The sequence below is a fragment of the Dendrobates tinctorius genome, unplaced genomic scaffold (assembly GCF_039654945.1).
Source record: "Dendrobates tinctorius isolate UK_male_01 unplaced genomic scaffold, ASM3965494v1 ptg000044l, whole genome shotgun sequence".
In the NCBI taxonomy this organism is placed as follows: domain Eukaryota; kingdom Metazoa; phylum Chordata; class Amphibia; order Anura; family Dendrobatidae; genus Dendrobates; species Dendrobates tinctorius.
In genome coordinates this window covers 28152969-28225057 of record NW_027361712.1, presented here as the reverse complement: position 1 = coordinate 28225057, position 72089 = coordinate 28152969, and the positions used below count along the sequence as shown (strand labels likewise).

The window sequence follows — 72089 nt, the reverse complement described above, 5'->3', positions numbered from 1 at the left end:
CACAGAGCCCCATCTAGAACGGAGGGGAAGTGCATATGCTCAACGTCCACTTCATGAATTGGTGGAGAAAGCGGAGTACAGTATGCTGCTATTTCCAGCAGTCCCATGAGTGGAGGAGGGTTTAGTATACACTTTTGCTTCTTTCAGAGCTTTGGCCTGAGCTGTAAGACTCAGAGATCAGACAAGCATCCACTCTTCTATACCTCCCAACTGTCCCAAATCCAGCAGGAGAGTCCAGAAATTCGGGAGCCTTGTCAGGAAGTCAGGGGTATGTCCCAACTTCAACTGCATCTGACACATACAATTAGAAACAACGAAGGAGTAGGGACCCATCAGATCCTCAGGCCACCATTCACTCTGTAGAGTCTGAAGGATCTTGAAGTCTTGACTTCCTGCAGGACACACAGACAAGTGGTATGCTAGTGTGGGACATCATAGTGTGTGGGGTGGACGACGGGGGTATCATACTATGGGGGGTGCTGTGGGAGAATTATACTGTGTTTGGGGTCACTCCACTGTGTGGGGGACTTTGAGAAAATGTATTGCAGGAGGCATACTGTTTGTGGAAATTATGTGGATTGGTTGGAGAGGCAGCACCATTCTGTCTGTAGGGTCAACATACTGTCTGGGAGGACATCAGGGGTCTGTAGGGGCAACATACTGCCCAGTCCCGCTGAATCCAGGATGGTTGGGAGCTCTGCATTTAGCAAGTTATTGCACATGTGCCCCTAGCATGTGTTTTCAGAGTGATGTGCCATGTTAGCTTTCCACAACACATAGCATTTTGCATTTAGCCCAAAAAGATCTACTTTGGTCACATCTGACCAGAGCACCGTCTTCCACATGCTAGTTGTGTCCCATATATGGCTTTTGCAAACAACAATTAGGACTTCTTATGGCTTGCTTTAAAAAATGGCTTTCTTCTTTCCCCTCTTCCATAAACGCCAGATTTGTGGAGTTTATGACTAAGGGATTGCTCACACTAGCGTATAACTCGGACGAGTGCTATGTAATTTTTTATCGGAGTATGTTATACTATAGGGCAGTGCAGATCAGTGATTTTTTTCTCATGCTGATACGGTATTAGGAAACAACTGCATGTTGCATGTGGCCACGCAAATTGGATAGCGTGCACCCATACAAGTCTACGGGTATGTGTAAAACATCGGACTGAAGTCAGATGTCATCTGAGTGCAGTCCAATGTACGCGCACAGAGACAATGGAGATGATGAAATTAAGTTCTCCATCTTCTCCACCAGTGAGAGAATCAGATCACACTAAAGGTACTGTCACACTTAGCGATGTACCAGCGATCCCGACCAGCGATATGACGCGGTCAGGATCGCTGGTACATCGCTAAGTGGTCGCTAGTGAGCTGCCACACAGGCAGATCTCACCAGCGACATCGCTGGGGACGGGGGTCGCTACTTACCTGTCACACACGGCGATCCTGCGTCCTCCCGCCCGGCTCCACGCGTCGCTCGTCCTCACAGCAGGAAGCGCCACAGGAAGCTGACGACGAGAAACAGTCCAGGACGTTCTCGCGCGATCAGCGATAACCAGCGGGGGAGCAGGTCGCTGGCAAGTATCAGACGCAGAGATATCGCTAGCACGTCACTAGTTATAGCGATATTGCTAGCCATATCTCTTAGTGTGACATGCCCTTAAGATGACACTTGTCTAAAACTCTGACAGATTAGCATAATTGGCCCAATTCTCTCGCATGGGAGAATCTACTCTATTGTGAGAGAACTCTAATAGTGGTCCTGTGGACAGATAATCCCACCTGAGCTGTGGATCTCTGCAGCGTCTCCAGAGCGACCATGGGCCTCCTAGCTTGGTCTGCTCTCTTTGTTTGGGATGTCAGTTTAGGTGAAAGGCCATTTTTTGCTTTATTTCCATTTTTGGATGACAGATTGAACAGTGCTCCATGAGATGTTGAGAGCTTGGGCTATTTTTTATAACCTAACCCTACTTTCTTCTTCCCCAAAACTTTATCCCTGACTTTTCTGGTGTGTTCCTTGGTTTCTATGATGCTGTTTGATCCCTAATGTTTGCAAACAAAACTGTGAGGCCTTCACAGAACAGCTGTACTTTTAAAGAGAATAAATTAAACCCAGCTGGACTCAATTTCCCAATTTTGTGAGTTCTAGACCCAATCGGTCACTCAGGCTTTTATTTAGAGGTATGTGTCACGCAAAGTGTAGGACAGACTAACTGCAACACAAAGGGATAAGGGGAAGGGGGGCCAACACTAGGGAAGCAGGGAATGGAGACCCCTAGGCAGATCTAACATCACCCTGTCTGCCCTAAGAGACCCTAAATAGATTCTGCACCTATCGCCAACCAGGATATCTAGTCCCTGCCAGACCCTAGCAGTAAGCCCTGCTTAGGTAAGGAAGGGATACTGCTGGTCAAACCCCACTAACACTAAAGACAGCTAGGATAAATGAAACAAGGGAAACACTTAGCTTGAGTAGACTCATAGAGAAACACGACACCCTTCAAAGTCAAAAGAGTACACTAGCAAGTTGAGAGTTATAAACACTCAGATCCAGGTGTCACCATTAGAGCCGGGGGAGGTGGCCACTGGGTCCTGGTCAGGAGGACCAGGCAGAAGTCTGCAAAGCAAACAACAGACCTTCTGCAGGCAGATGAAGTGGAACGGCCTGCAGCCTCTGACACATTTGTGACAGCATCAGATTACAGGGGGGCTGAATACAAATGCATGTCACAATTTTCACATTTATGATTTCAAAATAATTAGAAAACCATGTATCATTTTCTTACTTGCTACTTTGTAAATCATATAAAATTCCAATAAAATACATTTAAAGCATCACTCCCGGTTTTCAGCACTGGAGTGGCACTTTAAATGTAAATCCCCTTCCACGAGTCATATACTTAACGTCAGGCATTTTCATCACCACTCTAGTCACACAGCACCATCTTGTGACAGTAGCTTCTGGCAAGTCTATGAGAGCCAGATTCAGACTTTCATAGGCTTGGACTGAAAACTGACCTCTGTGTCGCTCCATAAAACACTCTGTATCGGAAGGTCACTTGTTGTCGGAGACCACAGGAGAGATGCTGGAAAACGATGACGGGGGTGGCAGCAGATGAGTATCAGGCAGGGGCAGAGGAATTTCATTTAAAGCACCATTCCAGCAGTGTAATAAAAAATTCTGGAGTGATGCTTTAAGATGGGTGTAACATGAAAAAATGTGGAAAAATGCACAGGATATGAACACTTGTTAAAGGCATTGTATTAGGTAAGTTGAAGTATTTGTGTTTTTTTTACATGCGTTTTTGACGCTGTGGTTTTGAGTCACTGCACTTCTCATTGATTTCTCTGTGGTGGCTCTGGGAAAATGGCAGCTGGAGGCGGTGCATGCACAGACTGAGATCCCGACTTCCGAGATCTCAATCTGCACTTGCGCCACCTCAGGTGGCCATTTTCCCAAAGCAACAGCAGGGAAGCTAATGGAAGTACGGGGAGTCTGCTCACCGCTGGTACTTTCTGAAAGCCCAGGGCCCGCAGCTTTATACCACTGGTGCACCCCCTCCTCCCAACCCGGGGCCCATAACATCGCCGCACTCCTGCCGCCACCAGTTTCCTGCAGCAGCGACCCTGCCTGCTGTGACCCCATTTCATCCCTGCCGCTCCCCGGTAACCTACTGTAAAATTGGACTATAAGAAGCACCACCATTTTATTTTAAAAAATTGGGGTTCATCTTATGCTCCGGTGCACTTATAGTCCGCAAAATACTGTACTGGATATCGCTGAAAAATGGATTAATAAACAAGAAAAAAATTGGTCTACATTACTGTTTTTTTTTCAGTCAAGATTGGGTGCAGAGTGTATTAATGAGAAAAAAATGAACTTTTTTGAATTTACCAAATGGCTGCAATGTAACAAAGAGTAAAATATTTAAAGGGGTCTGAATACTTTCCGTACCCACTGTATTTGCATGAGAGATTTTTTTATTACAGATTTAATGTAGCTATGAGAGATATATACAATGGTCATTAGGCGTCCCACCAAAATCCCAAGAATGATCCCGATTCTGTTAGTGTCCAGGTGCCTGTCCCATATTCCAGTGACATCTGACAGCAGGAATAGGAGAGAATGCAGTGCTATTCTGTATGTCACAGCGGGGCCCTCACAGCCCCCTGACAAGTGCCATGTGATGTAGTACTGTTTTATACTATTATTGCTACGTCTGATAGGTTTGTAAAAAATACAACAAAATACAACAACATGTGCAGAAAACTTTTATTGTGACAATTAGTATTTTTTCTTAGGTATTAAGTGTCTTGTCATTTTGCTTCACAAAAACAAAATGTCCGCGTTTAACTCCAGGTTTAAAACAGTTTTGAATAATTCTGGAATCGCGTTTGACATCATCACCTGGGCTGAAGTGTTCAGCTCGTCCACCATAAAACGTCCACTCCCGATTATCCTCCAGGAGGTAGAAACCTGGCAACGTGATTCCCTGTGCTGTGAGCGATGCTGCTGGGCTGTGCCTCTCGCTATAAAGAAATACAATGACGTTTCTACCCTCCCATCAGGCCTTACTCACATGGCGGCTTTACGTCTATTTAGTACCAAGGCGCTGCCAAAAGCACCTTCTACTATAACTGCATTTGCCCTTCAAATCTGTAGAAGGGCATACATAGTTTTTGTAGCAAAATATTCTCCCGTAATTTGGAACACAATAGATGCTACTGTGCAGGCGCGTACGGCGCCATCTTGGTGGAGACAATTTTTTTTCCTCTAGCAAAAAAGTACCGGCAGTGGCGCCTGCGCAGTAACATCTATTGCGTTCCAAATTATGCTACTGTGCCGATGTGGCCGCTGCCATTTTGAGGAAGAATTTTTTTTTTTTCTAAATAAATTTATATGACTAAATAAAATAAAAATAGGGATATTATAGATCCGGTCATGCTACAGTGCAGGCGCCGCCGTCTGCATAATGAATGTAATGAGTTTTTTTCAAAACAATAAGATATACAGTATGTAAAATAGGGGAAGATCACTGAGGGATCAGTATGAATAGCTAAGCAGAGCACCACATAAAGCCCCGCCAACAGGCCACCACATAAAGCCCCGCCCATAGACTGACACATGAAGCCCCCCCCCACAGGCCGCCCAAAGCATAAGAATCTCATTAACTGAAGACTACAAACACAGATTAACCCCATAAGCCCCAAGGGTGGTTTGCACGGTCATGACCGGGCCAATTTTTACTATCCTGACCACTGTCCCTTTATGAGGTCATAACTCTGAAACGCTTCCATGGATCCCGGTGATTCTGACACTGTTTTCTCGTGACATATTGTACTTCATGGTAGTGGTAAAATTTCATTCATATAACTTGCGTTTATTTGTGAAAAAAACTGAAATTTGGCGAAAATTTTTAAAATTTCGCAATTTTCCGACTTTGAATTTTTATGCCCTTAAATCACAGAGATACGGCACACAAAAACTTAATAAATAACATTTCCCACATGTTTACTTTACATCAGCACAATTTTGGAACCAAAATTTTTTTTTGTTAGGAAGTTATAAGGGTTAAAAGTTAACCAGTGATTTCTCCTTTTTGCAACACCATTTTATTTTTACGGACCACATCACATTTGAAGCCACTTTGTGGAGTCTATATGATAGAAAATACCCAAAAGTGACACCATTCTAAAAACTGTACCCCTCAAGGTGCTCAAAACCAGATTCAAAAAGTTTATTAAACCTTCAGGTGCGTCACAGGAATTTTTTTGAATATTTAAAAAAAAATGAACATTTAACTTTTTTCACAAAAAAAATAATTCAGGTTCAATTTTTTTTATTTTACCAAGGGTAACAGGAGAAATTGGACTGCAAAAGTTATTGTGCAATTTGTCCTCAGTACGGTGTTACCTGATATGTGGGGGGGAACCACTGTTTCAGCGCATGGCAGAGCTCAGAAGGGAAGGAGCGCCGTTTGACTTTTTCAATGCAAAATTGGCTGGAATTCAGATCGGACGCTATGTCACGTTTGGAGAGCCCCTGATGTACATAAACAGTGGAAACCCCCCACAAGTGACCCCATTTTGGAAACTAGACCCCCCAAGGAACTTATCTAGATGTGTGGTGAGAACTTTGAACCCACAAGGGCTTCACAGAAGTTTATAACGTACATCGGTACAATTAAAAAATCATTTTTTCCACAAAAATCTTTTCACCCCCAATTTTTATTTTCCCAAGGGTAACAGGACCCTAAAAGTTATTGAACAATTTGTCCTGAGTACGCTGATACCCCATATGTTGGTGTAAATGACTATTTGGGCACATGGCAGAGCTCAGAAGGGAAGCAGCGCCATTTGACTTTTTTGGCTGGAATTGAGATCGGACACCATGTCGCGATTGAAAAACCCCTGATGTACCAAAACAGTGGAAACCCCCCACAAATGACACCACTTTGGAAACTAGACCCCCCAAGGAACTTATCTAGATGTGTGGTGTGCACTTTGAACCCCCCAGTGCTTCACAGAAGTTTATAACGCCCAGGGGTGAAAATAAAAAAAATCGTATTTTTCCACAAACATGATCTTTTAGTCACCAATTTTTTTTATTTTCCCAAGGGTACCAGGAGAAATTGGACCCCAAAAGTTGTTGTCCAATTTGTCCTGAGTACGCTGATAACCCATATGTGGGAGAAAACTACTGTATGGGCACACGTCGGGGCTCGGAAGGGAAGTAGTAACGTTTTGGAAATGCAGACTTTGATGGAATGGTCTGCGGGTGTCCTGTTGCATTTGGAGAGCCTCTGATGTACCTAAACAGTAGAAACCCCCCACAAGTGACCCCATTTTGGAAACTAGACCCCCTAAGGAACTTATCTAGATGTGTGGTGAGCACTTTGAACCCCCCAGAAGTTTATAACGACCGGGTGTGAAAATAAAAAAAATCATATTTTTTCAACAAACATGATCTTTTAGTCCCCATTTTTTTTATTTTCCCAAGGGTAACAGGAGAAATTGGACCCCAAAAGTTATTGTCCAATTTGTCCTAAGTACGCTGATACCCCATATGTGGGAGAAACCTACTGTATGGGCACATGTCGGGGCTCGGAAGGGAAGTAGTGACGTTTTGGAATGCAGACTTTTTGATGGAATGGTCTGCGGGTGTCATGTTGCCTTTGGAGAGCCTGTGATGTACCTAAACAGTGGAAACCCCCCACAAATGACACTATTTTGGAAACTAGACCCCCTAAGGAACTTATCTAGATGTGTGGTGAGTACTTTGAACCCTCAAGGGCTTCACAGAAGTTTATAATGCCCGGGCGTGAAAATAAAAAAATCATTTTTTTCTACAAAAATGATATTTTTGCCCCCAATTTTTTATTTTCCTAAGGGTAACAGGAGAAATTAGACCCCAAAAGTTGTTGTCCAATTTGTCCTGAGTAGGCTGATATCCCATATGTGGGGGTAAAACACTGTTTGGGCGCATGGCAGAGCTTGGAAGGGAAGGAGCACCATTTGACTTTTTCAACGCAGAATTGGCTGGAATTGAGATCAGACGCCATGTTGCCTTTGGAGAGCACCTGATGTGCCCAAACAGTGGAAACCCCCAATTCTAACTCCAACCCGAACCCCAACACACCCCTAACCCTAATCTTAGCCCTAACCCTAATGGGAAAATGGAAATAAATACATTTTTTTTATTTTATTATTTTTCCCTAACTAAGGGGGTGATAACGGGGGGGTTTGATTTACTATTTATGGCGGTTTTTATGTTTGGCAGCTGTCACACGCTAAAAGACGCTTTTTATTGTAAAAATAGTTTTTGCATCACCACATATTGAGAGCTATAATTTTTCCGTATTTTGACCCACCGAGTCATGTGAGGTCTTATTCTTTGCGGGATGAGTTGACGTTTTTATTGGTACTATTTTTGGGCACGTGACATCTTTTGATCGCTTTTTATTCCGATTTTTGGGTCGCAGAATGAACAAAAACCAGCGTTTCATGAATTTCTTTTGGGGGGTGCGTTTACACCGTTCCGCGTGCGGTAAAATTGATAAAGCAGTTTTATTCTTCGGGTCAGTACGGTTACAGCGATACCTCATTTAGGTCTTTTTTTTATGTTTTGGCGCTTTTATGCAATGAAAACAATTTTATATAAAAAATAATTATTTTTGCATCGCTTTATTCTATGAGCGATAACTTTTTTTATTTTTTTGCTGATGATGATGTATGGTGGCTCGTTTTTTGCGGGACAAGATGACGTTTTCAGCGGTACCATGGATATTTATATGCATCTTTTTGATCGCGCGTTATTTCACTTTTTGTTCGGCGGTATGATAATAAAGCATTATTTTTTGCTTAGTTTTTTATTTTTTAAGGGGTTCGCTAAAGGGGTTAACTAATGGGACAGTTTTATAGGGCGGGTCGTTACGGACGCGGCGATACCAAATATGTGTACCTTTATTGGTTTTTTTTTTATTTCCAAAAAATGAATTTATTTGGGAATTTTTTTTTTAATTTATTTAGCGATTTTTAAAAAATTATTTTTACACTTTTTTTTTTTCTTTAACTTTATTACATTGTCCCAGGGGGGACATAACTGTCTTGTGACAGATTACTGTGACAGATCAGAGATCAGCTTTGCAGGCACTGAGGAAGCCAGCTCCCTGCAGGCCCCCGTCGCCATCTTGGATACCTGGGGACCTGCAGGGATGGAGCCCCCCACAGCAGCGCTGCATATTGCGCTGCTGTGGGGGGCTCAGGGAAGCACAGAGGGAGCCCCCTCCCTGCCGATGCTTCCCTTTAACCCCCGGTACACCGCGATCGTGTTTGATCGCGGTGTGCAAGGGGTTAACGTGTCGGGGGCGGTCCGTGACCGCCCCTGACACATTGTGCCAGGTGTCAGCTGTGATAATCAGCTGACACCCGGCCGCGATCAGCGGCGCTCACCACGTGGGCGCCGCTGATCGCTATGACGTAATATTCCTTCCATGGGAATTAGGTCCATTGTCACATGGACGGAATATTACGTCCATTGTAGGTAAGGGATTAAACAATAATCACAAGATGGATTTCATCAACCCAGGTATCATTTTAATCAGTATAACAGCGCCAGCCTGACACTGTCTGTACGTTACTGTGCACAATCCTGCTGACAGGTTCTCTTTAATAGCGTTCTGATGCAGTGCGGCCACCACACAGAAAGCCTGACTGTGGGGAGGAAAGTAAGTCTTCGGGTTTTAGTCATAGAGGAGCGGCACTCCAGCGTTTTCTTTTATATTTCAGAGCTGGAGTTCGAGTCCCATGCTGCCATATTGAGACAGAAACTTCTGACTGACCGGAAGTCAGAGGGAACAGTAACAAGTTCTTAGTACAAGCCTATGAGAGCCAGAATCATAGAATCATAGAATCGTAGAGTTGGAAGGGACCTCCTGGGCCATCTGGTCCAACCCCCTGCTCAAAGCAGGATTCGCTAAATCATCCCAGTCAGATGTCTGTCCAGCCTCTGTTTGAAGACTTCCATTGAAGGAGAACTCACCACTTCTCGTGGCAGCCTGTTCCACTCATTGATCACTCTAACTGTCAAAAAGTTTTTTCTAATATCTAATCTGTGTCTCCTCCCATTCAGTTTCATCCCATTGCTTCTAGTCTTTCCTTGTGCAAATGAGAATAAAGTTGAGCCTTCTACAATGTGACAGCCCTTTAGATATTTGTAGACAGCAATTAAGTCTCCTCTCAGTCTTCTCTTTTGCAAACTAAACATTCCCAAATCCTGCAACCTTTCCTCATAAGACAGGGTTTGCAGACCGGTCACCATTCTGGTCGCTCTTTTCTGAACTTGCTCCAGTTTGTTGATGTCTTTTTTAAAATGTGGTGCCCAAAACTGGACACAATATTCCAGATGAGGTCTGACCAAAGAGGAGTAGAGGGAAATAATGACTTCACGTGATCTAGACTGTATGCTTCTGTTAATACATCCTAGAACTGCATTTGCCTTTTTTGCTGCTGCATCACACTGTTGACTCATATTCAGTCTGTGATCTATTAGTATACCCAAGTCTTTTTCACATGTGCTGTCACTTAGCCCTATTCCTCCCATTCTATATATGCTTTTTTCATTTTTATTGCCCAGATGTAGTACTTTGCATTTATCCCTGTTAAAAACCATTCTGTTAGTTACTGCCCACTTCTCCAGTTTATTTAAATCTTTTTGAATCCTCTCTCTCTCTTCTCTAGTATTAGCTATCCCTCCTAGCTTTGTGTCATCAGCAAATTTAATCAGTTTACCCTCAATTCCTTCATCTAAATCGTTGATAAAGATGTTGAACAATACAGGGCCCAGGACAGAGCCCTGTGGTACCCCACTTGAGACATTCTTCCAACTGGATGTGCAGCCATTTACGACCACTCTTTGGGTCCGATCACTAAGCCAGCTATGAATCCACCTAACAGTTGCCTTGTCCATTCCATACTTAGTCATTTTTTCAATAAGGATTGTATGAGAGACTTTGTCAAATGCTTTGCTGAAGTCAAGATATACTATATCTACAGCATTTCCTTGATCCACCCAATCAGTGATACCGTCATAGAAGGAAATTAAGTTAGTCTGACATGACTTATTAGTTAAACCCATGCTGACTCTGTTTGATCACTTCATTCTTATCCAGGTATTGACTTACATGTTGTTTAGTAATTTGTTCAAAGATCTTTCCTGGTATAGAAGTCAGACTCACCGGCCTATAGTTGCCTGGGTCCACCTTCTTCCCCTTTTTGAAGATAGGAACAACATTTGCTCTTCTCCAGTCTTCTGGCACTTCTCCTGTTCTCCAAGAATTTTCAAAGATTATGGAGAGTGGTTCAGAAATTTCTTCTGCTATCACCTTCAGTACTCTGGGGTGTAATTCATCTGGACCTGGAGACTTGAATTCATTTAGGTTAGCTAAGTGTTTCCTCACTATCTTTCTGTTTATAGATATCCTGGATTCTTCTATTCCCTTAATAGGACAGTGAATAACAGTTGGTGTTACATTTCCTTTCTGAGAGAAAACAGATGCAAAATAGGAATTTAAAAGTTCAGCCTTCTCAACATCCTGTCTTACCATTTCATCATTTTCATCCTGTAAAAATCCTATAGCATCTTTGACTTTTCTTTTACTTTTGACATATCCCCAAAATCCTTTATTATTGCTTTTGACATCTCTTGCAAGCCTCAATTCATTTTCAGCTTTAGCTAATCTGATTTGTGCCCTGCAGATTCTGCAGACAGCATTATATTCTTCTTTAGATATGCCTCCCTCTTTCCATTTTATAAACATTTTTTTCTTCCTTTTTAGCATGTGCTTAAGTTCTGTGTTCACCCATCCTGGTTTCCTTAAATGCTTCCTATTCTTCCCTCTTTTCGGAATTGTTAACAACTGTGCTTTGAGAATTTCATTTTTCAAGATTTCCCATCCTTCCTGGACATTTTTGTCTTTAAGGATATCCAGCCATTGGATTCCTCCAATTATCTTTCTGAATCCCTTAAAATCTGCCTTTCTGAAATCTAACCTTGACGTCTGAGTCTTCACAGGTCTTCCGCCTCTAGTTATCCAAAATTCTAAAATAGCATGGTCGCTACCTCCTAGGGTCCCAGCCACTTTTACCTCCTCAACCATTTCCTCCCTGTTTATAAGGATTAGATCCAAGGTAGCAGTTCCCCTTGTTTTCTCCCCTACCTTTTGGAACATAAAGTTGTCAGCAAGAGAGGATAAGAATTTCCTTGACCTTTTAGTTTTGCCAGAGAGAGATTCCCAACAAATGTCTGGATAGTTGAAATCTCCCATGACAACTATGTCATATTTTTTGGAGAACTTGGCCATTTGATGCATAAAGAGTTCATCCATATCTTCAGCTTGCACAGGCGGCCTGTAGTAAATGCCTACAATGGTGTCCTTTCCATTGTTCTGTCCTTGTATTCTTACCCAAACAGTTTCCACAGAACTCCCAGTCTCTGAAGCTTCAATCTCTGTGCAGATATATGCGTTTCTAACATACAATGCAACACCCCCTCCTCGTTTATCAAGTCTGTTTCTTGCAAATAAGTTGTATCCTTCTAGTCTTGTATTCCAATCATGTGTATCGTCCCACCAAGTTTCAGTGATTCCAATGACATCATATTTCTTTTCCTGTGTTAGTAGTTCCAATTCTCCTTGTTTGTTGCCCATGCTTTGTGCATTAGTATAGAAACATTTTAGTTTGTGATTGGTTTCTCTTTCTCCAATATTTTTATTAATTAGATTCTTTCGTCTTTGTTTTTCCTTTCCACTTCTATTAGCAGAGTTCTCAATAGCATTTGTCAGGTGTATGGCTTTTTCTGGTCTTTTGCTTCCCTTCCCATGTTGTTCTAGTTTAAAGCTCTCCTTACAAGTGTAGCAAGGCGACTTCCAAATACATGCTTTCCAGTCTTCGTAAGGTGCACCCCATCTCTAGCAAGTAGTCCATCGTATAAGTAGTTCACTCCGTGATCCAGAAATCCAAATCGTTGCTGACGGCACCATCGACGTAGCCAGTTGTTCACCTGCAGAATCTTATTCCACCTCCTTGTTCCATGGCCATCCACTGGGAGGATGGAAGAGAAGACCACCTGCACTCCCAGTTCTTTCACTTTCTTGCCTAAGTCTTCAAAGTCTCTGCAGATGGTTTCCAGGTCGTTTCTTGTGGTGTCATTTGTCCCCACATGTAGTAGCAGGAATGGGTAGTCATCTGTAGGTCTGAAGAGTCCTGATATCCTGTCAGACACATCTTTAATTTTTGCACCTGGAAGACAGCACATTTCTCTTGAAGTTATATCCGGTCTGCAGATAGCGGCCTCTGTTCCTCTCAACAGGGAATCCCCCATGACCACCACTCTCCGTTTCTTCTTCACAACATTTTTCTTTCTCCATCCAGGAGGACTCTGAAGGCGTACAAGGTTGCTGTTTGTTGGCAAAGTCTTATCCTGATGTATTTCTTCATCATTTTCCTGCGTGAGAGCCTGGTACTGGTTCCTGAGCAGTATGGGTGCTGACTGCCTCCTGATCCTCCTGCTTCTCTGGGTCACATGTCTCCATTCCTCTGTTTCTTCAGGTGCACTTCGAATTTCTTCTCTTTCTGTAACATGAAGAGATAATTCTGCTCTGTCCAAGAACTCTTCACCTTCCTTAATGATCTTCAACGTAGCCAACCTCTCTTCGAGATTTTGCAACTTTTCCTCCAACAGGGACACAAGCTTGCATTTGTGGCATGTGAAGTTTGGCTTTTCCACTGGTAAGTCTGTGAACATGTAGCAAGAAATGCAGCTCACCAAATGGCTCCTGGCCTCTTCCATCTTGAGATTTCTTAAAAACGATGAAAGATGAGCCAAAATTTGCGCGCCTATCGGCGCGCGGTTTTTCCGATTTCCTCTTTTCAGCTGCAACGGCCAAAACCCAGTGATCGTTGAGCTCGCGGAGACTCTTCACTTATCCCAGAAGGCACTGGGAATATGCAAATGATCTCCTCAAGACTCTTCCCCTGGTTTTCCGATTTCCTCTTTTCAGCTGCAACGGCCAAAACCCAGTGATCGTTGAGCTCGCGGAGACTCTTCACTTATCCCAGAAGGCACTGGGAATATGCAAATGATCTCCTCAAGACTCTTCCCCTGGTTTTGGAATGAGGATTGCGTTTCAAAGTGACCTCCATCTCACTCCAGCAAACACTGGAGCGATTCAGGAGATCAGGTAGAGACTGACGGAAGCGCACTGGATAGAAGATGAAGACGGCATCTGGTAAGTATAAGACCGGGTTCAGGGAACTTAGGCTAGTTTCACACTTTTTTTGCGCTGCGACTCATGCGCATACCAAACGCATGCAAAAAACGCATCATGCATTTTGCATGCGTTTGCTGTTTATTTGTGCATGCGATTTAACCAGTTTGTCACCATGTCAACTGAAAAAACGCATGCGAGCGCATGTCCTAGCGCACTCATGCGTTACCATAGACTGTAATGCTGTTTTTTGCGCATTCCGTGTGCTAACGTGCGCATGCGTTTTTTTGAGACAGGTTGGACGGACCAAAGATGCAACAGGTTGCGTCCGGCGCGCCTAGGCGCACCCTACAAAAAAACACATGCGCATGAAAACGCATACGAACGCCTGCATGCGCTAGACCATGCGCACCCATGTTAAATACAGTGGGGAAAAAAAGTATTTAGTCAGTCAGCAATAGTGCAAGTTCCACCACTTAAAAAGATGAGAGGCGTCTGTAATTTACATCATAGGTAGACCTCAACTATGGGAGACAAACTGAGAAAAAAAAATCCAGAAAATCACATTGTCTGTTTTTTTTTCATTTTATTTGCATATTATGGTGGAAAATAAGTATTTGGTCAGAAACAAGCAATCAAGATTTCTGGCTCTCACAGACCTGTAACTTCTTCTTTAAGAGTCTCCTCTTTCCTCCACTCATTACCTGTAGTAATGGCACCTGTTTAAACTTGTTATCAGTATAAAAAGACACCTGTGCACACGCTCAAACAGTCTGACTCCAAACTCCACTATGGTGAAGACCAAAGAGCTGTCAAAGGACACCAGAAACAAAATTGTAGCCCTGCACCAGGCTGGGAAGACTGAATCTGCAATAGCCAACCAGCTTGGAGTGAAGAAATCAACTGTGGGAGCAATAATTAGAAAATGGAAGACATACAAGACCACTGATAATCTCCCTCGATCTGGTGCTCCACGCAAAATCCCACCCCGTGGGGTCAGAATGATCACAAGAACGGTGAGCAAAAATCCCAGAACCACGCGGGGGGACCTAGTGAATGAACTGCAGAGAGCTTGGACCAATGTAACAAGGCCTACCATAAGTAACACTACGCTACCATGGACTCAGATCCTGCAGTGCCAGACGTGTCCCACTGCTTAAGCCTGTACGTGTCCGGGCCCGTCTGAAGTTTGCTAGAGAGCATTTGGATGATCCAGAGGAGTTTTGGGAGAATGTCCTATGGTCTGATGAAACCAAACTGGAACTCTTTGGTAGAAACACAACTTGTCGTGTTTGGAGGAAAAAGAATACTGAGTTGCATCCATCAAACACCATACCTACTGTAAAGCATGGTGGTGGAAACATCATGCTTTGGGGCTGTTTCTCTGCAAAGAGGCCAGGACGACTGATCTGTACATGAAAGAATGAATGGGGCCATGTATCGTGAGATTTTGAGTGCAAACCTCCTTCCATCAGCAAGGGCATTGAAGATGAAACGTGGCTGGGTCTTTCAACATGACAATGATCCAAAGCACACCACCAGGGCAACGAAGGAGTGGCTTCGTAAGAAGCATTTCAAGGTCCTGGAGTGGCCTAGCCAGTCTCCAGATCTCAACCCTATAGAAAACCTTTGGAGGGAGTTGAAAGTCCGTGTTGCCAAGCGAAAAGCCAAAAACATCACTGCTCTAGAGGAGATCTGCATGGAGGAATGGGCCAACATACTAACAACAGTGTGTGGCAACCTTGTGAAGACTTACAGAAAACGTTTGACCTCTGTCATTGCCAACAAAGGATATATCACAAAGTATTGAGATGAAATTTTGTTTCTGACCAAATACTTATTTTCCACCATAATATGCAAATAAAATGAAAAAAAAACAGACAATGTGATTTTCTGGATATTTTTTTCTCAGTTTGTCTCCCATAGTTGAGGTCTACCTATGATGTAAATTACAGACGCCTCTCATCTTTTTAAGTGGTGGAACTTGCACTATTGCTGACTGACTAAATACTTTTTTTCCCCACTGTATAGGGGAGTAATGCGCATGCGCACGATAGCGCACAAGGCACAGTGCTAAAAAACGCAAGTGTGAAACCAGCCTTAGATTAGAAGCACCACTCCAGTGCTGCAATAAAGAAAACAACTGGAGTGGTGCTGTCAGAACATAGTGAGTGGCGCCTGTAACCATGTTCCTCCCTAACTCACAGCCGACTCAATATTGCATCAAATTGCACCACTAAGCAAATTGAAATTTGACAATCAAGGAATGGTCACGTTCCAGCTCTGCCCACTTTGTCAGACCTGGGGTGAGAATGGTGTGAAAACATTAGAAGGTGCAATCTTGCTCTGCACAAAAAATATTCACTTGTCAATATTTTTTCCTCAGAAATCTGGCCAAAACATTTTGACAACTCGCACCCGTATGTGTCATCCAGAAACTGCTATTAGACTGGGATCACACATGCGAGAAACACGGCCAAGTCTCGCATGTTAATACCTGGCACTGCCGCCGGCACTCGGGAGCGGAACATGCGGCTCCATGCATTGCTATGCAGCCGCACGTTTCACTCCCGAGTGCCGGGTATTAACATGCAAGAGTTTCTCACGTGTGATCCGGCCTAAGGCCACATGCACATGTAACGTGGCATGGGGCGGTAGCCGTGTGTGAGGTACTGGCTGGGTGTGTGGATTTGTGCTGTGAGGGCGCTAAAAGCCGAGCAGGACAGATGTAACTGATGTTACTGTATCACAAGTTAAGAGAAGTTTGAGGGTGACCACCAGTCAAAAAAAACTTTTTACTGCACGGGAACTTGGGAGAAATACATACAAGCGATAGTAGGTATAAAGTCCTATGAACGCTTACTTTACAACCCAAAGCATTTTTCAGTTTCCTTTCTACTTTTCTCTATTGTACACTATTTTCACCTTTCCTCTTTTACTCTTTCAATTGGTCTTCTGTTTCCCACTATGTACAATCCAGCTTGACACCACAGTCCTGCTTAGCGAGAGTAATGTATTCGTCACGCAGTTTTGCGTCTTCTTTCCCATAACCCCTTCATGACCTTGGATGTATTCATATATCCAGGTTGGTAGGTACTTACAAACCTTGGACGAATGGATAGTTCATAACTTTAACCCCTTAAGGACCTATGACGTGTATATCCGTCATAGGTCGCCTCCCCTTCAGCGCTGGAGTCCGCACCTTTTCCGGCACATGACAGCTGATCAGATCAGCTGTCATGTGCCCTTATCAGACACTGATAGAATTGCGATCCACCCACAGCTGTTAACTATTTAAAAGCTGCTGTCAATCTCTGAGAGTGGCATTTAAACTTGCGCAAACCAGATGTGAGTCTTAGCTCTGTCCATCGGTGTCCCTGTCACATGATCGCGGAGCGCCGATGGGTTGACATGACAACCCGGGGTCTACAGGAGAGCCCTGTGGTTGTCATTGCCAAGCTTCTATGAGTGCAGACCACCATCTGCACATAGCAGATGAGCATTTCTGTTACACATAGCAGGGCTTCAGCTCATAATCCTGCAGAGGATCAGATGATTGTAGCTTCTAGTCTCCCATGGAGACTACTGAAGTAAGTACAAAGTAAAAAAAAAAAAAAAGTTTTTAAAAATATTAACCCCTTCACCCCGAAACCTGTTTTCACCTTCCTGACCAGGCCAATTTTTTTCAATTCTGACCACTGTCAATTTATGAGGTTATAAATCTAGAACGCTTCAATCGATCCCAATGATTGTGAGGCTTTTTTTTTTTATTACATATAGTACTTCATGTTAGTGGTAAAATTTATTTGATATGACTTGTGTATATTTGTGAAAAAATTGGAAATTTAGCAAAATTTAGCAATTTTCAACCTTTTAATTTTTGTGCCCTTTAATCAGAGAGTCATATCACACAAAATAGTTAACAAGACCGGTTTCACGCGTCCGTTTATTTCCGGTACCGGAGATTTCCGTGTCCATGTGTGTAATACTTGCGGCACATGTGTGGCAACTGTGTGCTGCCCGTGTGCCGCATCAGTGCCACACGGACAGACAGGCAAGAAGCGTTACAGTAAGCGCTGTTCACCGGCGCCGGGTGCTGAAGACAGTTCTCATCATTCTCCCCTGCTCTGCCGGCGATTGGCACTAGCAGGGGAGAATAATGAGAGTTATATTAAAGTCAGAATGATGACATCAGGAGGGGGCTTTTGGGACTATTACTCCCATCATCCGACACCTGCTGCCGCTAAGAGCAGTGACAGCAGGAGCGGATGATGGGGGGATTACTCACCCGCCGCCTGCGCTATAACTAAAAAATCAATGAAAAATATGGTGTGGATTCCCCTTATTTTTTATAACCAGCCTGGCAAAATTCACAGCTGTATGCTTCAGCAAGCCTGGTTATCAAGAATAGAGGGGTCCCCACGCTGTTTTTTAATTATTTAAATAAATCATTAAAAAACAGCATGGGGTCCCCTCCATTTTTGACAACCAGCCTTGCTAAAGCATACAGCTGGGGGCTGATATTCTCAGACTAGTAAGGGGCCATTGATGCAGTTGTGGCCAAAAGTATTGACACCCCTGCAATTCTGTCAGATAATACTCAGTTTCTTCCTGAAAATGATTGCAAACACAAATTCTTTGTTATTATTATCTTCATTTAATTTGTCTTAAATGAAAAAACACAAAAAGAATTGTCCTAAAGCCAAATTGGATATAATTCCACACCAAACATAAAAAAGAGGGTGGACAAAAGTATTGGCACTGTTCGAAAAATCATGTGATGCTTCTCTAATTTGTGTAATTAACAGCACCTGTAACTTACCTGTGGCACCTAACAGGTGTTGGCAATAACTAAATCACACTTGCAGCCAGTTGACATGGATTAAAGTTGACTCAACCTCTGTCCTTGCATGTACCACATTGAGCATGGAGAAAAGAAAGAAGACCAAAGAACTGTCTGAGGACTTGAGAAACCAAATTGTGAGGAAGCATGAGCAATCTCAAGGCTACAAGTCCATCTCCAAAGACATGAATGTTCCTGTGTCTACCATGCGCAGTGTCATCAAGAAGTTTAAAGCCCATGGCACTGTGGCTAACCTCCCTAGATGTGGACGGAAAAGAAAAATTGACAAGAAATTTCAACGCAAGATTGTGCGGATGTTGGATAAAGAACCTTGACTAACATCCAAACAAGTTCAAGCTGCCCTGCAGTCCGAGGGCACAACAGTGTCAACCCGTACTATCCGTCAGCGTCTGAATGAAAAGGGACTGTATGGTAGGAGACCCAGGAAGATCCCACTTCTTACCCCGAGACATAAAAAAGCCAGGCTGGAGTTTGCCAAAACTTACCTGAAAAAGCCTAAAACTTTTTGGAAGAATGTTCTCTGGTCAGATGAGACAAAAGAAGAGCTTTTTGGGAAAGGCATCAACATAGAGTTTACAGGAGAAAAAAAGAGGCATGCAAAGAAAAGAACATGGTCCCTACAGTCAAACATGGCGGAGGTTCCCTGATGTTTTGGGGCTGCTTTGCTGCCTCTGGCACTGGACTGCTTGACTGTGTGCATGGCATTATGAAGTCAGAAGACTACCAACAAATTTTGCAGCATAATGTAGGGCCCAGTGTGAGAAAGCTGGGTCTCCCTCAGAGGTCATGGGTCTTACAGCAGGACAATGACCCAAAACACACTTCAAAAAGCACTAGAAAATGGTTTGAGAGAAAGCACTGGAGACTTCTAAGGTGGCCAGCAATGAGTCCAGACCTGCATCCCATAGAACACCTGTGGAGAGATCTAAAAATGGCAGTTTGGAGAAGGCACCCTTCTAATATCAGGGACCTGGAGCAGTTTGCCAAAGAAGAATGGTCAAAAATTCCAGCAGAGCATTGTAAGAAAGTCATTGATGGTTACCGGAAGTGGTTGGTCGCAGTTATTTTGGCTAAAGGTTGTGCAACCAAGTATTAGGCTGAGGGTGCCAATACTTTTGTCTGGCCCATTTTTGGAGTTTTGTGTGAAATGATCAATGTTTTGCTTTTTGCTTCATTCTCTTTTGTGTTTTTTCATTTAAGACAAATTAAATGAAGATAATACCACAGAAATTGTGATTGCAATCATTTTCAGGAAGAAACTCAGTATTAGCTGACAAAATTGCAGGGGTGTCAATACTTTTGGCCACAACTGTATAGGTCCCCCCAGCCTAAAAAATAGCAGCCTGCAGCTGCCCAGAAAAGGCATATCTATTAGATGCGCCAATTCTGGCACTTTGCCTGGCTCTTCCCACTTGCCCTGTAGCGGTGGTAAGTGGGGTTCATATTTGTGGGGTTGATGTCACCTTTGTATTGTCAGGTGACAGCAAACACAGTTATACTCACCTAACACCTATTTCCACTGAAGCCTTCGTTCTCCTGTACTAAAAATAAGTATTTTTGATATCCAGCCAGGCAAAACTGACAGCTGGGGGTTGCAACCCTCAGCTGTCAGCCTTAACCAGCCTTGCAAAAGCAGACAGCTGGTATCCTCAGGCTCTCCTCTTACTGTACTTCAAGGACACCCAAAATGCATCAATGCTTAAAATGGACCTTAGGTTCTCTTTCTATGCAATCCAGCCCTATCTAAGAAGCCTTAACCTTCAGTTTGGACTTTCTCACCATGGGCTAGCCCCATAGAATGAGCTTTAATCTTCTATGTTGTTTCTTCCTGGCTCCAGGATGTGTGGTGTCTGGAGGAAATCTCTGCCTCCTGCCATTATCATAACACCCCTCTCCCATGCTCGTCACACTACCCTGTGACGTGGTGCTGTAATCCTGCGCCATGCACGGTTCTGGGTGCCTTATCCGCCCTTCTGTGGGCAGTGTCTTTTGACTCGCCTGCGCAGGATGAAGACCCTGCCCACAGAAGGGCGGATAAGGCACCTAGAACCGCGCAAGGCGCGGGACTACGGTGCCACAACATCAAAAATTGCCCGTTTGCCCACTTTGAGGTCAGTTTAGATACCTAGAGCCAGGTTGGGTCAGGCTGTAGTGACCGAAATTTGATGTGGGGGTGTCACTGTGTAATGGTGGTGTGAGATCAGCGGCCAGTGTAATTTAACCCCTTCCATACAACCTTCAGGTGCACACTGATGCCCATTTTATACTTTCTGTGTCTTCTTTCAGGTGTATTCACAGCAGTGTTTGCTTCAAGGGCACAATGACAGACCCCGCTATACCTCACCATGACACAGCAGGATCCAGCAATGACGCAAGGAGCAGAAACAACACCGCCTCCCTGACAGCTTGTGTAACGCTCTCCTCCCAGCCCACGCTGGCTCCGCCCACGCCCGTCATTACACTATGTACACAGGGCAGCTTCCCTGGTGTGGGCGGGGCATCTTCTGGACACGCCCTCAGCACCGATAGCACCGCCCCTACTGGTCTATCCTTCCCGCAGGCTCCGCCCTCCGCAGTCAGCGCGGTTTGTCCGGTGAGGAGCAGTCTTTAGCACAGCGGTGTGATGCCAGGACTTCAGGAGAGCGACCCTGTGATGGCCGAGCAGCTGGAGGAGCGGTGAGTGGCCGCAACGGCGGCACACGGGCAGTTATGGAGGCCGCAGCGCATTACAGTACACAGGCCGGGCCTTCAGTGTGTAAGCAGCTACAGGTGGCTGGTGCCTGACTGCCGGGAAACTACAACTCCCAGCATGCACAGAGGAGCCTGCCCCGTGCCTTCCCCGGCTGGCTCTTGCATTGAGGGCTCTATCATTGCCGCCTGCTGGAGTCCTCTTTGTATTCAGGGCGGGCAGGATGGGGTTACATGATAGTGGTACCTGCACAACTTGTCTTCCAAAAGGATTGTCTGGCTAAGGGGTTGTCCAACAAGATTTCATCAGAGGTAGACAACCCCTTTACCAGCCCTCTCTCCCTGTTACGGAGACAGGAGAATCCGTGGTGTAATGTGGGTGGTCAGCACCTAGGACAAGGCAAGTATTGTGCCCCTCACCCAGTAGTAATGCTCTGTGAGAGGCCCAATAAAGTGTTAGTGCCCCCTTAAAGGGGAAGTGTCATGTCCCCAAAACACACAACAGATTAATAGCGTTACAGTGCAGCCCAGTCGTGCCGAGCTGTCAAGTCAGTGTTGGGGCGTGCTTAGATACGCTGCTCACTGTGTGCTGAGCTGTCAGTCTGTGTCAGGGCGTGCTTAGATACGCAGCTCACAGTGTGCCGAGCTGTCAGTCTGTGTCGGGGCGTGCTTAGATACGCTGCTCACTGTGTGCTGAGCTGTCAGTCTGTGTCGGGGCGTGCTTAGATACACTGCTCACTGTGTGCCGAGCTGTCAGTCTGTGTCAGGGCGTGCTTAGATACACTGCTCACTGTGTGCCGAGCTGTCAGTCTGTGTCAGGGCGTGCTTAGATACACTGCTCACTGTGTGCTGAGCTGTCAGTCAGTGTTGGGGCGTGCTTAGATACACTGCTCACTGTGTGCCGAGCTGTCAGTCAGTGTCAGGGCGTGCTTAGATACACTGATCACTGTGTGCCGAGCTGTCAGTCAGTGTCAGGGCATGCTTAGATACACTGCTCACTGTGTGCTGAGCTGTCAGGGCGTGCTTAGATACACTGCTCACTGTGTGCCGAGCTGTCAGTCAGTGTCAGGGCGTGCTTAGATACACTGCCCACTGTGTGCTGAGCTGTCAGTCTGTGTCAGGGCGTGCTTAGATACGCTGCTCGCTGTGTGCCGAGCTGTCAGTCTGTGTCAGGGCGTGCTTAGTTACACTGCTCACTGTGTGCCGAGCTGTCAGTCTGTGTCAGGGCGTGCTTAGATACACTGCTCACTGTGTGCCGAGCTGTCAGTCTGTGTCAGGGCGTGCTTAGATACGCTGCTCACTGTGTGCCGAGCTGTCAGTCAGTGTTGGGGCGTGCTTAGATACGCTGCTCACTGTGTGCTGAGCTGTCAGTCTGTGTCAGGGCGTGCTTAGATACGCTGCTCACTGTGTCCTGAGCTGTCAGTCTGTGTCAGGGCGTGCTTAGATACGCTGCTCGCTGTGTGCCGAGCTGTCAGTCAGTGTTGGGGCGTGCTTAGATACGCTGCTCACTGTGTGCTGAGCTGTCAGCCTGTTTCAGGGCGTGCTTAGATACGCTGCTCACTGTGTGCCGAGCTGTCAGTCAGTGTCATGGCGTGCTTAGATACACTGCTCACTGTGTGCCAAGCTGTCAGTCAGTGTTGGGGCGTGCTTAGATACACTGCTCACTGTGTGCTGAGCTGTCAGTCAGTGTCAGGGCGTGCTTAGATACACTGCTCACTGTGTGCCGAGCTGTCAGTCATTGTCAGGGCGTGCTTAGATACACTGCTCACTGTGTGCCGAGCTGTCAGTCAGTGTCAGGGCATGCTTAGATACACTGCTCACTGTGTGCTGAGCTGTCAGGGCGTGCTTAGATACACTGCTCACTGTGTGCCGAGCTGTCAGTCAGTGTCAGGGCGTGCTTAGATACACTGCTCACTGTGTGCTGAGCTGTCAGTCTGTGTCGTGGCGTGCTTAGATACGCTGCTCGCTGTGTTCCGAGCTGTCAGTCAGTGTTGGGGCGTTCTTAGATACGCTGCTCGCTGTGTGCCGAGCTGTGAGTGGAGCCGCCTCTGACTGAAAGCCACCAGCTCCCAGTAGCCGCACTGTCAGTAAGGTGGCCGGACAGCATTGTAACCCTATAGCTGCAGGCAAATAACATTTGGAGACATAACAGGTTCACTTTAAAAATCTAATGTTCTGCTATGAATGACTGCTCCCAAGATGACAAGTGCCGGGAACTGTATTAAGAGACAAATAGGATGAAAGGAAAGGCGGAGATAAGAAAGGACGGACGGGAACTGCTTTACTTTCTAGGTGTCCTGTGTCGCTGATATGTTTAGTTGCTGCTATAAGGCGCTGGCTGTTCCCTGCCTATAATAACTAGTTACTGTACCTGGGCCGGCTCACGGTGTGCTGAGTCACCGCGGTGCTGCTGGAATAACGCCTGTGCCGGCTGCCTCCTGACCCCAGTGCAGGTGACTTCTGTATTCTGCAGTCTGTATACCTCTGTGTCACATGTCATGTTCCAAGTAGTATTCTGCAATTCTTTGTTCCTCCGATCTGTGAATGACTGGTCGCTGCTTTTTCAGGGATCTGCCTCCTCGAACTGTGGCGCTGCTCCGATTCAGTTCTAGGCTCTGTAATGGAATGGCGCAGTCATTGCCGACGGGCCGGGGATCAGTTTGATCTTTAGATCCCGGTTTCGTGCTGACCGGTCCATACACACAGTGCAAACCTTGAGCCAGTCAGTATAAATTTCTCCTTTTAGTTGGTCACACTCTTCAATACTCACAAAAATTCCAAATTTAAACCAAAACACACCGTTATAACATATCGTTCCTCTTCTAGCCCATCCTGCCGGTGGAGACCTTGAATTCTGGAGAAAGCCGCATTGTTGGTGTGAACACAGTGTTCTCTTGTCTGCACATCTGCGGAGTGTGAATTCACCCTTGGGGGACTTATTACCACATTTTTTATGTGACTGCATCTATATTGTTTGATACTATAGAGGAGCACTGTGGCCCCTTCAGATATTTCCCACCATATAGCCACTGATAACGGGGCCACTGTCCGTGCATGGGGGCATTGGTAAGGGGGGATCACTTTCACTGTTTCATTACTTTTCTCTTTCCTCTCCTTTTCTTTCAGGTGCCTTTGACTAGTTTCATGGCATCAATCTTATTCTCTCCTTTCCTGACTATCTGTGTGCAGTTGGGCTGGGTACAGCAAGGTACTTACTAGTAGGATCAAAGAAACGGAGATGTGTGATTGAGTAAAGGTGACCGCATATGTTTAGATTAATAGTCCAGAAACTGCAGTAGTCCATGAGCATTGGTGAAGTCAGCCAGGATAAGTGGCGGCGCGGGGTCTCGGCCGGGTGATGGAGCTAGACACGAGTCTTTCTATTTCTGGAAGCATTATTTCTAATCGATTACAGCCATTCTAGCGAGTGATAACGTAAAGGACATGGAGGCCTTTGGGAGCAATTATTTTGACTCAAATACATATTTTTTTTTTTTTTTTTTGCAAAAATAATTTCTAGTATAGGGTTTCATGAACAATCTTGTTGCATGCAGCCTCTGGGTATTTCGGCACATATCAGACTGCAGAATGAGTTACCATCAGAACAAGATTGACTGGTATCTCTCATCTCCTGAATGACCTTTTAGGCCGGGATCACACATGTGAGAAACACGGCCGAGTCTCGCATGTTAATACTCGGGAGCGGAGCGTGCGGCCACATAGCAATACATGGAGCCGCATGCCCCGCTTCCGAGTGCCGGCGGCAGTGCCGGGTATTAACATGCGAGACACGGCCGTGTTTCTCACGTGTGTTCCCGGCCTTATGCAGATTTATCACCACAAAGTTCAACCTTTAACTGGTCATAAATCTGCTTGGAAGCTGGTCCAGAAGAAGAATAAGGGCTGAGATGCCAGCAATATAAGTGGCTTAATACAAAGCGCTGTTCACAATAATATAGACCTGGACAGGTAAGAGAATTGTTTGTATCTGCCGTTTTCAGACTGTACACCTAGAATTTGGCATCAGCAATTTGTACAATAGTATGATGTAAAGGAAATGTATTGATTGATCTGTGTTGGCTAAACTAATTTTTTAACAACTTCTACGCATGTCTTATTTAACTTTTTTTAATTTTGCCACAGCTCTCAGAGTTGGTTGACTGGCTGGATCCCATCTTGGTGCCCCACCTCCATGTCTCAGTTAAAGGCTGTCGAGTCAAGGATTCTTCAGTGTAAGGAGCAAATATTAGTAGAACTTAATTCCAAAAGTCATCCGTAAACAGATTTTTGCTGTGTAATTTGACAGTAGCATGAGATAGGGATGGAGACCCTGATTCCAGTGATGTATCACTTATTAGTATACTGGGAGCGTCAGTTTTCTCTGCTGCAGATCTAGCAGAGCCCTGTTGTTGAGCTCTGTATAACCCGCCAACACCACAGCTTTTGAGCACATTGGATGATGACAGAGAGCTGTTAATCGGTGCTGTTGGCTAGATTGGACTAGGAGGCACAAGGCCAGTTGTCCTGTAGTGATAATCTCCTTCTGATAAAACACTGCTTTGAAACTGCAATAAGTGACACATCCATGGAATCTAGGTTTCTGCTGCTACATTACAGTGCTCTCCGATTGCATAGCAAAAAACCTGGTGACAGATTCCCTTTTATAACTGACTAGCTGAAGAGCCCGCCATTGCCTGGGCCTAGTAACCAACTGTGATTAGTTATAACAAATTATAATGATTATATTGCACATAAAAACATTTCACATCATATATTCATCACTACAGATTTGCAACACAAATTAACTAAACGATTACCCAAGTATTGATAGTATTTTATTTTCAACTCATTCAAGAGCCTTTTGATAAACAACATTTTTGGTTTTTCCTTTCGGTGCAAAGATGAACAGATTTTTGGCAGTTCCAACTCTTAAACAGATCACGTAAAGTTGACCATGAGAAAAGCATGGAGATTGCAAATCGATCCTGCAGTCTGTGTCAGAGGGTGGTCTGTGTTGGCACAGTAATAAATTATTTCCAGCTTTACAGAAGGACGAGAACACTATTGAAATAAGAATAATAGACCTCAGTTACCACAACTGTCTACAAAGAAAACTGTTGCTGATGGCGACCAATCACAGCTCATTTTTCATCTTTTAAACAGCTCTGGGACAGCGTGGCGAGTTTTGAGTGGCGACTTTTGTGTTTCGACTTTTATGTGGCGAGGTTGGTGTATGTGTGGTGAAATGTGTGCTGAGGGTTGTATATGTGTTGAAGCACGTGGTAGTGTGTGGCGCATTTTGTGTGTGTGTTCATATCCCCGTGTGGTGAGTATCCCATGTCAGGGCCCCACCTTAGTAACTGTACGGTATACACTCTTTGGCGCCATCACTCTCATTCTTTCAGTCCCCCTTGTTCACATCTGGCAGCTGTCAATTTGCCTCCAACACTTTTCCTTTCACTTTTTCCCCATTATGTAGATAGGGGTAAAATTGTTTGGTGAATTGGAACGCGCGGGGTTAAAATTTCACCTCACAACATAGTCTATGACGCTCTCGGGGTCCAGACGTGTGACTGTGCAAAATTTTGTGGCTGTAGCTACGACGGTGCAGATGCCAAATTGTTTCAATGCTATTTTGCTTGGCCGTCATACAGCATCATTTTACTGGGTAATGTTGACAATGACCTTTTGTTCCATTTTTGCATGACATGACATCCTGACTGTGCGGGCCCCAGGACCCAGAGAATGAATGAGCCGTAGCGCTGCTTACCGCCACCTTCTCAGCCTTTCTGTAGTGAGAGAACCTATTTAGGAGTGTGATTTCTTCGATCTTTTTAATTCCCCATTCATATGCTTATTCTCACTTAGGTATCCGGAACAGATTTTCTGCTCGCTATGTGTCTCTACCGGATCAGAATAAGATATGGACGCTGACCGTGAGCCCTGAGGTCCGAGACAAGACTCCACTGGTGATGGTTCATGGATTTGGTGGAGGAGTGGGCCTCTGGATCCAGAACATAGACCATCTGAGTACTGGACGAACCCTTCATGCTTTTGATCTGTTGGGATTCGGACGCAGCTCCCGACCAAGCTTTCCTGGTGATCCAGAGGGAGCAGAAGAGCAATTTGTTTCCTCCATTGAGCAATGGCGGCAGGAAATGGGGATCAATGATATGATTCTTCTGGGTCACAGTTTAGGGGGATTCTTGGCTACGTCCTACTCCATGAAATTCCCTCAGAGGTTAGAAAACTACTTGTCATTGTTCAGTATACTAAAATATATTCTGCATCCAACGACCAAATGAGAAATTAGCCAAAGGATATGTTTTATAGACTATATTAAGGATCTTTACCCTAAAGATCAGAGCTTTTATGGTACTATAGAATAATGTCTTTAGTATAAAGTGGCGATCGCTTCTCTGCTGCTGTTTCCACTGGTTCCCGTGATCTCCAGGAAATAGGCCTGGTGACTGAGCTGCTGGGTCCAAAGGTGTTTCCTACACATTAGATAAAAGTATTTTCATGATTAAACCTTTGAGCAAACAATCGCCCGGTGAACGCCGTCTTACACATCTAAATCCATATTCGCTGTTATCGTTCCTGGCCGTACATGAGCTGACACAAGGGATACTAATTTTTTAGGAATCTCCTTTTAGCGAGAGCTAGCTCATGGCAGAAAGATCTTTTGGATGAAAAATGTAGACTCCACTGACTTTCCAGGTGATTTATTGTCTGTGATGCGGTAACGAAGAATGTTTTTGCCACATATTGTCTTAAGATGTTTAGAAAGATATTCCAGAATGTTTCCCCCTAGAAAGTGAAGAGTGGAACGCAGATGGTGTTATCAGTAACCAAGATTGGGTCTGATGGGCCGACCTCCCATTAGATGCCTACATCCCCTGCTTTCCCCGATTGTAATTTTTTCTCTTCGCCACGACAGCACCCATGGAGAGAGGGAATCCGCCCCTAGGAACAGGAAACCTACACAGAGATAAAAGCAACCCACAGAGTAGAGGATGCCTGGCCTGGCAGCCGCCCGGGTAGCAATATGTGAGCGGCGGGGGCCCCAGAGCTGGAAGCAGCATCGGGAAGATCGGAGGATTAACTCTTCCCCCCCCCCCCCCCCCACAGCGTCGGGGCGGCTACGGTAGTGGCCCCTCCCCCCCCCCCCCCCCCGAACATTGCAAGGCCAGGAAGGAATGGAGTCCCTGAGCTTGCGCGGACGCGGTTAAGTGCCAGAAGCGCTGAGGGGGAGAATCGCATACTTGACGGGGTCAGCGTCATCTCCGCTTCTTAAACGTGCCTAAAACCTTACGTTGTATTACTTAGGAATATGACTCTGTTATCAAAGGTGCTTTTAATTTACAGAGCACCCCTCTTGTCACGGTTCGGCAGCCCAACTTCTGGCCACCTGTGATGGCACTGGATGGTGATTGCTGTGTCGGCACGTGACCAGTATTATGTTTGAAAGCGACTGACACATTTAAATAGCTTAGATAGCCCCTTTGTCTATTCACTGGCTGTGACAGAAGAAAAGGAGTTAATAAGCTGTTAAATTGGTAATAGAGCTACCATGACCAGATAGATCTGTACACTTACAAAAGGTGCTAAATTAATGGGGTTGTCTGGTACTTTGGTATTGATTGCCTATTCTCTAGGATAGATCAAGAATACTACATCGATGGGGGTGCAACATCTGGATCCCCACCGATTATCTGTCCCCAGGCCTGGCTGGATGTGATCAGTTGCAGAGATGCTCGGCACATCTGCACCAACTGCATAGTGGCTCCAGTTTGGTACTGCAGATCTACCTTTATTCATTTTAATTTGAGAAGAGACGCAGAACCTGTCCGCTACTGTGCCATGCAGCTCTGCAACTGATCACATCCAAGTGATATCGGGAACAGCTGATCGGCAGGATTGTCTGGTCCACCCCCACCACACCACCCAAACCACACTGGTCTGGTACTCATGACCTATCCTAAGGATAGGTAATCTGTATTGCAATGCTGAGAAACCCCTTTTAGGGTATGTGTCCACGCTGCATACTTCTTTGGACGGAGCGGAAACCCTGCTCCGCCTAAAGTGCCGCCCCATGTTTTACGTGCGGTGATTCCGGATGTGTTCATTGAACACATGCAGAATCACCGCTTCGTATTCATAGAGTGGGTTATTTATCTTGCGGAGACGGGGCGTTTCCACAAGATAAATAGACATGCTGCGGTCTAGAAAGACGCGCTGCATGTCCGGATATGCAGGGAAGCCGGATGAGGCCCTGCACGCATAGTGGAGATGGGATTTCATAAAATCCCCTCCACTATGCTGTAAGGCTGTGTTCACATGTTCAGGATTTTTCGCGTTTTTTTTCCGCGTTTTTGTTGCGTTTCTTCGCGGCAAAAACGCTTAGAAAACGCATACATTAAGCATCCTATGATTAGAATGAAATTCGTAATTTTTGTGCCCATGATGTGTTTTTTTTCCGCCCAAAAAATGCAGCATGTTTAGTAATTTTGCAGAAAATCTGCGGATTTCATTGTATTAGGATGCTTTGGAAAAAAAACTGCGGATTTCCTGGGAAGGAGTCCAGTTTTCCTCAGGAAATTTCCGCATACGTGGGCACATAGCCTAATATCTGGACGCAGCGTCCGATACGCAGCAAATCCTGATGCAATCCAGACAGTGGAAACATACCCTAAGTCTTCCTTAAGATGTCTATTTAGCTTAATTGATATTTCTTGTTATCTTATTGCAGGGATTGTTTTTTTACTGTTCATTACAATAATATTCGTCCATGGTTATCATCTTTCTTCCCAGTGTACTAATATACCGTAATATGTTTTAATCTTCAGAGTGAAGCATCTGATTCTTGTTGATCCCTGGGGCTTCCCTAATCTACCTACAGACCCCAATGAAGTGCGTTCTCCCCCAGCCTGGGTGAAGGCTTTGGCCGCTGTGCTTGGGCGATCCAACCCATTGGCAGTTGTCAGAGCAGCAGGACCTTGGGGTAAGTACACCTTGCGTGGCACCCCAAGAAAGCAATATGGCTCCCATGCTCACCGTCGGCTTACCCTCCATTACCCAAATATACCCTCTAAATCTGACACCACGTGTTGCAATTAATGTAAAAGTTTATGTAACAAAGGTCACACCGGACAATATTAGGGCATTCACGTCTAAAAAGTCATTAATATCTTACATATACCCCATTGACAGTTAATATAGAAAATGAGCGCCATAACAGGAAAAAAAAGACTTTTAACAATATATCACGTGGTTTAAGGAGTAACAATAAATTATTGCTACATAACCAAATCGTTTTTTCTGGTAGACATGAGTCTTAGTGGAGGTAAGTACTCACCCCCCCTTTTTTTCTGTAAGGAATAGCATAAATATAATACCCAGATCAATATTCATTATATATTTTTCCATACAAAAATACATTCTCTATTCCCTAGTGTGACTAGATATTATCCCTTTAGATGACACATATATAATCTCATAATAATCAATGGAAAGCATTTGGATGATGCCCAAAGTAAAGGTCTTTATCGTCTGTCTTTTATGTAGATATAAATTCTTACCTTCCAACGTGTTTCCCACCCTCATATTATAGGGGTTCATCAGGGAACAGGTTTTCCAAAAGACATGCGATTCAATCTCAACAATCAGAGACAAGACCTCATATGCAATGGAACACACTCCGTGTCCCACTCCTCAGAGCCTCCTATAAATCGGACCCTAATTATAATGAAGGCCACTATTTCTCTGGTCAAAACGCCAGATGACCGTGGCAGTGTGGAGCCTAGCCCGGTCCCCATTCATAACTTCCATGAGCCAGATGTTGTCTAGCTGACCTTCTGGAACGCAAACGCGTTCCACATGTAAAACCATGTGACCGGAAGTTACTAGTCTCACGTTACAGAAAGCCGTACTGGGACGCAAATGCGTTTCACTCACGCATGACCCGAAGTGTAGCCTCGTGTAACTGGGCACCTCCTTAACAATCCATTGCCTATGGTAGAGAACCGGTCAGTACATCGTGGAATGCAGATTGCGCTCCATATGAGAGTGCAAGGCCGGAAGCGCACGCTGTTAAAGTGCACCCATTAACACCTTCATGACCGGAGCTTTTTTCGTTTTTGCGGTTTCGTTTTTTGCTCCCCTTCCCAGAGCCTTAACTTTTTTATTTTTTGGTCAATATGGCCACGCGAGGGCTTGTTTTTTACGGGATGAGTTGTACTTTTGAATGATACCATTGGCTTTAACATATCGTGTACTGGAAAAAGGGAAAGAAATTCAAAGTGCGGTGAAATTGCAAAAAAGTCCAATCCCACACTTGTTTTTTTTTTTTTTTTTTTGACCTGCCATTATGATTCACATTGTCATTATGAGTTCAAAGTCACCAAACATGTCTAGGTTCTTTTTTATCTAAGTGGTGAAAAAAAAATCCAAACTTTGTTTAAAAAAATTGCTCCATTTTTCGATACCCGTAGAGTCTCCATTTTTTGTGACGTCGGGTTGGGTGAGGGCATATTTTTTGCGTGTCGAGCTGACGTTTTTAGTGATACCATTTTGGTGCAGATACGATCTTTTGATCGCACTTTGTTGCATTTAAATGCAATGTCGTGGCGACATTTTGACTTTTTTTCTCGCTACGCCGTTTAGTGATCAGGTTGTTCTTTTTTATTGATCGGGCAATTCTGAATGTGGCAATAGCAAATATGTGTATGTGATAACAAATTATAATGATATATACACACTACTGTTCAAAAGTTTAGGGTCACTTAGAAATTTCCTAATTTTTGAAAGAAAAGCATAGTTTTATCCAATGAAGCTAACATTAAATGATGCAGAAATACACTCTATACATTGTTAATGTTGTTGATGTGGTAAATGACTATGCTAGCTGCAAAAGTCTGGTTTGTAATGCAATATCTTCATAGGTGTATAGAGGCCCATTTCCAACAACCATCACTCCAGTGTTCTTATGGTACTTTGTGTTTGCTAACTGTGTAAGAAGGCTAATGGATGGTTAGAATACCCTTGAAAACTCTTGTGCAAGTATGTTAGAACAGCTGAAAGCAGTTTGGCTGATTAGAGAAGCTATAAACCTGACCTTCCTTTGAGCTAATTGAGAATCTGGAGCATTACATTTGTTGGTTCCATTAAACTCTCAAAATGGTCAGAAATAAAGAACTTTCATGTTAAACTCGACAGTCTATTCTTGTTCTTTGAAATGAAGGCTATTCCATGCGAGAAATTGCCAAGAAACTGAAGATTTCCTACAGCGGTGTGTACTACTCCCTTTTCAGGAGGAGCACAAACAGGTTCTAACCAGAGTAGAAAGAAGTGGGAGGCCCCGCTGCACAACTAAGCAGCAAGACAGGGACATTGTCATGATACCAGTGCTGGGTGACCGGCACTTCTGGGGTTAATGTTTTGATCTCAGTGCAGACTCTTACCTGCACACCTGGGACCTATTATGGTGGCCTCTCATTGGTTCTGGGAAAGCTTCTTATAGCCTCAGGACGCTCCCATCCCTGTCAGTTATACTCTTGCCCTTGGCATAGTGTGGTGACCCCTGAGTGTGTTTGTGCTGTGTTCTGGTTGCATGATTCTCTGTGTATGACTCGGTCTGTTCTCTGGATATTGCTTTGGATTCTGCTTGGTACCTTCTATGTCTGTTTGGTTTTGACTTCAGCTTGGCCCTGACTATCCGTTCTGTCTCATCCTTGGTACGTTACTGCTATCTCTGTGTATGAACCCCGTTTTGCCTGACTGAGTAATTCTGTATAGTGTCTCTCCTTCTCACAGTATGCTAAGCCCCGCCCCCTTGCAGTCACATGACCGTAGGTCCTGTGTCTGCTTGCTTCAGCGTCCACAGGTCCTGTGTATCGTTACTTTCTGGCTGTACCTGACCCCGGTACCCCTACAGTGCGGGTGAGTCCCTGCTCAGCGGACGCTGCACGCCGGCGCTGACAGGATCCTGACACTCAGGACACGCGCACTGGCTCAGTGAGCAAGTGCAGTGCGGTGTTCCTGACAAGAGTCTGTAGTTTGAGAAATCGATGCCTCACAGGTCCTCAACAGGCAGCTTCATTAAATAGTACACGCAAAACGCCAGTGTCAACGTCTACAGTGAAGAGGCGACTCCTGGATGCTGACCTTCAGGGCAGAGTGGCAAAGAAAAAGCCATATCTGAGACTGGCTAATAAAAGGAAAATATTAATATGGGCAAGAGAACACAGACATTGGACAGAGGAAGATTGGAAAAAAGTGTTATAGACAGGGCTGTGGAGTCGGTAAGCCAAACCTGCGACTCCGACTCCGACTCCTCAATTTCCCTTACACCGACTCCAACTCCGACTCCGACTCCCACACATATTGCTTATATTTAAGTGAAAAATTTATTGTAGTACAATGTGAACCTCAGACATTTAATCATTTTTATGATCCCATAATCAAGATATTTAGATAGAACAGAATATATATTGGTGTACTACCCGGTTTTCATTCTTTTTGGTACAGATACGATATGGATAGACAGATATGGATAAATGGATAGATAGAGCAGATTTCTAATCTGCTTTTGCTATTGAAAACATTATCTATGAGCTCAAAAACCTTTCAGGTGATGCGGTTTTTTAAAAAGATGATCAGCTTTTGCAGCTGAAAAAAGTATCCTCAAAAAACACAGGAAAAACGCTGTGTGTGAATGTAGCCTTAGATCAGGAATAGAACAGCCATTTATAGGACATTTCATAACTTTCCCAAACTCCTATGAAAAAATATTCAGCACATTCTGCATTGAATTACTGTACCCAATTTATTATATATTTTAGGAGTCGGAGTCGGTCCATTTTATACCGACTCCAACTCCGACTCCGACTCCACCAAAATGAGCACCGACTCCGACTCCACGACTCCGACTCCACAGCCCTGGTTATAGACAGACGAATCCAAGTTTGAGGTGTTTGGATCACACAGAAGAACATTTGTGAGATGCAGAACAACTGAAAAGATGCTGGAAGAGTGCCTGATGCCATTTGTCAAGCATGGTGGAGGTAATGTGATGGTCTGGGGTTGCTTTGGTGCTGGTAAAGTGGGAGATTTGTACAAGATAAAAGGGATTTTGAATAAGGAAGGCTATCACTCCATTTTGCAACGCCATGCAGTACCCTGTGGACAGCGCTTGATTGGAGCCAATTTCATTCTACAACAGGACAATGACCCAAAGCATACCTCCAAATTATGCAAGAACTATTTAGGGAAGAAACAGGCAGCTGGTATTCTATCTGTAATGGAGTGGCCAGCGCAGTCACCAGATCTCAACCCCATTGAGCTGTTGTGTAGGCAGCTTGACCGTATGGTATGCAAAAAGTGCCCATCAAGCCAAACTTACTTGTGGGAGGGGCTTCTGGAAGCATGGGGTGAAATTTCTCCAGATTACCTCAGCAAATTAACTGCTAGAATGCCAAAGGTCTGCAATGCTGGAATTGCTGCAAAGGGAGCATTTTTTGACTAAAGCAAAGTTTGAAGGAGAAAATTATTTCAAATGAAAATCTTTTTTTCAAACCTTGTTAATGTCTGGACTAGATTTTTAAATTCATTGGGCAACTCATTTGATTAATAAAAGTATGAGTTCTCACGGAATATAAAATTATCTGGGTGACCCCAAACTTTTGAACGGTAGTGTATGTATATGTACAGTCATGGCCAAAAGTATTGACACCCCTGCAATTCTGTCAGATAATATTCAGTTTCTTCCTGAAAATGATTGCAAACACAAATTCTTTGGTATTATTATCTTCATTTAATTTGTCTTAAATGAAAAAACACAAAAGAGAATGAAGCAAAAAGCAAAACATTGATCATTTCACACAAAACTCCAAAAATGGGCCGGACAAAAGTATTGGCACCCTCAGCCTAATACTTGGTTGCACAACCTTTAGCCAAAATAACTGTGACCAACTGCATCCGGTAACCATCAATGAGTTTCTTACAATGCTCTGCTGGAATTTTAGACCATTCTTCTTTGGCAAACTACTCCAGGTCCCTGATATTTGAAGGGTGCCTTCTCCAAACTGCCATTTTTAGATCTCTCCACAGGTGTTCTATAGGATTCAGGTCTGGACTCATTGCTGGCCACCTTAGAAGTCTCCAGTGCTTTCTCTCAAACCATTTTCTAGTGCTTTTTGAAGTGTGTTTTGGGTTATTGTCCTGCTGGAAGACCCATGACCTCTGAGGTAGACCCAGCTTTCTCACACTGGGCCCTAAATTATGCTGCAAAATTTGTTGGTAGTCTTCAGACTTCATAATGCCATGCACACGGTCAAGCAGTCCAGTGCCAGAGGCAGCAAAGCAACAACAAAACATCAGGGAACCGCCGCCATGTTTGACTGTAGGGACCGTGTACTTTTCTTTGAATGCCTCTTTTTTCTCCTGTAAACTCTATGTTGATGCTTTTGCCCTAAAAGCTCTACTTTTGTCTCATCTGACCAGAGAACATTCTTCCAAAATGTTTTAGGCTTTTTCAGGTAAGTTTTGGCAAACTCCAGCCTGGCTTTTTTATGTCTCGGGGTAAGAAGTGGAGTCTTCCTGGGTCTCCTACCATACAGTCCCTTTTCAATCAGATGCCGACGGATAGTACGGGTTGACACCGTTGTACCCTCGGACTGCAGGGCAGCTTGAACTTGTTTGGATGTTAGTGGAGGTTCTTTATCCAACATCCGCACAATCTTGCATTGAAATCTCTTGTCAATTTTTCTTTTCTGGCCACATCTAGAGAGGTTGGCCACAGTGCCATGGGCTTTAAACTTCTTGATGACACTGCGCACGGTAGACACAGGAACATTCAGGTCTTTGGAGATGGACTTGTAGCCTTGATATTGCTCATGCTTCCTCACAATTTGGTTTCTCAAGTCCTCAGACAGTTCTTTGGTCTTCTTTCTTTTCTCCATGCTCAATGTGGTACACACAAGGACACAGGACAGAGGTTGAGTCAACTTTAATCCATGTCAACTGGCTGCAAGTGTCATTTAGTTATTGCCAACACCTGTTAGGTGCCACAGGTAAGTTATAGGTGCTGTTAATTACACAAATTAGAGAAGCATCACATGATTTTTCGAACAGTGCCAATACATTTGTCCACCCTCTTTGTTATGTTTGGTGTGGAATTATATCCAATTTGGCTTTAGGACAATTCTTTTTGTGTTTTTTCATTTAAGACAAATTAAATGAAGATAATAATACCAAAGAATTTGTGTTTGCAATCATTTTCAGGAAGAAACTGAGTATTATCTGACAGAATTGCAGGGGTGTCAATACTTTTGGCCATGACTGTATATGTGTGTGTGTGTGTATATATATATATATATATATATATATATATATATATATATAGATATGAGTGTAGAGCCCCACCATTCCGCATAGCCACACTCACTATAATATCCCACATCATCCTGTCAGCCAGAGCTACCGGACTACTACCCCTAATATCCCACATCATCCCGTCAGCCAGAGCTACCGGACTACTTCCCCTAATATCCCACATCATTCCGTCAGCCAGAGCTACCGGACTACTACCCCTAATATCCCACATCATCCAGTCAGAGCCACCGGACTACTACCATTAATGTCCCACATCATCCCATCAGTCACTGGACTACTACCACTAATATCCCACATCATCCCATCAGCCAGAGCTACCGGACTACTACCCCTAATATCCCACATCTTTCTGTCAGCCAGAGCTACCGGACTACTACCCCTAATATCCCACATCATCCCGTCAGAGCCACCGGACTACTACCATTAATGTCCCACATCATCCCATCAGTCACTGGACTACTACCACTAATATCCCACATCATCCCGTCAGCCAGAGCCACCAGACTACTACCCTTATTATCCCACATCAGCCCGTCAGCTTGGGGTCAGAACCAGAGCGCTGAGTGGATTTGCCCTGACTTCCATACCAATAATCCCGTTAATAGAAGCCTGGGGTGAGAATTAGAGTGCTGAGGTATTTACCCCAACCTCCATACCGGAGATCCCTTTAAGAGATGCCTAGGGGCAGAATCGGAGTGTGGATTTGCCTTCACTTCCATACCGGGGATCCCTTTTAAGAGGAAAGATGTGCCTATGGGATGGAGGACATGTGATTGGTATATGGGCACGGGAAGAGGTGATTCATTTCTGTCATGTGCTCTCTGCTCCTTTCTGGGGGGCAGACAATGGCTGGAAGCTTATGTTCCCGGGGATGCTAGATTTCTCCCACCCGGTCAGTGTCTGCTGAGATGTTGTGGAGTGGGAAAACTGTTTCTTATAGCCATCAATCACAGCTCAGCTTTCATCTATTAAACAGCTCTGGAGAAAGGAAAGATGCTTAGTGATTGGTTGCAAGGAAAACTGTTGCTCTTAGCAACCAATCACAGCTCAGCTTCTTTTGATCAGCTCTGGTGAAATGAAAGATGCTTCGTGATTGGTTGGTGATACGCACATACACACATTCAATTTTATATATATACACTAGCTGAAGAGCCCGGCGCTGCCCGGGCATAGTAACTAACTGTGGTTAGTTGTAACAAATTATAATTATCCTCCATCCCATAGTCCCGTGCCCATAAACCCAACATACCTATCCTCCATCCCATAGTCGAGTGCCCATATACCCATCACACATCCTCCATCCCATAGTCCCATGCCCATATACCCATCATACATATTCTCCATCCCATAGTCCCATGCCCATATACCCATCATACATATTCGCCATCCCATAGTCGAGTGCCCATATACCCATCACACATCCTTCATCTCATAGTCCCATGCCCATATACCCATCATACATATCCTCCATCCCATAGTCCCGTGCCCATATACCCATCATACATCCTCCATCCCATAGTCCTATGCCCATATACCCATCACACATCCTCCATCCCATAGTCCCATGCCCATATACCCATCATACATATCCTCCATCCCATAGTCCCGTGCCCATATACCCATCACACATCCTCCATCCCATAGTCAACCATTATGACATCATGAGCGGCGGTGCTTGCAACCTATGATGACATCAGCGTCGCCATGGCAACCATTATGACATAATGAGGGGCGGGGTTTGATACACACTTTTTCCCCATTATGTAGATAGGGGCAAAATTGTTTGGTGAATTGGAATGTGCGGGGTTAAAATTTTGCCTCACAACATAGCCTAGGACGCTCTTGGGGTCCAGACGTGTGACTGTGCCAAATTTTGTGGCTGTAGCTGCGACGGTGCGGATGCCAATCCCGGACATACATACACATACACACACATACACACACTTGAACTTTATATAATATATAGATGGGGCGAAAGGGGGTGATTTGAACTTGTATATTTTTTAAGACATTATTTTAACTTTTGGAATGCTTCAATAGTCTCCATGGGACACTAGAAGCTGCCATAACCCGATCGGCTCTGAGGCGATGATCAGATCGCTTGCATGTAGCAGAATGGGTGGGTGGGGCGCTCATAGCAGTCCGGCAGTGACAACCAAAGTGGTCTCCAGGAGACACGCGATCACGTGACGGGGTCACCAATGGTCGGATTTCCGGCCGGAAGCGTGCGTTAAATGCTGCTGTCAGAGTTTGACAGGGGCATTTAACGGGTTAATAGCCACGGGTGGTTCGCGATTCCACCCGCGGTTGTTCCGGGCATATGTCAGCTGTTCAAAACCGCTGATTTATGCCAGGAAAGTTGTGGGCTCACCGCCAGAGCCCACATCAAAGGAAGAGAGTCCGACATTGGTGTAAATGTACTCCCAATGTCAGAAAGGGGTTAATATATTATGGTGCGCAAATTATGTTCCACAATCTGGCATGCATGTCATATAACCTAAGAAGCTATGCTATTTTTTATAACCAGCTTCCATCCCAATGAAGCAAATAAAATAAAGATGATCATTAACACATGATCTTGCCGGGGATTCAGAAGCGTCTGCTGACGTCACTTCTGTAGAGCAGAGGCTTCTTTTCCGCTCTGTCGAGGGGGCAGGACTTCCGGTGCCATTCTAAGTGACAGTCAGATCCCCGCTACCTAACTAGGGGCCTCCACCATTTTCACAGTGCTAGGCAGCTGCTTAGAAGAACTTATGCCTGCAGTTTTTTGGCACAAGGTTAGAGGAGGCTGGGTTTTTATAAAGCTGGGATATTTGCATCACCTGGCCTTTCCTAACTATGATGGTGAATAAGCCATAACCCTAAAAGGCCAAGGAAGGTCTGAAACCTTGGCCAATATTACCCTCTCCAAGGGTGCGCAAACTTTTTCATCTGCCTAGTTGTCTTTTTTGTAATTTTTAAAATGTAAAAAAATGACTACGGTATATATTTTTTTTTTTCTTTAGGCCTTTTAGCGATCATTTCATCTTCCTTAACTGTTCACAATAACAGTAATTTTGACCAGGGGTGCCCAAACTTTAAGATTCCACTGGACAATTCGTCCCACGTAAAACTAGCCCTCATATAGCTATGTGGACGGAAAAATAAAATAAAGTTATGGTTCTTGCAAGAAGGTGAGGGGAAAAATTAAAACATTCAGGTTTACAAGCTGCAGGTTCTTGCAGAGTTTTAAAGATGAACTATGGTGTACGGTATAATAAGGGACTTTCTGCTTAGTTTCTAATCTGTCCAGTGAGATGATTCAATTATGGGTGCAGGTTTTGCAATCAGTAGGAAATACAGTTCTGTATAAGAATGAGAATCCAAAGCGACCACCTCCAGATAACAGCACTGTGAGGACTTCCTTCCGTTGATCCTCAGCCGAAGAAATAGGGTTAACTTGCATTTGTCATGGATGCCCTATATTGCATCTTGGACCCTTCCACCTTAATGTCTTAACTGAAGGATTTCTGTTTCTTTTATTTCTACTTTTGCTAAAACTGTAATAATTCATATACTATAAAACTGTGTTCCGCCAGGTCCCAGACTGGTGCAGAGATTTCGTCCAGATCTGAAAAGGAAATTTGAAGAGTTTTTTGATGATGATACCATCATGGAATATATTTACCATTGCAATGCCCAAAGTCCAAGGTATGGTGGTTGCCATATATGTTTAGTAATTTATCTTGATACATTTGTCTTTTCAACGCAACTCATCCATTTATTTTTCTGATAGTGGTGAAAGTGCCTTTAAAACCATGATGGAAAGGTTTGGCTGGGCCAAGCGCCCAATGATGTCTCGTCTCCATTTAATTCCAAAGGACCTTCCAATCACATTTATCTATGGAGCGGAGACCTGGATTGATCAAAATACAGGTGAAAAGGCCAAAATTCTCCGACCAGACTCCTACGTGAACACTTTGGTAAGAATTGCATGAAACTACAAGTACATTTTAATCAAGAGATCTAGGAATAATAATACAGGTGCTTCTCACAAAATTAGAACATCATCAAAAAGTAAATTTATTTCAGTTCTTCAATGCAAAAAGTGAAATTCATAGGTTATATAGAGTCATTACAGAGTGATCTATTTCAAGTGTTTATTTCTGTTAATGTTGATGATTATGGCTTACAGCCAATGAAAACCCAAAAGTCATTATCTCAGTAAATTAGAATAATTAGCAAAAAACACTTGCAAAGGCTTCCTAAGCATATAAAAGGTCCCTTAGAGTGTGTGCACATGTTGTGGATTCTGCTGCGGATCCGGATTTGGCCCTCCGGATCCGCAGCAGTTTCTGCTGCGTTGTACAGTACCATTTTAGTCTATGTAAAAAGAAAAACGCAGTGCACACGTTGAGGATTTTTCCACGCGGATTTGCTGCCGATTTAAATCGGCAGCATGTCACTTCTTTGTGCGGATTCCGCAGCGGTTTGGCACCTGCTCCATGACAGGTGTCGAACCGCAGGGCAAAACCTCAGGCTAATCCGAAGTAAATCCGCAGATAAGATTTACCTTCGGATTTAGACAAATGTGCGCGGAAAAATCTGCAGCAGAATCTGTTTCAGTAGGTTCCACAATCATGGGGAAGACTGCTGACTTGACAGATGTTCAGAAGGCAGTCATTGACACACTCCACAAGGAGGGTAAGACACAAAAGGTAATTGCTTAAGAAGCTGGCTGTTGACAGAGTGCTGTATACAAGCATATTAATGGAAAGTTGAGCGGAAGTAAAAAGTGTGGTAGAAAAAGGTGCACAAGCAAGCGTGATAACAGCAGCTATGAAAAAATTAAGAAAATTCCATTCTGAGATGTTTTTAGATGAAAGAAAATTTTGCATTTCATTTGGAAATCAAGGTCCCAGAGTCTGGAGGAAGAGTGGAGAGGCCACAATCCAAGGTGGTTGAGGTCTAGTGTGAAGTTTCCACAATCAGTGATGGTTTGGGGAGCCATGTCATCTGCTGGTGTAGGTCCACTGTGTTTTATCAAGACCAAAGTCAGCACAGTCGTCTACCAGGAAATTTTAGAGCACTTCATGCTTCCCTCTGCTGACAAGCTTTTTGAAGATGGAAATTTCATTCTCCAGCAGGACTTGGCACCTGTCCACACTGCAAAAGTACCAATACCTGGATTAAAAACAACGGTATCACTGTTCGATTGGCCAGCAAACTCACCTGAACTTAACCCCATAGAGAATATGGGGTTTTCCCTTCACCCATGACAGCACCACATGAGAGAGGGATCCGCCCCGCCAGGACAGGAACCTACTGAGACATAAGGGGCGGCACCTCTCCCCCGCTTCAGTTGGGTTCCTGTCCTGGAAGGAATCCCACTGTGGCGGTGCCTGTCATGGGCGAAGAGAAAGAAGACCCAGGCCCGTCCCGGCGCGGGAAGAACAGGTAGCTTACCTGTAGCGCCGGCCGTCGGGTCCTGGAAGCGCAGTCCCCGGGGTCCCTGGGGCTCCGGGTTCGTGCGGGCGTGGATGGGATCCCGGTGGCTCCGGGAAGCCCCCACCGCGCCGCCCTCCCCTCGCGCACGCCGCATCTCGATCCCCGTGGCAGGGGAGAGACGCTGGCGTCTTCCGGCCGCTGAGGTCAGCGGCGCTTGGAATGCTGGGTGCGCCGGCTGACGTCAGCAGAAGGCGACGGTGTAATGGCGCCGGGTGCGACGCCGGCCGGCTTTCTGAAGCGCTGGGCCGGCGGTCGCAGGGGGGAGGGGAGGAAGACGCTCACCAGGCGGAGGCATGCAAATTAAAAGGGGAAGACAGCGGTAGATCGGCGGTGCAAGATGGAGTCCGAGCAGGAACGTTCAGCGTCCCTGCCTCCCTCACAGCCCTCTGGCAGAAAGCATGGAAGCCATTCAAGCAGCAGTCGCCCCAGCCGCAGGTCGGGGCACTCCTCAAGGTCCAAAGAGCGCGGGTCAGGTGCTCCGACGCAGCCTCCAAATCCGGTACCCTTGATTACGGGTGGTGAGTGATCTTCGTGAATGTCAGCAGTATATTAATAGGGGGTTTTTCTATTGTATGCTTCACCCTGTAGGAAAGGCCCAGAAAAGCAGGAAGCAAGAAGAACAATAGGGATTGTGCTATATGTAAATCTCCCCTAGCAAGAGACTGGCAAAAAGATCTCTGTGCTTCGTGCATTCAGCGAACTATGGCGGAGGAAGCGCCTAGTTTCGCAGCCAATCTAATATCTGCCCTCAGGTCAGAAATGGAAGGCTCAATTAAGTCCTTATTGAAAAAAGGGAAAAAAAGCAGGAAGGATTTCCCTAGTTCCCCCTCAGATTCCGCATCAGTATCATCTCAGGCGGAAAAATCATCCTCCTCAGACTCCTCAGATAGTGACACAGGGGGTAAGCCATGTTTCCCTGTAGAAGATACAGATGCCCTCCTAAAGGCCATTAGAACCACAATGGGCCTACAGGAAGAAAGGGCGGCCAAAACCCTAGAGGACGTCATGTTTGGGGGGCTTCAGGAGAGGAAAAAACGAACCTTTCCAGTAAACGCGAAAATCCAGGCGCTTATTGAGAAGGAGTGGAAAAAGCCTGAAAAATCGGGGGCCCTTCCATCCGCTTCTAAGAGGCGATACCCCTTTGAATACAAGGATACGGAAATATGGGACAAAGTCCCAAAAATAGATGCAGCGGTGTCCAGGTCTTCCAAAAGGTCGGCCCTGCCCTTGGAAGACGCAGGGGTTCTTAGAGACCCGCTAGACAAAAAAGCGGACTCATATTTGAGGCACGCATGGGAAGCAACAGCAGGAGGTCTTAAGCCGGCGATAGCGGGCACCTGCACGGCACGCTCCCTCATGATCTGGCTGCAGCAGTTAGAAGAGAAGCTGGCGTCAAGGGTCCCAAGAGAAGATCTTATCAGACATGTATCTCTTGCACGGGGCAGCGGCTTTTCTGGCAGATACCTCGGCGGACTCTATGCGATTAACAGCCAGAGCAGCGTCACTATCAAATGCTGCTAGACGCGCGTTATGGCTTAAAGGCTGTCCGGGTGACCTTCAGTCCAAGGCCAAATTGTGCTCTCTCCCCTGCGATGGCCGATTCCTGTTCGGCAAAAACTTGGACGATATTCTGGAGAAAGCAGGCGATAAGAAAAAAGGCTTCCCCAGATTCCCTATGGATCAGAGGAGACAGCCCTTTCGGAGGGGAAGATTCAATAGAGGACGTCCTCCCGCTGACAGGAGAAGATGGGAGGATAAAAAGAAGAAAGAATCAGGGTTTATGTTTGGTGGAGGCACCTCCACCTCCAAAAAGTCACCACAGTGACGCCAGTATTCCAGTAGGAGCGAGATTGGCACTCTTTTTCCAGGCCTGGGAAAAGATCTCCTCCAACACCTGGATTCTGAGCATCCTAAAAGAAGGCCTGAAAATCCCCTTTATTCGTCAGCCAAAATCCGTGGTCGTCATCACACCTATCAGGAAGATGACCGAAGAACAACTGGCCTTAGAAACAGAAATCCTGAGCCTGATAGACAAGCGGGTACTGTCCGAGGTGCCACGCTTACAGGAAGGAAAGGGGTTTTATTCGCCCCTTTTCCTAATAAAAAAACCGGATCAGTCGTTCAGGACAATCATAAATCTCAGACGCCTCAATCTATGGATAAAGAACCCGACCTTCAAGATGGAATCAGTAACTACGGCAGTGAAGCTGCTACATCAAGATTGCTTCATGGCCGTAGTCGATTTAAAGGATGCGTATTACCACATCCCTATCCATCCAGATTACCAGAAATACCTGAGGGTAGCGCTTTATATTCAGGGCACACTAAGGCACTTTCAGTTCAGGGCTCTTCCGTTTGGCATATCCATAGCCCCGAGGGTCTTCACCAAGGTCATAGCGGAAGTGACAGCCTTTCTCCGGATTCACGATACGGTCATAATACCATACCTGGACGATTTTCTTATAGTGGGCAGTTCAGAGGACCACTGTACAGCACAGCTGACTCAGGTGATCAACACCTTGCAAGAGTTAGGGTGGATAGTCAATTTCAAAAAATCAAAATTACAACCCCTAAAGAAACAGACCTTCCTAGGATTTATACTGGACTCAGAAAGGCAAGAGTGTCTGCTCCCAGAGTCCAAGATAGAGAAGGTGCAAAATCTGGCCTTGGCGGGCCGAAACCAACCATGTATGACATTAAGAAAAGCAATGTCCCTGCTAGGTACCCTAACATCCTGTATTCCGGCGGTCAGGTGGGCTCAGTTTCACACCCGGCAACTCCAGAGGGAGATACTAAGAGCACAAAGATCGCTAAGAGGGCGTTTGGAAGGAAAGCTGGAGCTTTCCTTAAAAACCAGAGACTCTCTCAACTGGTGGTTGAACGAGACAAATCTGACCTTAGGAATACCATGGGACAGACAGGCGACAGATATAATTTTAACAGATGCAAGCTCCTCGGGGTGGGGGGGCACACCTAAGGGGCCTCATAGGTCAGGGTTCCTGGACACCTCAAGAAAGGAAGGCATCCTCCAACCTGAGAGAACTGTGGGCAGTGGGCAAGGCCCTAAACCACTTCATTCCGCTACTCCAGGGTCAAGATGTACGCATCATGTCAGACAACAAGGTAGCAGTGGCATACATCAACCACCAAGGAGGGACAAGATCACACTCCTTAATGGAAGCAGCAACAAACATTCTGAGCAGGGCAGAGGATCACCTACACTCCGTGACAGCCCTACACATAAAAGGGGCAGAAAACATAGAGGCAGATTTCCTGAGTCGCAATACCCTGAGGCAAGGAGAATGGGCACTAAACCGATCCATTTTTCAAAAGTTAATTCAGCTTTGGGGGGAACCGGTGATAGACCTCTTTGCAAACAAGCACAACAGGCAAACAGAAAGGTTCTGCTCTCTAAACCCAAGGGAAAACCCATGGGCAGTGGACTCATTGCACATCCAGTGGAACTTCAGACTGGCTTACGCGTTCCCCCCAGTAGCTCTGATCCCGACTGTGGTAAGAAAAATCAGAAACGATCAAGCCAGGGTGATTCTAATAGCTCCATTTTGGCCAAAAAGGCCCTGGTTCGCTCTGCTACGGAAGATGTCCCTCTCCGATCCTTGGGTTCTGCCAGAAATCCCGGACCTACTAGTTCAGGGTCCAATATTACACGCTCAGGTCAAAGGATTCCATCTGACGGCGTGGAATTTGAAAGGTCGCTTTTAATAGATAGGGGGTTCTCCCCTGGGCTGGTGGCCACTCTGCAAAAAAGCAGGAAACCGGTGACTACTAACATCTACGGCAGAACATGGGATAAGTTCCTACAGTTCTTGGGTAAGCCGTTAGGGAAAGAACCTCCGATTAGTGACATCCTAGAGTTCTTACAATCTGGGTTGCAGATGGGGTTAGCAGTAAACACACTTAAGGTTCAGGTGTCGGCACTAGGGGCGCTCTACAATTGCAAACTGGCATCAGATAGGTGGATAGCCAGATTTATTAAATCCTGCCATAGAGCTAGACCTATTCCAATACCTAGAATAGCCCCCTGGGATTTAAACCTGGTGTTAGAAGCCCTTACAAAAGATCCGTATGAGCCATTACATCAGCTACCCCTAAAGTTTTTGACCCTAAAAACGATCCTGTTAGTAGCCCTCACATCAGCCCGCAGGATAAGCGACTTACAGGCTCTCTCAGTAAATCCTCCTTATACGCAAGTCTTTCAGGATAGGGTAGTGTTAAGAACAGACCCCAGTTATCTGCCCAAGGTAGTGTCAGATTTCCATCGGGGTCAGGAAATTGTTCTTCCATCCTTTTGCGAAAATCCAAAAAATCTGGGGGAGGAAAAATTCCATAGTCTGGATGTTAAAAGAGCTCTTGTAGAATATATATCTGCCACTAGCCAGTGGAGGAGGTCACAGTCCCTATTCGTAGCTTTTCAGGGTGCCAGGAAAGGCTATGGGGTTTCAAAAGGGACTATTGCTAGATGGATCAGGGAAGCCATTAGTGTAGCCTATTCAGCTAGTGGTATCCCGATTCCTGACGGCATCAAGGCTCATTCCACCAGAGCCGTGGCGACCTCCTGGGCTGAAAAGGCAGAGGTATCAATCGAACAAATTTGTAAGGCCGCTACCTGGTCCTCACCTTCAACCTTCTTTAAGCACTATAGATTAAATCTATCCTCCTCTGCTGACTTAACCTTTGGTAGAAGGGTGCTGCAAGCGGTGGTCCCTCCCTAAGGTGTTTCGAAGTCTCCAAAAATCTCTCATGTGGTGCTGTCATGGGTGAAGGGAAAACCACCATGGTTACTTACCGGTAGCCGGTTTTTCCGGAACCCATGACAGCACCCGTACATTCCCCCCCTTTTTCACTGTATGGTGTGCACAATTAGTAGGGTGTTTTGAGTGTTGTGGTGTTGGATAAACATGTAACTAACCGGGAAGTCCTCTCAATGCTCTGTAACCCAACTGAAGCGGGGGAGAGGTGCCGCCCCTTATGTCTCAGTAGGTTCCTGTCCTGGCGGGGCGGATCCCTCTCTCATGTGGTGCTGTCATGGGTTCCGGAAAAACCGGCTACCGGTAAGTAACCATGGTGGTATTGTCAAGAGGAAGATGAGGAGAGACACCATACCCAACAATGCAGACGAGCTGAAGGCTGCTATCAAAGCAACCTGGGCTTCCATAACACCTCAGCAGTGCCACAGGCTGATCACCTCCATGCCACGCTGCATTGATGCAGTAATTGATGCAAAAGGAGCCCCGACCAAATATTGAGTGCATTTACTGAACATGCATTTCAGTAGGCCAACATTTTAGGATTTTAAAATAATTTTTCAAGCTGGTGTTATAAAGTATTCTAATTTACTGAGATAATGACTTTTGGGGTTTCATTGGCTGTAAGCCATAATCATCAACATTAACAGAAATAAACACTTGAAATAGATCACACTGTTTGTAATGGCTCTATATAATGAGTTTCACTTTTTGTATTGAAGAACTGAAATTAACTTTTTCATGATATTCTAATTGTGTGAGAAGCACCTGTAAGTTCTGCAGTTGGATGTGTTTAAAAATAAAATGTTCCTGTGCTAAGATAATCTTATAAATGTGCGCCTGCTGTGTACTGTGTAATGGCTGTGTCTGACCGTGCAGGAACATGGTCTGATCATACCACAGGGGAAAGCAAGAGTACAGTATACAGACAAGACAGCACAGAATCACAACGGATTCTTTTTGTGAGATATAGCATTTCCCTGCCTGTTTTGAAAAAAATATTTACCTCGAAAGAGAGAATAATTTCTCATGCTTTTATGTCTGTGCACTCTCTTTTTCTTCCTCCCGTGCCCAGGAGATGTGGCATGATGAGACCATGTTCTTGGATGCCGAGTTTTCTGTGCAGATTTTTCTCATATACCTGCATTAGATGCATCAAAAATGCATGAAATCCACAAATAACTGTTATCAATAAAGCCAAATACCAGGAAGTATAAAAAACAAAGCTGCTTTATTTGTAACATGGCATACCAAACAAATTCCTGTGTGTGTGTGTGTGTATATATATATATATATATATATATATATATATATATATATATATATATATATATATATATATATATATATATAAACCTCAAATGAAAGAAAAAAAAAATAGTAAGTACCTAATTTACATAATAGGCCCAGCAATTCTGCAACATCAGAAACATACCAAAAGCTCATCATGGGATCATAGCCTAAAGGGCAGAAGTGAAAATCTCTTTTGAATGTGTGCAAAATGAAATTTTAGCTTTTAACAGTTGCAGTCCTAAGGATTACTTTCCATTTGATGTATTTCTAAGGTTGGTTTCACACTTGCGTTTTTTGCGCTGCTTTTTAGCGCAAAAAAAAGCATGCATTTTTTTTCCTTATATTTTACATGGGGTGCGCTTATGTGCGCATACACATGCGTTTGTACGCATTTGTATGCGCATGCGTTTTTTTTGTAGTGCGCTCGGGCACACAAAATGCATCCTGTTGCATTTTTTGTGCGTCCGACTTGCCCCCAAAAAACGCATGCGCAAGCAATGCGTTTTTTTACCGCAAAACCCCCATTGTACTCTATGGGTGCGCATTGTAATGCGCACATATGTGCAAAAAAACGCACCAAAACCTGCAAAAAAATGCACACAAACGCATGATGCGTTTTTTCCATGCGTTTGTGTGCGCAAAAAACGCGCAGCAAAAAAAACCCGCAAGTGTGAAAGTAGCCTAAGGTCTGCAGCTTGAAGCGTGGTGGGGTAGTGCTACGAGCTCATAGTAATAATCCGTAATCCTGTTGAATAATGGCGGTCTGTACAGTTTGGGGATATACAGCTCTGGCAAAAATTAAGAGACCACTTCCAAATTTTCAGTTTGTCTGATTTTTCTCTTTATAGGTATATTTTTGAGTAAAATGTAAATTGTTCTTTTAGTCTATAAACTTCTGACAACATGTCTCCGAATTTCCAAGCAATAAATTTTGTATTTTTTTCTGACATAGAAAAATGGTCAAAATAAAAAACCCCCCAGTGCTTTCAGACCTCAAATAATGCAAGGAAAACAAGTTCATAATCATTTCGAAACAACAATACTAATGTTTTAACTCAGGAAGAGTTCAGAAATCAATATATTGTGGAATAACCATGATTTTTAAAAACCGTTTTCATGCATCTTGTCATGCTTTCCACCAGTCTTTCACACTGCTTCTGGTGCAAAAATGTAAGCAGTTCTTCTTTGTTTGATGGCTTGTGACTATCCTTCATCCTCAGTTTTCAATAGGGTTCAGGTCTGGAGAATGGGCTGCCCATAACAGGGTTTTGATGTGTTGGTCTCTTAATTTTTGCCAGAGCGGTATATGCTGGTTTACAATTTCTTAGTAAAAAGTTATAGAAAATACATCTCTCTTAGGTCTTTATTTCAAATTGAATTCTTGCTTTTTAACTCTCCCGTATTTCTGTTCTCCTTAGGCCATCAGGGGTGCCTCTCACCATGTGTATGCAGACCAGCCGGGAGTCTTCAACACCATGGTCGAGGAGATTTGTGACGCCGTGGATTGAGATTACTCAATGCTGAAAGAAATTGGTCTTCTAATGCGGACAAAATTATGTAGCTTGTAGGCAGACTACACTGACCTGTCTGCTGGTGACTGACAGAATAGATAGAAGAGCCTTCCTACTGTGCCACAGTGATGTCCCGCTAAGCATCAGCACCTGTTTTTGGTGACATTCACCAACCTCTCTGCTTCTTTTCAACTCTGTGTCTTACGAATGGAGTGGGCTGCTCGTTTTTGAAAATATCGTACTGAACAGAAATCCGAATCCTCACTACTGATGCAAGAAAAAAAATAATAAAAATATCTAGTGCTGTCGGTAATTGGCAGTTTTGCACTTGAAGCACTAAATTTAAAAAAATGGTTTTAAAATTGCTGATATTTCGCAGATAGTCCTACTTTTGACCAAATTACTAAAAGAAGCACAAATAATGGTTCTTCAATGAAGGATTTGTACTGTAGGTAAAAGGCTGCCCCCTAACCTGAGGGTCTCGCCATGATTGTTGATTGAACTACCTCTTTTAAGGTAGAAGTGATTGTACAATTCAATGTTAAAGATGGATATTGTGCCATGTATTGTCAGTCTGCCACGTATTTTGTGTATTTTTGTGAGTTGATTATGCCAGTTTTTATCATTTTGTAATCTTTAGCTTTGAAGCTCGCCGGCTAAAATCAAACCCCTGCTATCGCCGTCCAGCTGCAGATGGGGCACTGACTGGTTTAGTGGTACGTCTTAAAGCACCACTTAAGTTTTTTTTTCTTCCCAGAGTTGGCATGGTAACATCAATGTAAGGTCCCTGACCTGTAGTATCGTACTTGCCAACTACTGTCAACAGCTCATCCCGACACCAGTCCGGTCTTCTGCCACCATCTTGTGATCACAACTTCTGACTGACTAAGTCACAGGTAACAGTCACTAGCTCTCTAGATAAGTCTAAAGCTCTCATAGACTTAGATTGAGATGTGACTTCTGGATCGTCCAGCAAACACTGGAGTGAACCTGCAGATCACAACCTGCAGAAGACTGACCGGAGCCACACTGAAAATAGATGAAGACTGCAGCTCAAAAGTATAATACTAGGGGCAGGGAGTTTCGATTAATGACACCATTCCTGCAGTAAAATAAAGCACCAGACACAAGCTTAAGTCATTTCCATTAATATAATCCTTTTGACCACAGGTGATGACCTCTAGTGTGTATTACTGCATTAATAGAGACTAGTGATGAGCGAGTATACTCGTTGCTCGGGTGACCTCCGAGTATTTTGGCGTGCTCGGAGATTTAGTTTCTGTCGACGCACCTCTATGATTTGCGGCTGCTGGACAGCCTGAATACACGAGGGGATTCCCGAACAAACATGCAATCCTCACATGTATTCAGGCTGTCTAGCAGCCACAAATCATACAGCTGCGTCGACAGAAACTAAATCTCCGAGCACGCCAAAGTGCTCGAAGGACACCCGATCATGCTCGGGGAAAACCCGAGCAATGAGTATTCTCGCTCATCACTAATAGAGACCGTATTTGCACTTTCATGTATAGCTATTCTGATCATTTAATGTTTAGTCCCACAAAGGGTGTCTATTCAGTTTTCCCCGTAGCCATAACACTTGGACTACCTACCTCTACAATGTAGCAATCTTCTGTCCATACTGTCTCACCATCTCAGGGCATTGCATTACTCCAGAGTGCCTTGAATATCGCAAACGCTAAGTAAGCATAGCTCTTGCTACTTCTGCACAAATACTTTGCTCCGGGACTTTCCTCCGGCTTGTATGGTTTCTTAGCTGCCAGAATGTGCCAGTTACCTTGTTCCATTTGATGAAGGATAAAGGCATAGAGCGGGCACTACTTTCACACTAGCTGCAAGACCTCTCATAATATACGCTGGATTTAGTCACATATTTGCAGGCAAATCTGTGGCTGAAGTTCTGGAACTAAGTCCGGTTTCGCAAATCTGTGTGTCGCAGTCAGTGTACAGACAGTGATGCGCAGACCAGCTGTGGGTCTCCTGACCTGAGCCATGTAGGAAGCTGTTGATTTTGGGTCAGGAGACATGCATCCAGTCTGTGCATCCATGGTCCATACTTGGACTAGGAAACAGATGTGAGATACCGGCCTAAGGCCACATGCACACATCCAGTATTTGGTGAGATTTTTACCCCAGTATTTGTAAGCCAAAACCAGGAGAGGATGAAAAATGCAGAAGTGGTGACATGTTTCTATTATGTTTTTCCTCTGACGTTCCACTCCTGGTTTTGGCTTACAAATACAGGGGTAAAAACTTGCCAAATACTCAATCTGTGCACATGTCCTAAGAGTTGTTTTCTACAAAACCTGCCTATTTCTGATATCTTACTGCATCCTTGTGGTAGTTATTGGCCAATTGCAATTGACTAAATTCTTGTCCCCAAAAATCTTGGCAGTTTTTCGTCATAATTTTGTGCCTGGTTGTGACGTTGATAACCACTAATATATAGAATAAGTAAGAAATTAGTTAACTTTTATTTAAAGTTGAAATAAGCACTTAAGTTTTAAGTAAATAATAAGTTATATTACTTTGATATTTTGATAAATACTGCAGTTTTTGGTAATATGCAGTACAAAACCAGTGGTAAAGTGATCTTTTACTCATGATACAATCTACATGTGCTATTGGTATTGCGTATTTGTGATAACAATACTATTCTCACGGTGCATTGTACAGTTTTGTTAACTTTCTATTAATATGTATTCCAATAAAATACTTGTAATTGTATATGATGCTTTCTTCATTATACACTATATATACTAACGGAACAGGGTACTTGAAACTATTTAGATTTTTTTTTTTTGCACATTTATTCGGATAGGAAGCTGAATATGGTTTGTGCCCTACTCCCGAATGTACATAATTTTCTTTCCTAGTCCCAAAGGTGAAAGTAGTCCATGTGTAGTGTATGTATGTATGTATGTGTGTGTGTGTGTGTATGTATGTGTGTGTGTGTGTATATATATATATATATATATATATATATATATATATATATATATATATATATAATTTTTACATATAATTCAATCTTTCACTAGTAGTGTAAGCACATAAGGTGGAATATCTCCTCAAAAAAAATGAATCAATTGAAACCATTTTTTTTGTATTGAGCAGAATTGTTAAACACAAAACAGCAAATGATCAACAATAATTTAAGACATAAAACAATGGGAGGGGGAAAAAGAAAAAACCTAAAGCTTACTATGACTCTGGTATTGGCACCTTTACATTACATTAAATTAGTATGGAAACACATTTTGACTCACCTGTGGTAAATCACAAGAGAATCACCTGTGATTGCTGGCGCCCATGTGAAATGAATTGGCTAATGAATGATGACTTCAGTGTTTTAAAAAGTCACATGGTAGGCTATGTTCCTGTGTCAGAATGGTGAAGACAAAGGAGCTGTTTGCTAAAAATGGCAGTTGTGATGATCTCAAACACAAGGCTTCCCAAGGGTATAAGGCCATCTCCAAAGACCTTGGTATCACAGTTTCAACAGTGCGTAATGTTATTAAGAAGTTTGCAAAAGAAAACAAATGTAGACAAGGGTCTATCAACAGTACAACCACAAAAAAGAACCCTTAAATAACTTTTATTAGTATTTCACTGGAACCCTAAACTATAATAAACCTCGTCGGTAGAGGGTCAAGACCAACAACATATTCGATAAACTAATTATAAAAATTGCATTAAATAACATGAGAAAATATCTAGGAGAGCCAGATGGTCTAGCCCTAAATAACCCTAACAGCAGAGGTTGGTACCCTAAAGATATGTCATGGCGCCGCTGCTCAATGTATGCTTACCCTACTTGACCCTCACCAGACCTCCATAAAAAAGCCACCACCCAATAAAGTGCTAAAAATAGTAAAAGTATATTCTGGCTTAGGCAATTGGGTGTAATGAACAGAGTGCCGTGAGGGTTTTTGGCACACTTCGTATTGTTAGATGACTCAAGTGTGTGTCTTGTAGAAAGGAGAGGTTTTAGAATTTAACGATATTAATAACTTTATAATCTGTGGTCAAATAAAAGAAAAGGTATATAATGATCTAGCTATATCACATCAAATAAACTGATGGTCTATATTATGTTACTTTAAAATCTATAGCCATATGGGATTATCAACTATCAACCCCGACATAGCCATAATAGGAATAGAACATCAGTACATAGGTGGTTTGAATGTCCTTAGAGAGTCGGTCATCAACCCAGACAAGATATCATTGCAGTCAAAAAGATACTATGATTCAACATTCCCATAAGATTTAATGATAAATGTTGAAAACTGGGTACAAAAAAACACAACCCATCATAGCAATGATCTTAACTTAAGGGTAAGTCTCCACGCTGCGTCCTGGCAGCGCTTTGGACACAGCGGAAACCCAGCTCCGCCGAAAGCGCCACTTCCTGTTGTACATGCGGTGATTCCGGATGTGTTTACACATCCGGAATCACCGCGTCGTATTCATAGACTGGGTTATTTATCTAGCGGAGACCGAGTGTCTCCGCAAGATAAATAGACATGCTGCGGTCTGGAAAGACGCGCAGCATGTCTGGTTGCGAAGGGTCCCCTGATGCGGCCCTGCACGCATAATGGAGACAGGATTTCATAAACTCCCCTCCACTATGCTGTAACATCTGGACGCTGCAGCTGTATGCAGCGTCCAAACCGCAACAAATACTGAAGTATAACGCCACATGGAGACATACCCTTAGGCAGAGTACCTCATCCCGACTCGCTTTTCCCCTTAGCTGAAGAAAGGGGTTCATCATTCATCAGGGGAAATATCTCAGATGAGATATAGTGCTACCGTAGAGCCACTGCCTTCTGTGAAAAATGGAAAGCTGCGTGCGTTCCAATGATTCCAGATTTTTTCTTTTATAGATGTTTCCGCCAGCCACCTACCGGAAATAGGCTTGGTTAGCTGCTGGAGCCTGGAGCGCATAGTCATTGGAAGTGACGTGTATCAGTGATGGAACACAAATACTCTTCACTGAAGGAAATATGGGGGAAGTGATGTTTTTTTACTTGAGCACAAATGCGCACCACATGCAGCGCGTATAGAAAAGTATGTGGTTTAGTTACCCGCACGCATGTCCACATAATAAACGGGATCCAGACCACTGTACTGCCAATTAGAACCACACAAGATTGGATAAATTTGAATAGTAGCAAGAGGGCTTTAGAAAACATATACAGATGTCACAGACAAAATCCCATCAATGGAGGATATTCACGCAGTCATGGTCTGTCTGGACCAATATGACCATGCATTGTTTAACTGTATATACAGGAGATGTAGTCAACACCTATGACATGTAGCTAGTGACGCTGAGTTACTCGTTAATCCCACCTGGACTCACAAATTACAGAGCTTTATGGCAAAGGCCAAGGAAGAAATTGTTGCTGAAGAAAACACGTAAAAAGAAATGACTGATCTTTGCCAAAGAGTACTTTGACAAATCACAATCCTGGGAAAATGTAATGTAGACAGATGAAACAATATTAGAGCTTTTTGGCAATGCAAAGCAACAGTTTGTTTACAGACGGCGCAATGAAGCTTATAAGGAAAAGAACACACTAACAACAAGCATGGTGGAGGATCCTTAATGCTGTGGGGTTGCTTTGATTCGTCTGGTACTGGAGGCCTTTACTGTATCACAGGAATCGTGAAATCAGAGAATTATCAAGAGGTTTTAGAGCTAAATGTCCTACCTAGTGTAAGGAAGCTTGGTTTGAGTCAAAGATCATGGGTCCTCCAGCAAGACAATGACCCAAAGCATACATCCTAAAGTACACAGGAATGGTTGAAAAAGAAAAAAAAATGGGCAGCATTGAGTCCTGAAATCAATCCCATTGAAAATCTTTGGGGTGAGCTGAAATCTGCCTGGAAAGAGAACCCTGCAAACATTCAAGAGCTAGAACAACCTGCTAAGGAAGAGTGGAAGAAAATACCAACTGAGAAGTGCTAGAAGCTTTTAGATGGCGACAAGAAACTTTGGAAGCTGTCATCAGTGCCAAAGGGTGGGCAACCAAGTATTAATTAGGGGAGCCTTTATTGCTGCACATGCTATTTATTCTGTTTCTTTGAAATTGCAACATGTCAGTTGAAAAAGAATGTTTTATGGTTGTATTTCTCTGGACCACTAATGAAAAAATCCTGAGGTTATAACTTTGGTACATTTACATTTATTTCTGAAGATATTGAACAGTCTATGAAAAAAATGAGGAGGTGCCAATAATGGTGACCAGCAATCTACCTATATATACAATACAGTTAGTATTACCTCCTTTATCTGTTCCTTGCTTCCTGAAAAATTAATGGTATGCCGTATTTTGCCGTTTATTAGACAAACCGGATTATAAGACTCACCCCAAATTTTGAGGAGAAAAATAGGAAAAAAGTAAAATGGTGCTTCTTACAATCCATGCATCTTACTGCTTGTATCTTCATTATCCCACAACCCAAAACAACTGTTCAGCACATTCAACTCTCTCCTCCGCCCACCACTGCCACCTCCAACTCCCCTCATCTCTGCTGAGGACTTTGCTACCTACTTCAAAAACAAGATTGACCAAACAAGGCAAACCTTTACAGTTTCACCACCCTAACCACTCCACATACCAGACCTCTGCCCTTCCTTAATAACTTCCCTCTCCAACATCACTGAAGGAGAGCTTACTCATCTCCTTTCCAAATCACGCCTCACCACCTGTGCACTTGACCCCATCCCTTCCCACCTGCTCCCCAACCTCACTAACATGATCATTCCAACCCTAACCCATCTCTTTAACCTATCCCTAACTTCTGGTACCTTCCCCTCTGCCTTCAAACATGCCACCATAACACCCATCCTCAAAAAATCAAACCTTGACCCAACTGCAATGCCCAGCTATCGCCTCATATCACTGCTCCCGTTTTGCTTCCAAACTCCTTGAGCAGCATGTCCATGCTCAACTTTCCTCCCACCTCTCATCTAACTCCCTCCTTGACATCCTGCAATCTGACTTCCGCCCCCACCACTCCACTGAAACTGCCCTGGCCAAAATTACTAATGACTTACAGCCAAAGCTAACAGACAGTTCTCCATCCTCCTCCTTCTTGCCCTGTCCTCTGCCTTTGACACAGTTGACCACTGCCTACTGATACAGATTCTTTCTTCCCTTGGCATCAAAGTCCTTGCCCTGTCTTGGATTTCCTCATACCTTCCTGACCGCACATTCAGAGTTTCCCACTCCCACACTACCTCCTCATCCCGCCCCCTCTCTGTTGGAGTCCCCCAAGGCTCTGTCCTGGGGCCTCTACTTTTTTTCCATCTATACTCTTGGCCTAGGACAACTCATAAAGTCCCATGGCTTCCAGTACCACCTGTATGCAGATGGCACTCAGATCTACCTCTCTGGCCCAGATGTCACCTCTCTGCTGTCCAGAATCTTGGAGTGTCTATCAGCCATATCCTCCTTTTTCACCTCCCGCTTCCTAAAACTCAACGTAGACAAAATTGAACTCATTATCTTTCCTCCATCTCACGTATCTTCCCTACCCGATCTATCTATTATGGTAAACGGCATCATGCTCTCTCCAGCACGTGAAATCCGTTGCCTTGGAGTAACTCTCGACTCTGCCCTGTCCTTCAAACCACATGTCCAATCTCTTGCCACCTCCTGTCGCCTCCAACTCAAAAATATTTCCAGAATCTGTCCCTTCTTCAGTCTTCAATCTACTAAAACTCTTGTATATGCCCTCATCATCTCCTGCCTTGACTACTGCAACACTCTCCTCTGTGGCCTCCCTGCTAACTCTCTTGCACCACTCCAGTCTGTCCTCAATTCTGCTGCCCGACTAATGCACCTCTCTCCTCGCTACTCCCCTGTCCCCCCCTCTGCAAATCCCTCCATTGGCTCTCAATTCCCCAACGAATCCAGTTCAAACTACTAACACTGACCTACAAAGCCATCCACAACCTTTCCCCTCCCTATATCTCTGAACTAATCTCCCAATATCTTCCCTCACGTAATCTTCGATCCTCCCAAGACCTCCTACTCTCCTCCACACTTATTCGTTCCTCACACAACCGCCTCCAAGATTTCTCCCGAATATCCCCTATCCTCTGGAATGCCGTGCCTCCACACGTCCGTTTATCCACCACCCTCGGATCCTTTAAACGGAACCTGAAAACTCATCTTTTCAGGAAATATTACAGCCTGCAATGACCATTCTGCTGCCTCATCACCACCCGACCGTTTATCCACCACCCTCGGATCCTTTAAACGGAACCTGAAAACTCATCTTTTCAGGAAATATTACAGCCTGCAATGACCATTCTGCTGCACCCCCGACCTTCTGTCTCTTCCCCACTATCCCTTAGAATGCAAGTCTACAAGGACAGGGTCCCCTCCCCTCTGTACCAGTCTGTCATTGTAAATTTGTTTACTCATGTACAGCACTATCGAATTAATGGCGCTATATAAATAAATAATAATAATACCGGAGGTGGTTGCTGCGGTGAATTGAGGTCCCAGGGTCACTGTTGGCGGAGGCAGGAGGGGGGCTATGCTGTGGACCCCAGACTGGGAGAAAGGGGCATTCGGACGTGCAGGGGCTCCGCCAACATTTTGTGAAAGCCCAGAGTCCCCATACTTCCATGGTTTTCTTTGCGGTGGACTCAGGGAAAATGGCCGCAGGGGGCAGCGCATGCGCAGTTGGAGATCTTGGCACTGAGATCTCATCTCTCAAGATCTCAGTGCCATTTTCCTGGAGTCCACCGCAATGTAAACCATGGAAGTGCGGGGGTCCCGGGCTTTAACAAAATGTTGATGGAGACCCCGCACCACCGAACACCCACAGTGTCGCCCCTCCAAACACCCCCTCATCCCAACCTGCAGCAACACGCCACTCTTGCCTCCTCCAGCAGTGACCCTGGGACCCTGCTCCACCGCAGCCGGTAAGGTATATTCAAATTATAAGACGCACCCCCATTTTCCCCAAAAAATTTTGGGGAAAAAAGTGTGTCTTATAATCCGAAAAATATGGCACTTTATTTTCAGTTAGGCCTTGTGATCTCAGTTAGAATTTCATGGCTACTGTATATATTCTCTGAAGGTGGTGCAACTTCAGTCAACAGAAATTCCTGTATGAAGAACTTTCATGGACTGTGCAACTGAAGTTCTCCATAGTAGAAGTGGTGGGCAGAAACCTCTATCACACTCAGTGTTGATGATTGCACAGCTCCCATGACAGTGATAATTAAAGAAATCACTGTTTATACTTTTGGCTGCATACTTAATACGTTTTCCTCTTTACATTCCTAAATAAGCTAATAGGTTATAAGTGTTCTCATGGAAGGCATAACATTCTTTTTAAAGGAACATCACACTGAAAGGTTTGCCTATGCTTTATGTGATATTTACTTTAGTTTTATACAGATTTCAAATAGTGCACACCGCTTATATCAGTGTTTTGGGTGTAATATCCTTAATCAGTCTGAGTACAAGAAAATAAGAACTATACAAACAGGTAAGTAAATATATAGTATGCAGTTATCTTTTGCCTATGTACAGGCTACACTTGAGTAGCACAAACCAGTAAATAGAAGAACCACTACGCCACTCTCTTGTGTTTTCCTCTGTTTTGTGTTTAGGGCATGTACTGCTAGGTAGCAGAAAATGTGAAAATGACAAGCGAAAAATGGAGCCCTTGTTTGCTCTAAACATGCTCATTAGCTTGCACCCTATATGTATATTTTCTTCTGTGGTCTTGGAGACCTCCCCTCAGTTGCTGCCCACTAGTTTGTGGGTCACATTGCAGGTGATATTGCTTCCATTCTTCTCTGCTGCTGGCAAAAGCCTCTGATATCTGAGAATAAGGGTGTGTTCTTACCCATCTCAAGGTTAAAGGTTGGGCACTTTTTTATTATTCTTCCTAATGTATTCATTAAATCTTGCAAAACTAGAGATGATGAAATGGGGCGTCTGACCTTGTGCATCCATCTGAGCTTGGAGATCACGCACAGCCAGGACGCCCTCCCATTGTCTCCCGGCAAGCTGAGTTGCAATAGTGTTCAAAATAATAGCCGTGTTCAAAAACAGGAGTTAATCACAAAATCTTTCTTTTAGTTTTTATTTCCATGCATTGGGAACATTGCACACTGTTTTCTAATTCAAAATAAGAAGAGAAATATATACTTTTTAACTACTTTACAGAAAATAAAAATGAACATTGGGCTGTTCTAAAAAAAATAGCAGTGTCTGTATTTGTCTTTACAAACTCACAATATGTACTATTTTTTATGACGATTCCTGTGAATCACTAACTTAATATTTAGTTGTATACACACACTTTTTTTTAGAAACGCTTCACATCTATTTTGCATAGAGGCAACCAACTTCTGGCACCTGTCATCTGTTATTCCAGCCCAGGATACTCGGATTACACCCACGATTTTTGGGCACTTGTTGGCTTTGCCTCAGAAACGGCATTTTTAATGTCACTCCACAAGTCTTCTATCAGATTAAGGTCCAAGGATTGGGCTTGACTACTCCATAACCTCAATTTTGTTGGACTGCAACCAAGATTTTGCTCGTTCACTGGTGTGTTTAGGGTTATTGTCTTGTTGAAACACCCATTTCAAGGGCATATCCTATTCAGCATAAGGTAACATGACCTCTTCAAGTATTTTAATATATGCAAATTGGTACATGATCCCAGGTATGCATTAAATAGGGCCGGCACCATAGTAAGAGGAACATGCCCAAATCATGATGCGTGCACTACCATGCTTCGCTGTCTTCTGAGTATACTGTACTGTGTGTGCAGAGTTTGGAGGTCGTCTGATGAACTGTCTGCGGCCCTTGGACTCAAAAAGAGCAATTTTACTTTCATCAGTCCACAAAATGTTTCTCCATTTCTCTTCAGGCCAGTTGATGTGTTCTTTGGCAAATTGTATCCGCTTCAGTACGTCTTTTTTTTAACAGTGGGACTTTGCGGGGGACTTCTTGCTAAGAAATTAGCTTCACACAGGCGTCCTCTAATTATCACAGTACTTACAGGTAACTTGAGACTGTCTGTGATCATCCTGGAGGTGATCATTGGCTGAGCCTTTCCCATTCGGGCTATTCTTCCATCCATTCGAATGATAGTCTTCCATTTTCTTCCACATCTCTCTGGGTTGACTTTCCATTTTAAAGCATTGGAGATCATTTTAGCTGAACAGCCCATCATTATCTGCACATCTTTGTAAGTTTTACCCTCTCCAATCAACTTTTTAATCAAAGTACGCTGCTCTGCTGAACAATATCTTGAACAACCCATATTTCTCAGGATTTCAAGGAGAAATGTATGTGCAACATGTCCTAGCTTCACCCTTAAGTAAGGGCCACCTGATTCTCACCTGTTTCTTCCCAGAAAGATTGACATCACTAATTGAACTCCACACTGCTATTATTTTGAACACACCCATATTAAATTAATTACCGTATTTTTCAGATTATAAAAGCCCCTGCAGTTCCATGCTTTCCTATGCCGTTGACTCTGGGAAAATGGCCACCTGGGGCGGCGCATGTCCAGATGGACATCTCGGGAGATGATATCTCAGCGCAGCATCAGACACCCCCGCAGCTCCGCCGGACACCCCCTCATCCCAGCCTGCAGCCTGCAGCAGCGGTACCGGTAATGTATATCCTCATTATAAGATTCACCCCCATTTTCACCCCAAATTTGAGGGAAAAAAAGTGTGTCTTATAATCCACTGTATTCTAATACACAGACTCAAATGCATGCAGATCCTGAATGCTGAGTCTGTTTTCTTAGAATCTACTGCACCACCTGTCAATTGTATGACATGTGATAATATAATTTATACCAAAAACAGTGGTTAATCTGGTTAGTCATATTGGACTATTATTATTTTGACCACTACTATATTAGTTCAGACAGTTCCTCAATAGCAATCACACAAGGTATTGCTCTTGCTGCACTTTTTGCATCCATGGCCTGAGTATTCCGTTATGTCTCACATAGCGATGAGGATCCTGGAAGCTCCTGGTCCAGATGAGCAGTTATTATGCAGCACGGACAGATGATGTTGGTGCAGCAGTAACATCCACAAACTGTGGTGGCAGAACGGCAGTCGGAAGAGCAAAGAGGAGTAGAAGAGGCTCAGTGATGAGAAACCAGCGGTGCTGAGAGGAGTTTGTCACAAAGTCTGTTGTACAGTAGAACTGGCTGCAGTACAGCAGAGCTGACTCAGTGATAGAAGAGCTGAGTTGTCCCAGTTTCCTAGCCACCACCTATATGCCAATAAACCCCAAACCTGCTTGACAACTGCAAATTCCTCTACTCCCATGACTGATGATCCTCACCGCAATCTGCTGGAGGTATGCAGGCGAATGTCTACATTTAGGAAAGAGGAGAAGCAAGGAGCAATCGAATCCAAATAATATATAAAAAATTCTAACAATCTCTATTAAATGCAAGCACAGACAGTATATATAAAAAAAATAGCAAAATTGCAAGTAACAAGTTGACACCAATATAAGGAAAGACAGGCAAAAGGGAGATGGCAATTAATACCACATGCACCCCCCAAAAAAAAAAGCCAAATTAGCATATAGCATACGCCAGTATAGTCAGGAGCTAACAAAAATGCCCATATTCATTCTAAATGTAACCCTAATAGTTTTAGCGAAAATTCCTTAAGGGCTGGCTAGCCAATATACAATCAGGCGGTATATGCAAATGGCGGTAAGCTAAGTCCGTGGCATGTTGTAAATTGCGTCATGTAAGGCGCAGAATCGCAAGAGGAGGAAGCTAACCAAGTGGTGCCCAGATACTCCAGGCCGTGAGGCGATCCCCGAAGCGTGTTTCGCGCTCAAAAAGTGCTTTCTCAAGGAGATGGAGACTGAGAGGGCTAGAGGACCTTTTGTATCCATAGTGATGGTCACATGTGTCGTCATGTGACAGGTATAGACCAAAATGGAAACGGCCATAGCGGCGCATGCGCCGTGTTCCTACCAGGTCCTCTACCATGAAGCAGGCATCAGGCACTAGAGCGCAGGGGCGGGGAAATTAAATTGTATATCTTCTAGACATACTCCTATAATGGTGCCAAACAGTAGTTTAACTTGAAGCTTGTGAGCCTCAATGCAAAATCTCCAACGGAGGCTGCTCACTAACACAGTTCTTTGCTACTAATAGTTTTTTCATATGGGGCAAAGGGACCTTTGTGGACCCCTAGTCTAATGGACAACCCCTGCACCTATGATAGGTACACCACTTTTGCCAAACCTCCTTATATAAGGTTTCATTACAAAACTTTGTACCACATCAAAGACCATGCACTTTCTCGGCCCTAACAGCCCATATTACCCCTAGTGACTGTCCCCCAGAAATCTCTCATTGCTTTACCCAGACACACACACAATGGCGCTGCAGCATACCATCAACCAGCCAGACCTTTAAAATAAAACATATATACAAATAGACATCTGGGCAGCCTCTCTGTAAAATCGGGTCCTTGAAGGGACAATTACAAGGATCTAGGGGCAATCTATAGTCTGCAACAATTGTCATTTTTATATTTCATTCTACTTTCAAGCAATTTTTAAAGTATTTTTTAAGCAAAAAAAGAGCTGTGGACATTAAGGGTAGAAGGCATATTAGTGTAGTGTTTTCTTCATATCCCCTCCACTTTGTGTATCCATTCCTGTGATTATCTCAAAAAACTCTAAAAAGCTGCAGAAAGGAAAATTTTAAATCTGAAATATTGCACCAAATAGAGGTAAGAGTCTATAGCAGACCTGGAGAAAGTGTGGCCTGCGGGCCACATCTGGCCCTCTGGCTGTCTCAGTCTGGCCCGCAGACCGAAACACCCGTGGGGCTGGAAATCAGAGGTTCACAGGCTGCACGATGCCGCGGCTCTGCTGACTCCTTTAGTGGAGGAGGGGTCTCTGGCCACTTCCTCCACCAATCAGCATGTGTAACCCGGAGGAAACCCACGCAAACACAGGGTGAACTCCTTGCAGATGTTGTCCTTGGTGGGATTTGAACACAGGACCCCAGCGCTGCATTGCTAGCCACTGAGCCACCGTATAACATGTGCTTAATATAGTTATTACTTGATCTATATATATAAAAATGAGTGTATGTGTGTGTGTATCAGCCACGCCCACTCCACATAGCATCACCCAATCACTAAGCATCTTTCATTTCACCAGAGCTGTTTAAACGAAGCTGAGCTGTGATTGGTTGCTATGAGCAACAGTTTTCCTTGGAGACAGTTGTGGTAACTAAGGCATATTATTCTAATAATTTCTATGGTGTTATTGTCCTTCTGTAAGGGTATGTGCACACGTTGCGGATTTGCTGTGGATCTGATGCAGATTTCCTAGTGATTTACAGTACGATGTAAATCTATGGGAAATAAAAACTGCTGTGCACATGCTGCGGAAAAATCAGTGCGGAAATGCAGCGGTTTATTTTCCGCAGCATGTCAATTCTATGTGCGGATTACACAGCGTTTTTACACCCATTCCATTATAGGAATCCACAGGTGTAAAAATGCAGGCCAAATCCGCACAAAATCTGCAGGAAATCTGCAGGTAAAACGCGTAGATTTTGACCTGCAGATTCTGCCAAAAATAGCAGATTCTGCGTGGAATATTCCGCACACGAATCCGCAACGTGTGCACATACCCTAAAGCTGGAAATAACACAATTTATTACCGTGTAGGGATCTAGCAGGTTCTCAGGATACAGTGACGAGACACGAGACAGGGTATGACTTGTATAATAAACTTTTATAAATTGAAGCCACTGGGGCTAGGCTGAGCGGGCAAAACGGGGTAAGAAACAATCGGTCCTCGCAGGGACTCAATAAGATAAACAATACTTTTTTGTGTAACTGGGAGTAACCCGGCTAGTCCGGGTGTCAGAGGCCAGAATATGGCCAAACTAATACACTTATTTATAACGTCCACTTATCCTTCCATGCGTCGCTCGGGTTTGCAGATGCAGCCGTTTAGAGATCGGCTGCCTTGACGCCTCGATCTTCCGGGAAGGTTTGGGCTCGTCGGGCCCTGAAGAAACTGTACTGGTGGGGCGCAACAGGCCCTGAAGAAACGATGCCGGTGGGTCACAACAGGCCCTGAAGAAACAGTGCCGGTGGGGCGCAACAGGCCCTGAATAAACAATGCCGGTGGGGCAAAACAGGCCCTGAAGAAACGTGCCGGTGGGGCGCAACAGGCCCTGAAGAAATGATGCCGGTGGGGTGCAATAGGCCCTGAAGAAACGATGCCGGTGGGGCGCAACAGGCCCTGAAGAAACGGTGCCGGTGGGGCGCAACAGGCCCTGAAGAAACGATGCAGGTGGGGGGCGCGGTAGTGACGCAGTCTCTAAATCTAACCGCTCACCAATCTTGGCCCAGAGTCCCTCAGCAAACCGGACGGGGGCCTCCACGGATGCCTGTAGCAGGGTGGCGCCCCCTGGGGCCGGTGATGACGGGGCCACAACTGTGGGAGGAGGCAGGGGGGTAGTGCCCTGGATGCTGTAACGGAATGATCTCGCGTAGCAGCGGTCACTTGAGGTAGCGGCCTTGTCACAACACGGTGGGAAGCAGCGGGAGTGGCCGTATGCGACCGTATGAGGGGGAGCGGCCGCCGGTGCCAATCTCTCATGTGTCACTTGTCGGTAAGTCTGTAATTTTTCCCTCACAGACCCCTCCCGGTCTCTCCAAAACACACCGTCGTCTCCCTCGGTCCTCTCTCTTTCACACGGCTTCCTGTCCGCTGTCCGGCTCTCTGTCAACTGCCACTTCAGCGCGCCCCCTGCTCCTTTTAAGCTTGCCCCGCCCCCTGTGTCCCTGACAACTCCAGTCAAGTATTTCCTTTTACTGTCCTCCCAGTATCGTTCCCTCAGGAACCCTGATGGTGGTCCCCTGGGTATCTGCTCAATCACTGTCTGGGAGTCCTCCTTCCCACAACCTTGCTGACACAGACCACCCTCTGACACAGACTGCAGGGGGAGCCAAGTAACACACAGGATAGGATTAGACACACAGCTCAGCAGACAGTAACACACAGGATACAATTAAATACACAGATCAGCAGACTGTATCACACAGGATAGGATTAGATACACAGCCCAGTGTCACACAGGATAGGATTAGATACATGGCTCAACACACAGTTTCACACAGGAGAGGATTAGATACACGGCTCAGCACACAGTATCACACAGGATAGGATTAGATACACAGCTCAGCAGACTGTATCACACAGGATAGGATTAGATACACGGCTCAGTAGACAGTATCACACACAAAATAGGATTAGATACACAGCTCAGCAACAGGATGTGCCAAAGAAGAGGACATTTTCATCCCAAGAATTCCATCTGATTTGCTTTTTGATTTTAAACGCCTCCAGTTTCCAGTTTGACTGGTATTTGCAATGTCCATTAACAAGGCTCAGGGACAGTCCTTGAAAGTAGCAGGGATCGATTTGCAATCTCCATGCTTTTCTCATGGTCAACTTTACATGGCCTGTTCAACAATTGGAACTACCAAAAATCTATTCATCTTTGCACGGAAAGGAAAAACCAATAATGTTGTTTAACAAAAGGCTCTTGAATGAGTTGAAAATAAAATACTATCAATACTTGGGTAATCGTTTAGTTAATTTGTGTTGCAAATCTGTAGTGCTGAATATATGATGTGAAATGTTTTTATGTGCAATATAATCATTATAATTTGTTATAACTATCCACAGTTGGTTACTATTCCCGGGCAACGCCGAGCTCTTCAGCTAGTATATTATAAAAGAAAAACATTAAAAGGAAACTGTCACCAGATTTTTGCCACCTAATCTGAGAGCAGCATAATGTAAAAGCAGATAGCCTAATTCCAGCAATGAGTTACTGGACTGCTTGCTGTAGTTTTGGTAAATCACTATTTTATCAGCAGGAGATTATCACTCGAGGACTAGTAAACCTGCCGCCATGTAGTCATTCATATTCATGAGCTCTGTATAACCCCGCCTCCACCACTGATTGGCAGCTATCTGCCTATTCACAGTGTAGACAGAAATCTACCAATCAGTGATGTGGGCGGGGTTATACTGAGCTCAGCATTCAGAGAACTGGTAGATCTGCTGCGATAACAATTATTTATCAAAACTGCAGCAAGTAGCCCAGTAAGTGAATAGCTGGCATCACGTTCTCTACACCTGCATCATGATGCTCTCAGATGTGTGAGCAAAAACCTGGTGACAGATTTCTTTTAAATGTGACCTAATTTATTTAGTAATTGAATATACAAAGCAATAATTAATTGGAAAAAAAGTAAGCAAGTATCTAACTGGGTTCTTTCTAGTAAGTAACTTTGTCTTGTTAACTATCACAGAGAGACAATAAATGACAGCATCACTGGTGACCAACATCAGTGCAGAAAAAACCTCAGGGTATATACACACGATGACTAAGGTCAAATGCATAATATAATATAAATAACTGGTAGGAAAAACAGCCTTAAAGGGAATCTGTCAGTAGGATCAACCCTCCTAATGGACATGGAAATCGTATCAAGAACAGAAACAGCACCAAAGAACCGATATTAAGAGATTAACGCTTTATTGGAAAAACATATAAAAACAGATATAGGTAGGGTAATGACAAGCCAACATATGGAACCGCAACTGAAAAAGGTAACAAACAGGCCAAATTAGCAGACTGTGAATCGCTCAAAAGTGCAGGTGCAAATTAATGTCCCCATAGACATAGTGTAAGTAATTGTGTACAGAGATCAGGCGTACATATCAACAAACCCCATTGAAAAGATAAACATGGGGAAACGAAGAAACCCATTTGAATAAAAATAAACTTTTATTAGCAATTTAAAACTAAATGCATGAATGTTAAAACAGCAGAATGCCTCATCCTCGGAGACGGCCCAGCCCATAAATAAATCACACTCAGTAATGGAAATAAATACTTCAGAAATAGAACCTATACAATTATAAATTGCATAACCAAATGATAAGTATGATTAGATAATAAGTATGACTGAAAAAAGTATGTAGCTCAAAATGGTAACTGAGGTAATGAGGTTATCAGTATAAATGGAAAGTGCTTCGTGCTTTATCAATTTTAATGCCCTGAATCTAATATATTGCTGTAATACCCTAGTGGCTAGCCTGAGTAGTAGTAGGTATGCATGCCTAGTTTATCAGTAACTCACAGTATGTATAGTAAAATAGAGATAGCAGGTAGTTGTACCCTTATTGCATATGAGGAAAAAATCCAAATAGTAGTAAGGGAGTGAGTAGGTCACATTGCATTAAGTAAATGGTAATAGTAAATGAAAGAAACCCCCTATATAAGGAAATGACCATTAGTGAAGTGGGAATCAAATAACCTTTAAGCCATATCTAGTAAACAATGCCCACAACAAAATGAACATATATAGTAATTAGTGTTGAGCTTTCCGATACCGCAAGTATCGGGTATCGGCCAATATTAGCTGTATCGGAATTCCGATACTGACTTCCGATACTTTTTTCATATCGGATACCGGAATCGGAAGTTCCCATAATGCTATGAGCCCGCTCGCTTTGATTCAGCCAATGGGATTCCTCAGAAGTGTGGGCACATCCTGTTAGGCATGTAGGCATGTTAACTATTGGCATGGCTGTGATTGGCTGCTGAAATGATGTCATGATGCACTATAAAAGCCACTGCCGCCACCATTTCTGGTCACTTTGCTGTGAATTCAGTTAGGGACAGGCTGCTGTTGAAGACTGCGAGGGACAGTTAGAAATAGCGATTCTCAAAACAACATTGTGCTTTACCCAGGCTACATAAACCACGACTGTAGCTTGCTTTTCCCTAGCAGCAGTGTTCACAGCTGTCTGCAAGGGCTGTGTGAGTGCAGCTCACGCTGTGGAGTGGGTCCTGCAGCCATGTCTGGTTGTAGGCCGCCCAGCGTGCCTCACTGCTGCCTCATACATATTTTTCTTTTTGAGCGGCTTATTTTTAAAAAATTCTATCTAGTGTGCTTCAATCCGTATCCATATACGTTGGTTGCAAACACTAGTAGTAGACAGCGGAGCCTTTCTGCAGCCTTTCAGTGCTAGTGCCCACTTAGCTGCACTGTTCACGGCTGTCTGAGAGGTCTCTGACTGTGTGTGAGTGCAGCTCACGCTGAGTAGTGTGTCTTGCAGCTACGTCTGGTTGTAGGCTGCTCAGCGTGTCACTGCCTCACACATTTTTCTTTTATTGCAGCTCATTTTTTCTCCTATTAGTGTGCATCCATCCGTATCCATATACGGTGGTTGCAAACACTCTAGGAGTACACAGTGGAGCATTTCTGCAGCCTGTCAGTGCTAGTGCCCACTTAGCTGCACTGTTCACTGCTGTCTGAGAGGTCTCTGACTGTGTGTGAGTGCAGCTCACGCTGAGTAGTGTGTCCTGCAGCTACGTCTGGTTGTAGGCTGCTCAGCATGCGTCACTGCCTCACACATATATTTCTTTAATTGCAGCTGATTTTTTCTTCTATTAGTGTGCATCCATCCATATCCATCTACATTGGTTGGTTGCAAACACTATATAGGAGTAGATAGAGGAGCCTTTTTTCTGGCTTGTGTCCTTCAGCTGTAGCCAGATTAGTATTACCCAATTTTTTTGGAGCCTCATCTTTTGCATTGTAGGTTACCTGCCTGCATTGTAATAGCTCCAGAAAGTTGGTGATACTCTGACTTTCAAATCTTTGGTCACATCCTTTTAGTTTTTTTTCCCCCCCAAAAAAACAACAAAGTTCACCAAACAGTACATTTGAAAGCTGTGTAGGCCACATTAGCTCCCATTAAAGTGTAGTCGACACACACACTTCATAAAATTAGTGTTTCTTATACCTGTAACCAGCTGTTCAGGAATAAGCACACTAAGGCCCCCCTTTGTACTTTTCTGCCTATCTTTCTCAGTCTAGCAAGATGAAGAAGGCAGGGAGTAAGGCACGTGGCCGTGGGCGTGGAGTTTCAGCAGGGAGAGGACGTGGGGATTCTGCAGGGAGAGGACGTGGGGATTCTGCAGGGAGAGGACGTGGGGATTCTGTGCCTGCTGTTGGCACCAGTGAGTCAGCATCCCCCAGTTTTAGCAGGCAACAGTCCTTTATGCGCAGCTTTGTAGGATCTCACCGTACCCCACTGCTGTGGGAGGAACAAATTTAAGCCGTTGTCAGATGGATGGCAGCTATCGCATCGACTTTAATTACTTCCACATCCTCTCAGGGCCAGAGCACCGAAGAGCAACCATCTGTCTCTTCACCACCTGCCAAAGTGCTCAGGCAGTCAGAGACCCCTGGACAGGAGCCATCACAGTCTCTACTTCTGTTCTCGGAATCTGTTGGTTTGGAAAGAGGGGGCCAGCCAAGCAGCATTCCAGAATGTGAAGAAGAGGGAGTATGCAGTGATGCGCAACTTCTTTGTCCCTCTGAATCTGAAGAGGCGGGTAGGCCAGTGCCTATGGTCAGCACACCTCAGTACGCATCAGATGATGACGAGACTCAGTTACCACTTTCTGGTGCGTACGGTGCTGGCGAGACAACCCAGGAGAAGCAGGTGTTTGAAGAGGGGAGTGTAGATGATGAGGTCCTTGACCCATCATGGCGTGAGGAACAGGAAGGTGGTGGGAGCAGCTCTGAGGAAGAGATTCCCCAAACGGCCAAAACCGGAAGGAGAGGAAGGGGGCAGATTTGGTTGCCTGTAGCCTCCACTTCGGCACCCGTTAGGAGCATTCCACTTTCAAAAGGCAAAAAGGGCGCTCCCAAGACTTGCAGTGCGTGGTCCTTTTTTGACACAGTTGCAGATGACATTTGCTTTGTCAAATGCAAGCTGTGTCATCAGAGAGTCAAAAGAGGGAAAAATGTCAGCAACCTCAATACCACTAATATGTGGAAACATGTGCGGACCAAGCACGAGCTGGAGTTACACAGACACACTGAAGACATAGGCCAACGTACAGCACCACCTACCACCTCTTCAGCTCGTGTTGGGGCCTCTTCCTCCAGCTCACACACAGCTGGTTCGGCTTCCTCACAGGATCGCCAAGGAAGAACCTCTGGCACTGTTGTCTGGAGACCCTGTGACATTCCACCCACAGCACCACGTTCCAAGTCGTCATCACACTCCCAGGCCACTCTACAGCCATCGGTAGCACAGGCATGGGAGAAAAGGAGGCCATACTCGGCAAACCATCCCCGAGCACAGGCTCTGAATGCTGGCATTGCGAAACTACTGGCCCTTGAAATGCTGTCATTCAGGCTGGTGGAGACTGACACCTTCCGGGACTTCATGGCATTGGCAGTCCCACAATACACTGTGCCCAGCCGCTTTTATTTCAGCAGACGAGCTGTCCCTGCCCTGCAGAAACATGTGGAGGCAAACATAAAACATGCGCTACTAAACGCCGTCAGTAGCAAGGTCCACCTGACCACCGATGCGTGGACCAGTACCCATGGACAGGGACGATACCTTTCCCTCACTGCCCATTGGGTCAATGTTGTGGAGCCGGGTACAGATCTGGAGAGTGGCGCTCTACGTGTTCTGCCAACTCCACGGATTGCAGGAATCCAGTCTGTACACATTGACTCCTCCTCCTACTCCAGTTCCTCTGAAACAGCGCAGCAGGAGCCTGTTACGACCGATATGAGCACAGCCGTGGCCAAACGTCAACAGGCCGTACTGAAATTAATTTAATTGGGGAATCGAAGCCACACAGCGCAGGAGCTCTGGAATGCCATCAAGCAGGAGAGCGACGTGTGGTTTCTGCCAGCGAATCTCCAGCCGGGCTTGGTAGTGTGTGACAATGGCCGAAATCTGGTGGCAGCTCTTGGCCTTGGCAACCTCACTCACATCCTCAACTTGGCCCCAGTCACGTCAGTTGATCCTCTGATGTATGTCCGTAAACGTCTCCTGCTCTGTCCACATTCCCATTACTAGTAGTGTGAATGAGGACAGAGCAGGAGACCTTGCCGGACACACATCGGGGGATCAACTGACGGGACTGAGGCCAAGTAACACAGGAACAAGTGTGGATTGTGCTGACACCACTTCAGAGCTGTCACTGGCGGGGTTGGAGGCCAGGGGAAATACTAGAGTCAGTGGAGCCAGAGGCCTAAGTAGAGCACGGTTACAATCAGTAGTAGTCTACAACCTCTATAAAACGTGCTGCAAGTTGGCCTCAGCCAACTCCATGCCTCATCCTGGGCTCCAACAATGCCAGTTGGTGTTCAGAAGTGC

At 44.6% G+C, this 72089-nt stretch overlaps 1 protein-coding gene across 1 annotated transcript; it reads left to right on the top strand.

Annotated features, from left to right (window-relative positions):
• The first annotated feature begins 21156 nt into the window (after nt 1–21156).
• Nucleotides 21157–52521, top strand: ABHD4 (abhydrolase domain containing 4, N-acyl phospholipase B). Its single transcript, XM_073575473.1, has 7 exons — nt 21157–21311; nt 25467–25555; nt 27192–27564; nt 30173–30327; nt 40295–40406; nt 40492–40678; nt 49681–52521. Exons 1-7 carry the CDS (start codon nt 21259–21261, stop codon nt 49768–49770), a joined length of 1059 nt encoding a protein of 352 aa, XP_073431574.1. The 5' UTR covers nt 21157–21258; the 3' UTR covers nt 49771–52521.
• The last annotated feature ends 19568 nt before the right edge of the window (nt 52522–72089 follow it).

Coding starts and splice junctions, on each gene's coding strand:
- ABHD4 (XM_073575473.1), top strand. CDS start 21,259: ATGCCAGGACTTCAGGAGAGCGACCCTGTGATGGCCGAGCAGCTGGAG. Junction 21,312..25,466: donor GCCGAGCAGCTGGAGGAGCG/GTGAGTGGCCGC, acceptor ATTTTGCCACAG/CTCTCAGAGTTGGTTGACTG. Junction 27,565..30,172: donor TCCATGAAATTCCCTCAGAG/GTTAGAAAACTA, acceptor TTTAATCTTCAG/AGTGAAGCATCTGATTCTTG.